Source organism: Lepisma saccharinum, chromosome 1 (genome assembly GCF_977018435.1).
Source record: "Lepisma saccharinum chromosome 1, izLepSacc3.1, whole genome shotgun sequence".
In the NCBI taxonomy this organism is placed as follows: domain Eukaryota; kingdom Metazoa; phylum Arthropoda; class Insecta; order Zygentoma; family Lepismatidae; genus Lepisma; species Lepisma saccharinum.
The window spans coordinates 50,437,896-50,507,129 of record NC_139229.1 but is presented as its reverse complement, the minus strand read 5'-3'; the positions used below and the strand labels follow the sequence as shown (position 1 = coordinate 50,507,129).

General features: G+C 38.5%; 3 protein-coding genes and 1 pseudogene across 5 annotated transcripts in view; 2 read left to right on the top strand and 2 right to left on the bottom strand.

Moving 5' to 3' along the window:
- The first annotated feature begins 12,300 nt into the window (after positions 1–12,300).
- HLH3B (Helix loop helix protein 3B) lies at positions 12,301–38,526 on the top strand. Of its 2 annotated transcripts, none has more exons than XM_083131604.1 (2): positions 12,301–12,495; positions 36,973–38,526. In XM_083131604.1, exons 1-2 carry the CDS (start codon positions 12,493–12,495, stop codon positions 38,218–38,220), a joined length of 1,251 nt encoding a protein of 416 aa, XP_082987730.1. In that variant the 5' UTR covers positions 12,301–12,492; the 3' UTR covers positions 38,221–38,526. The 2 variants fall into 2 exon arrangements, with proteins under 2 accessions (XP_082987730.1, XP_082987725.1); XM_083131599.1 differs by lacking the exon at positions 12,301–12,495 and adding an exon at positions 26,317–26,417.
- A 6,765-nt stretch (positions 38,527–45,291) lies between these two features.
- Positions 45,292–69,234, bottom strand: part of LOC145995041 (ADP-ribosylarginine hydrolase CG2909-like) — a 27,469-nt gene continuing 3,526 nt past the window's right edge. The window contains exons 1-2 of one of the 2 annotated variants that reach the window (XM_083131573.1): positions 52,047–52,248; positions 45,292–46,948 (exon numbers count right to left, since the gene is read on the bottom strand). In XM_083131573.1, the coding sequence (XP_082987699.1) occupies positions 45,485–46,900 (1,416 nt within the window). In that variant the 5' untranslated portion in view covers positions 46,901–46,948; positions 52,047–52,248 and the 3' untranslated portion in view covers positions 45,292–45,484. Of the gene's footprint in view, positions 46,949–52,046; positions 52,249–69,234 lie in introns of those variants that run through there. The other variant, XM_083131577.1, reaches the window with a different exon arrangement.
- Positions 56,359–57,369, top strand: LOC145980179 (uncharacterized). Its single transcript, XM_083113228.1, has 2 exons — positions 56,359–56,883; positions 57,268–57,369. The coding sequence occupies exons 1-2, from the start codon at positions 56,359–56,361 to the stop codon at positions 57,367–57,369; spliced, it is 627 nt and encodes a 208-aa protein (XP_082969354.1).
- Positions 61,915–65,823, bottom strand: LOC145980117 (ADP-ribosylarginine hydrolase CG2909 pseudogene; annotated as a pseudogene).

The window sequence follows — 69,234 nt, the reverse complement described above, 5'->3', positions numbered from 1 at the left end:
CATTATACCAGGACTAGAATTAATATGTACTAACAAGTGACTTTGTGTGTAGCTACATACATATGGACTAAAAAATTCGCAAAATATGAACTAACACATAAGTAAAATTACCAAAAATGCTGCAAAGAAGACTTCTTCATACGATTCCTTATTTGAGTGATTTCAAGCAAAATAAAAAAATATATATATTATTTTTCATTGCATTAATGAATGCACTGGTGGCGTTCTAACTTTTCACTTCCAAAACCCGTATACACTGGTATGAAACTGCAACGGCAGATAATAACATGCCAACGTATTAAACCGCTACAATTGCACCATAACACTCCTCCTGAAGCAGTATTATTATTTCCTCTCTGAGATCGGCGACAGTCGGTTGCCTTTGTTGTACATTTACAAAAAATGCCGGCTTCCACAACAATAACAAGTACATATACTGCCACTAGACGATAAGCTGCGCGGCTTTTTCTTTTGTTATGAACCAGGGCCGGCACTAGTCATTTTGCCTCCCTGGGAGGTGGCGGCAGATGCCGCTCTATTTCGACCCCCCGGTCATTACGTAGCAGCGGAAAATTGAAAATCAATATATTCCTAACTAAAACATCAAAATATAAAATAAATAATGAGACTTCTTATGCTATTTCAATACTATTCAGCGCAAAAGAATATCTCGCTCGATCACAGTTTTTCAATAGGCTTATCACCCATCAAAGCATGGCAATTTTAACACAGAAAACAATATGTATCGCATTAAGCAGCAAAAATAACAGTCTCCTCTATGCAATTTCTACAAGAACACGTGCCGGAGCCAGAGTTGAAATGATGTTGGAGCTACATAATTTATTTATTTTGAATAATTCCAAAATTATGAAATATGAACAATTTGTTGCTGCTGTTCGCTGCTCTCTTGCCAAAATGCTTTATTGGGATGCTAACACCATGACTGGCTTCCTCCTTCATGAACTCGTGCACGTTGCTTAGAATTTCCCGAGCTTGGCTATGCAAGGTTTTTGATTTCAACTTCGACAGAACTGGAGGCATTATGGAATTTAACGTTCATTAGCAAACACACACTTTTACATACACACACGCAATACACGCACACAACGTCAAACCGGTCAAATACTTAGTATAAAATAAAAATATGGTGCTTCCAATCCAACAAAACTCACCGCCACTTTACCTGCCTTTTCCCCTTCCATGACAGAAATAGTGCTTCATTATTACAGTTGGCAACACTAGTTACTAGCTAGCCAATAAACATGCACTGCATAAAAAAAGCAAGCACTACACCGTGCTATATTGCCACATTAGCGTCCCTACCGAACGGTGGGAACCGCGAGCTGGAGCGCTATTCAATTGTTTTCAATGATGTTTGCGCGAGTGTGTCCAGGAATGGAATGACAATGTGGCAACAATAGCGAATGTTATCGAGCAGGGTAGAACACATGATGCTAAGAGAGAGGGAGACGAAACGAAAATTCGTTTCTACGCAACAGCAAATTTACGTGTGTGGCACTCTACCACCATCGCCATGAACACAAAACAAAAATTGGGGTAGGGTATATAAATAACATAAAGTGAAAAATAATAATAATAACAACATGTCTCGTATAACTGATTTGCCGCCCGAGCTACTATGTAAAATATTTAAACACGCAGTAAACGGAGATTGTGAGGATGTAAAAAAACTTATAATCATAGCAAAAACAACACCGGAATTTCGCATCCCTTGTGAAATGGTTCTCAAGGACCATCTTCGGGAGATCAGTAGCCTGAGGTGCGCTGATCTCAACATTCTGCTTTCGGCTGCAGGGGAAAAATTGGACGAGAGGTCGGACGAACTAAACGAGGCAATGCAGGGAAGAAGACGGTACACAGTAGATTGGTACAAGTCTGAGCAGGAGAAGAAAAATATCACTACGTACATCACCGCGTTTTCCGAAGCACGGACTTTCTTCCTCTGTTAAAAAAATAATAATATATATACGCATAAAAAAAAACAACTTGAAGTTGGCAATAGAAATATTTTTTCCACACTTAGAGCACAGTTTGGTTGCACATATTCGCTTTCCCGGCACACAAGTACGACAGTGCTTTTAAAAATGTTTACTTGACATAGCAATTTGGCACGTAGGGGGGCAATTTTTTTCAGAACGCATAATGCAGAGATTTTTTGGGGGTATGTTATTTAATACCTAATGCTGTGCAATGCAAAATATAATTGTTTACTTTTTTTAACTATTCTCTATGACCTTACTTTGGGTTTTTTTTTTTGCCAAATTATATGCTTCTAGTCTCCTATACAATACAATATACGTACAATATTGTCAGCAGTATCATATTTAAACGGGTCGCTTGTCGCCTAAACACTACAGCTCACAGGTCGGGAAAATCTGACATGAAAGCAGATAATACGCTTATGCCTTATTTATATATAATTTTCACGGGGCGTACAATATTGTCAACGGTATTATATTTGAGCGAGCCGCTTGTCGCCTAAACACTACAGCTCACAGGTCGGGAAAATCTGACATGAAAGCAGATAATACGCTTATGCCTTATTTATATATAATTTTCACGGGGCGTACAATATTGTCAACGGTATTATATTTGAGCGAGCCGCTTGTCGCCTAAACACTACAGCTCACAGGTCGGGAAAATCTGACATGAAAGCAGATAATACGCTTATGCCTTATTTATATATAATTTTCACGGGGCGTACAATATTGTCAACGGTATTATATTTGAGCGTGTCGTTTGTCACCTAAACACTACAGCTCACAGGTCGGTAAAATCTGACATGAAAGCAGATAATACGCTTATGCCTTATTTATATATAATTTTCACGGGGCGTACAATATTGTTAAGAGCGTTAGTTTTTGTAGAGCTCTCTTTTTCCATCTTTCCTCTATACAGTGAAGCTGTAGAAGACGCAATTAGCTAACCTAGCATACAACATACTTTCCTAATTAATATGGATATTGTCACACATTCCTCTTATTTTATACTGTTGTAAATAGAAAAAATTATGTACGGTAAATGTTTTGTATATTATAGGAAAAAATGCAAAATATCCCCCAATTTTAATTCGAATCGAGTCGAATTTTTACATATTTCCACGCCGCCACATATTGTCCTATTTGCTTCTTTTACTTGCCTTGCTTAATTAACTCTCGCTAATTAGCATTTTTTTGGAAGAAGTCAACTAGAACAACATATGGCGGTATGAGAAATATGTAAATTAAAGAACATTTTAGCAATATATGGGCCCTAGCAATTAGCTTTCTCGACTAAGAGTACTCCTTCAAACATCTTCTGCTGATCGTATTACTAAACGAGGACGTTTAAAATTTTTGGGTGTTGAAAAAGTTTGACCCTACTTTTTTATTTCTATTGTTTGCTAATAGATGGCGCTAATAGTACCCCCTCCCCTCCCCTCTCCCCTCTTCTCCTCTGCTGTATGACAAATAGCACAAACATAAAAATCAAGATTTTGGAGAGCAAAACATAAAATTTGCATGCATCTGATGTCGAACCAGGAACTTTTATCTTTCGGGGAGTCAACATTATTTTTTTACTCAGTCGTCATATAACATGAACACACGCAAAGATTCACATGTGCTTTTTATTATTTTGTGTTCGGTAAGTACAAGTATATTCTTACATAAATTATTGTTTAATTTAATAAATTGTAAACTCAAAACCTGCTAAACTAACACTCCTTCTGTATTTCATTAAACTATTGAAAGCGAATGTTGCGTGCATGCGGAAATAACACAGAAAAAAAAACGGATGGAAGCAATTTAAAATCACTGGGGCAAGGTCAGTATTACGAGAGCGTAAAAACATGTGCTTCCATTCAACTTCGAAAAATAAGAATGAATGTGTGCATACAGAACACATATGCTTTCTTTTCACAGTTGTAAAATCATATAAATTGTGCATGAAGTAAGTTACGGGAAGGCTCTTTTTTTTATGTCTGTGTATATGTTGTACAATTAGGTACAAGTATTGTACAATTAGGTACAAATTGTTGTACAATTATTTTCCCCAGTTGTCCAGTTGGAGTTGGGGGGGCATAACACTGGTATTATTTGTAATCACAGTGCTTACTCATGTATTTTGTTTAATATTTTATTTCAAATTCACTGTCAGAAACTAGTGTTGTTAGTTTCTGCATGTAGGTTTATTTACTCTGTTGGTTGTCACTGTCAAGTTTTTAGTATTCGTACAGCATAAAAAGCTATAACCCCCCTCTCAAAATATATATACATTGTATACGCCAAGATGCCCAATAGCCTGGCAACACATCATGAAAAAACATGCCAAGAAGACCCGGTGGGTTTATAAGTCAGTGCTGCCAATTCCTATTTGTAGGTTAGCTTAGCCAGTGAAAGATCATATAGTAGAATTTTTGTAGAGTGGGTGTTTGCGAGTTCCACGATGCCTTGCCCGAGGATACCCTATGCAGTGTCATCCTAATTGCAGAGAAGTCCTTCGCCTACGACGTGAAGAACGAGAGGGTCACAGAGCAGTTTTAAAATTCATAAAAAATTGCCACATACTAAAAATCAACATCCAACACATTTTAGGTTATATAAAATTTGTGAAAACCTTATAATACTGAAATATTAAAACAAACAGAGTCCCTTGTAGCTTAGTTCGGTGCGTAAATAAAAAAAATGATAGGTTAAGTTATATCACTTAGGATCGTAAAAAAAATTAAAAAATCGTAAAAAAAAAAGATAGGTTAAGTTGTATCACGTAAGATCGTGATATACCTACCAAGTATAAATGGAAAAAATGAGTGCAGTGAAAATTTGTACTAAAACATCGCTAAATGCTATAACATCGACAAAAAATTGTCAAAATATGTCAAAAACTTATATTCGATTGATAAAAAAAAAAATACCTACAAAATATGATCCTCAAATGATGACGTTCAAACAGTGCATAAATAAAAAAAATGATAGGTTAAGTTATATCACTTAGGATCGTAAAAAAATTAAATAATCGTAAAAAAAGGATAGGTTAAGTTGTATCACGTAAGATCATAATATACCTACCAAGTACGAGTGGGGGAAAAATGAGTATAGTGAAAATTGTACTAAAAACATTGCTAAACGCTAAAACATCGACAAAAAATTGTCAAAATATGTCAAAAAGTGATATTCAATTGGTAAAAAAAGAGGATACCTACTAAGTACTACTTTGAAACAATCCAATTACACTACTGCGCTCATTAAATTTTAATGTCAATAGGCGAACGGAGCGTGGTGCTGATCACATCATTTTTGATGTGACCTATATCGAGAATGTGTGATCCTTTCGTCTTCATGGCACGGTGCAATGATTTTTATCAACCATAGGGGATACTTGAGTCGTATAGCTACAACGTTTCAATTGGTACTGTGATTCAGGTTGCCTAGTATCTGAGTGGTTAGCACAGCGTGCTACGACGCCAGAGGACCCGGGTTTGAATCCTGGCCGAAGCATGGGTGTTCTTTGTGAGTATCCCTTCATCACTTTCATCATATCACTAATCCTCATCTTCGCGATTAGCCACAAGTGGCAGAAAAGCGAAGTTAAATTGTTGTTTTTCCCTCTGGACGCTTTACAATGGAGCTGGAACTACGGACACAGTAACAATAATTGTTACTTAATTTTTTTTAATTTCATACAATTTTATATTTATATAATTTTTATATAATAATAATACAGATCCTCTAATGCAGTTGACATACTATATACAATAATGGTAACACGTTTGCACACACTGATGAATTACACAAATGCCTATATCTGAGTAGGCTAACTGAAATGTCTTCCTGCTGTTGCGAGCCGACATGCACCATGCACCATGCCGCTCAAAGTAACTTAATATAATAAGGTAGTGCCATCCGAAGATTGCCGATCATACACGAGCGTGTGACGTCATAGTGGAGGCTCGGGTCCCCGCGCAGCTTTCCCTTCTTCCCTTCACCTCGGGCCATAAGAAAGCATGTTCCACTCTCCCCCTCCCCTACTCGCGGGTGTACGGTGCACAGGAGTCGCGGGTCTGCGCAAGTTGTTTTGCTCGTGGTTCCACTATATCTAGTATTTCTAATCTCTGGCCGCTATCATTTCTATGCGAGGTATAGAGAGGGGAAGTGTTTCTTTACTTTGAAGGGGAAATATTAATTATCATAGCTACTTCGGGATGGTATTGAGGTATTCCTTTAATGATTAGTAACATAATTATACCATGCTACTTTTAAAAGGGGGGGGGACATTACTCGTGCAAACGTATTGTAAAAATTCATGTTTCTGAAACCTGATCGATATATTACAAAGAATGTTGTCCGTGTTCTCATTAGCATTTCAGATTTCATCATTTCATAAATCGTATTATGATTTTAATAAAAACGTTGCATGTTAAAGAAGAATTGCATAGTTATGACAATCAGTTTTTGTCACCTACTTTTTTTATCCTAGGTTTTCGTTATTTTATATTTTTCTGTAACTTCGTATCCGCTTGAAGCTTCGGTAGAAAAACACCACGTTTCTGAACCTTTTGTGTTTCTCTGCTTTTGTTGACTTTTCCCCCTTTCGGTCGTAGGAGCTCGGAACTAACAATGTGCTGTGATAAATCTTTCACTGTTTTTGAGCGACTTTTGTGCATTTGGCGACGGAAAGTCAACTTGGGAGGCCAATTACTGAAGGAACATGTTACGTACCGGATGAGGGTAGAACTATTCTTTTCACCCCCATTCTAACGCAACACGTGTGCCCCAAGAAGCTGGACCAGGCAAAAAATGGACGCTTGACCACCAACGTCGTAACTTCAGATTCCCGCGCCTAAAAGTCAGTCCGTTGTATTCGAAGTTTCAAGCTGTCTTTATATAGTGGCAGAACGAACAAACACATACAGTCTACCGCCAGTTTTCGAACCGACAACACCTCTGCGACAGTCGGAGTAAAGATTCGGGACTTTGTCTTTTTTCTACCGCGCCGTGTATTTTATCCTGCGTGAGTGAGTGACAGTGACTAGTTATACGAATACGCAGTGTTAATTAGTGACCTGTGCACTGGATTCGCGTTATTCGTTTTGTGACGAGGAACATTAATACCACTATGGCGGGCTAATCACGAGAGAAGGAGGGCTATGGGTCTTCCTAGCCTGCATGAAGCCGACAACGCAGCAGATCATCGCTCAGCGTCGCGACGTCACACCACTAAATCGCCGCCACAAGCGCTACAAAAGCCACAAATGACGCCCACAGCCCGATTAGAAGCCATGAAATGATACCGCCGAAAGCCGCCAGTCGAAACAGCATTCCTAGAGTACTTCGACGCCGACGCCGACGCCCGACGAGAATTCTACGGAGAGAGAGAGAGAGAAATTGGAAGATGAAGCGACGCCAGCCCACACTTAGATCTACCGTCTAGAAGAGAAGATTGAGATAATGAAGCGACACCTACTGCGTCTTGAGACGACGCCGACGTCCCGCGTGAGATTAGCAGCGAGAATCCACGAGTACCCCCGGTAAAGGAACTTCGCCCGTTTTTTCGCCGTCCCCCGAGTAGAGAGAGAGACGATGCGAATCAATTAATCGCTCCATTACGAGGCCGACAAGATGACAGAGAGGCTGTTTTCCCTCGTCTGTGATCGCCGTGATGTAAAAGCGTAGAAGGAAAGTGTGTCAAAGAAGATTGCGAAGTGCCGCTACAAAGAAGTAGCGTGGGGAAGTGTTAGTGTCGCAAAGAGGACCGCGGGTTAACGTCACGCCGCCGTTTAGAGGACTACGGTAAACGTCGCTGAAACGTCTAGAACGCCGAGATGGTATAGTATACTACTGTTAATTTTCTATATGTGTGAGTGATCATCTACCCAAGCCTCCAAAGATCGGCCGTCGGACGAAAAGATACCAGTATTTAAAATTAAAAGTCGCGAAGGTATTGATTATAATTATTTCTCGCCAGCATCATCTAAATTTCACGACAATTGCTAATTCGGAAGATATATTCACAGCATACTGTTGTTTTTCCACGCTCTGCGCCGAACTGTTGAGTAATAATTTTTATTTATGTCACCTTATATGCTTTACTCGGTAAAATATTTGATTAAAAACAGCATAAATCGTGTATCTCTTGCATAGATCACCTCTCAAGTTTGCTAAGTGAGGAAGTAAATTAACTTCGTGCTATTTTTAATGTATTCATACAACAGTGTCTTCATTTTTATTCTGTAAACATGTGTGCCTTGCAGTTGATATCTAAGCCTAATGTTATTGAAGTTCCAAGGCGCATTAGTGATAATTCTACCACAATTATTTAAATGTCTAAATAAATTGCAAGAATAAAAAGTTTACGTGTCATGCCCGTTGGCAGAATGTATTGAGCACGCGCAGATGAAAGTTTAGTATCTTTAATTCTAAGCAAATTAACGTCTTCGGGCGCAGTTTAATATTCATAAGAAAAACTAAATATTGCATGGTGTCTAAAAAAGGGCCAATGTATTTATGTTAATGTAATTATTCCCCTGCGGTATGAGAGAGTGTGTGAATGCTTGAATGATAGCGAGGGGTTGTGTAATCCGTCTATTTTTGTGTGTTATATAATATACATTTTAGTTATCTATGATTTGACTATGATTTGTGTTCCTACAAATAGTATACTAATCCTCATAACTATTGGTATTTATATTTTAGTTCAACGTTAAGTCAGCAAAGCATTTCTGCGGGCTAACATCAATTATTATTATTATCTACGTCATTATTATTATTATTGATTATTATTATTATTCAACGTCACTTTATGCACGAGTCGGCTATTCGTCGGGGGTAAAAACCGATCCGGTCACACGTACCCTGGAATCAAACCGTTTAGCTGGGCCCGGCACCTAGGAAGGGGACTTCGGTCTCCGGACTAAGTGTCAAACAGAGGTCATGTACCAAAGGTCCCGGTGAGATAGTGATAGAGTTAAAAAGAAATAGGATAAGGTAACCATATTTCGGATACTTAATTTCAAATTATATTTTCAGTACCTAAATGTAAACCAAATAAGCCATATATGTGTTCATAAACATTGAGCATATATTTATGAACGTTTCTGAAAGTTATATTAGCATTTAAAAGAAATACTTGGTATATTTCATAAAACAACTATGGATTCACGCTCCCAGAATTCCGTTTTCTCACAAGACGCTCCCGGCGGGAGTAAAAAAAAAGGAAAGAAAAGAGCGGAAAGCTAAATTACATACAATCTTAAACAAATATAAACAAAATCAATCAAATCAATCAAGATGCCTGGTTGCAAGAGGTTCGAGTTGATTCAGATTCCAAAATACAATCACAGGCAATAAAACTGGATCCTGTAATACAGGCCCGTAGCCTGGCAGGGGCAGGGGGGGCTGAGCCCCCCTGTAACTGCCGTTAGCCTTCCCCCTGGCACTGAGGTCAGCCCCCTCGTAAAACTATTTTATGTAATTTGTTTGCAGTGAAGAGTGAAAATGTAGACAGGAGATGATAATTTGCTCACAACTTTGGTGAAGGATAAATTAATAGAGCATGAACAGTAGCTATTACATTCGTCCATCTTATTTATCAGAAGAAGTGTAAGTAGCGGCAAGTATTTAGAAGATCATTTAGGCTTTAGAAAGTTCTTCCATAGGGGGACTTATTTATTTGTACCTTCGTTGCCCCTGTTGCAACCTCCCATTTATACAGAAATCTGTGACTTGGACGTCATTATGCAAATTCCCTCCGCATCTGCGTCAAAGGTCAACAGCTCCCACGTTTTGGGAACGAAGGGGAGTTTTATTGTTTCGGCCGGGAGCGGAATGTACGCTAGGCATTATGATTGATATTGTCCATTTTTCCTTGCGTGATAAAACATATCTGTATCATCAAACGTGGTATGGGGTGTGTTGTAAGGGATGACTTCAGTATAGCAGCCAATTAACACTTCAAGAGATATAGGAGAAATGTAGTATTTGTGTGTTATTTCTAAACTTTATGTAACTTAATGACCTCCCACCCACACACGCATAACCTTCATTTAACACTGTTAAACTTTTGAAAATGGACTTGGTTTACCAAGCCCCCTCTGATAACCCATGAGCCCCGTGGAGATCAATTGTAGCTACGGGCCTGCTGGAATTTTAATACCAAATTTTCAATGGCAAGTCCTGTAATCGCCGTAGAGATAGGCAACACACATGACGCCATGCACGAAATCTAGGTTTTAGGAATCATCGGAAATTGTATTAGAAGGGAACCAATTCCATCAACACACCAATTAGGATCTAATCATGCTTTCGTAGTCAGTCTCAGAGGATATAGTACACCTTCGAATCGAGGAAGGCAACGTTTTTCATCCTCAGCCGGGAAGGAATGTCTTCTGTTTTTACCACGTGCTCGTCGTTGATTTAACTTATTGTCGATGTTCATGAACGACTTTAGGCAGGGTTGTTTAAGATCCAGGAACCAACAAATTCTAATGGGTTCTATTGCGTTCCGCTGCAGAACCGGAATCCTTTTTCTAACACAATTTAAATTCGGTACAAGTTGCGTATTGTTTAATTGAAAAAATGTTCCTGGACCGTATTCCAATTGATCCGCAAAAAAGGTTCCTGGACCGTATTTCAATTCATCCGGGAAAAAGGTTCCTGGACCGAATTGAAATACTTTAAAGATGAAAAGGTTCTTTACGGTGTAGAACCCATTTACGCTTGCTGATTTTCTCTCCCGGACGGGAATGGAAGTTATTTACAATTCCTGGACCTTTAACAATCCTGACTTTAGGTGCACGTATCTGAATGGTTAGTTCTCGTTTTAGGCGCGAGTGTCCCAGGTTCGATCTCCTCTGAGAGCTCCAAAATTGTAGATGTTGATTCGGCATCGTGGGGACTATTGGAGAGGAACTTGAGAGCAGGAGACCGTCTAGAAAAGTAAAAAACAGCAACGATGGGACTCGCTACGCTGACCACTCTTTACCCCATTGAAGCCTTGGCCTTCGATGAATTGATTTTAATTTACACTGAAGAATTACAAAGCATAATTCTTTTTTTTTTAATATCCATGTGAAGAAAGTACCCTCCTCTCTCCGTTCCAAAGTAAGGTTTCCTGATCAATATTTTATTAAATTAACATGTAAAGATGCATGAAAATTTCAATAAAATTTAATTACTTTAATATGCAACTTTTAATACGTTAACACGGTGGTTTTCTGATTACTTAAGATAAATTGTACGAGCAAGACGTTATATTTTGTTGCTTTGTATCTATAATTTCGAGACAAGAACGTCCCGAGAGACCATTTTCTTTGACGTGGCAATGGGGTTTATAGTCCCTTCATCAAATTAATCATATCATCACTCACCACCCCTTATTCGAGTGACAGAGAAAGGAAGTAAAATTGCTCAACCAAATCAATCTATCGAATGTGGGTTTGTGTCGGTTAATTTGCGTCACTTTTCTACCTTTTAGGCTAATCTCAACGAGAAGGATGAATGGAAGAAGTGGTTTATCCACAATTTTCAAACCGAGCGAATAGGTATACGGATAAATTTAGAGCGAAAAATGACCATAAATTTGACCGTTGCGAAAAGTTTTAAGGGATATGTGGATAAATCGCTGAATGGAAGAAACACGTTGATACATCTATGACCAGTGGCGGCGATTGAGTTCCATAACCGGGGGGGGGGGAAGGTGCCAAAACCAGGGAGGGGGCAATGACAGTTTATTTTTCTTTGCAGGTAAGATTTAGCATACTGCGGGAGCAAAAGTGGCAAAAAAGTGGAGGCAACTCCCCCACCCACGCCACCCCCCCTAATCGTCGTCGCTGTCTATGCCTTAAAGGGGTCCCAGGCACGATACCCGGAGGAGGCACATTGCACAGTGGTTCTGATCGCACTTTAAACTGTTCGTCCAGTCCGGATTAGCCTGTTAGTGCATAAAGTGGACTTAAAACAATAATTCCAATTCCATCTATGCCTTGCCCAGAGTTCGAACCTGAGTGAGACCTCTGGCTTCGTAACGCGTCACGATGACCACTCCACCACTTGGAGTGGCATGTAGGCCGCAGGCCCCCAACAGAGACGGGGATATCGACTCCCTTGTGTACGTATGTGATTCACACGAGCAGAAGACTTCTCCATCCCTACACCCGTCGTTCACGCCTACCGCACCCAACGAAGCGTGTGATTGGCGGATCCGGTCCGAAAGCCGTCCTCGATTGAGTGGCGCATGAACACTTCACCTCGGGATCTGCCCGTTCCCTGTTTTCCTTCCAGCTGTGCCCCGGCGATTGTTTGTCATGTGATCTGGCGGACTGGAAATCAAGTGCCGCAGTGTGTGGGGAAAAGGACTGACGTGCAGAGGAGTTATGTTGTGTAGTGGACGGACAACTTTGTGATCTCAGGACCAGGCAATGGAAGATTGTTTCACAAGATTCATCTCGCCAGATAGCTAACAGCTGTTATGATCATCTAGGATATTAATAATCTCATGGTAAATCCATATTTTTTTATCGTATTTGATACATTTTGTAACGTTAATTCGGTCGAAAATTTCCGTTGTTAAAGAAGTATTACAACATTCCTTGAAATTACTATGATTCATATTTCTCTTGGGCAGGCAAGTCAGATAATGGTAAAAATAAACAGGCGCGATGCAAGGTAACTTTTCAGGATGTAGTGTAAGTTACTGGAATTTCAGCGTTTTTCTTCTGCTAGTTAATTTTCTTCCGCACCCCCTTCAGCACCCCCTATCCAAAACCTATATTCTACCGAAAACACTAACTCTTACAGTTTCATATTATGTCGTGTTGTTGTCATATGGAAGGCCAAATATTAGGTACTGAAGCGAGACTGCTGTTATTATTTACAACAGGCAAGCATTGATCCTGCTCTCAAAGAGACTCAGCATTTATTTTGCCTGTAGCCTACTGTCGGCAGTCTATAAAGATCAGCGGCCCTTGTATTTATTTCTTCAGAATTGTTGTTAAGAATTGTTTCTTCTTGTGTTTCAAGTAGTCTGTTTGTGTTCTTCGATAAATGTATATAGCTCAGTGTCAGTTGTATGTTTTCCTTTGCATTGTTGATACACGGTTCTGTTGTTCGCCTGCTTGTTCTTCCTCTTTTCTTTAAGTCGCATTGGAACAAGAATTTCCGTTGCTTTCAAGTATCATCAGGTCGTTGTCGGGAAATTATTTAAAACGAGTTGCATCGTGACGGTAGTTTCCTTGTTAATTCGTTCTATTTGTTCTAGTAAATGTACCATTTTAAACGCTGTTACGAAGAGGCCAAAAATTCGCGAGAAAATGTTCTAGTTCGTTCTTTGGGGACAGTGCAGCCCAAGCTATTTTAACTTAGAAGCTGCTGTGCACTTAACGTTTTGTCCTGACACCACAGCATCTGGGCAGACGGAAGTGGGCTATGTATTATATAAAACGAACGCATATGAAAAGAGGGGGTAACAAAGCAACGGAAATTTTTTAGCAAAGTAAAGCAGTCCAAAAAAAGGGAATTGATAATTACATGGAAGTGATACATGATTCCGTATTTATTGTGTTATTTTATTTAACAAATTGCAGAACGTTAGGTTGCATAGTAGCGATCTCTTTTTTTTACCCAACGCACACAAACTGAACACACCTATAAAATAATAAAAAAAAATTGACATTTGATTAATAACTCAATTCTGTATCTCAATTGGTTGTGCCTTGTAATCAAGGGACCCTGGGTTCAATACGCGGTGGAGGCACATAGTGGTTCGGATCCCATTTTGAACTGTAGGTCCAGTCCCGATTAGCCTACATGTGAATAAAGTGAACTTAAAACAATGGACGTCAATCTAAATTTGTACATTTCCGTCACGGTCAGTTATGTTAATTATTAGGAGCGTTGCAGGAACATGGTAACTTCACACTGAAGTGTTCTGAAGCTTATTTTAAGAGAGAGTGAGTAACACTATTAGGGGGGAATATATACCTCGACCCCTCTTCGTGGAAGTATGCCTTGCCTTGCTTGCCTCCCTATGAAAAGAATCCTCCAGTCGTCCATATACAGAATGTCATTGGTTTCCATTGAACAAGCTGTTCTTTTCAAATTTCCAAATGTCGTTGTTGTGCTAAAATGAGGTAAAAATGAAGCAAGTCTCTAGTATTCTTAAGGTTCATTAGCATATTATCATAGATGCCTACTAAAAGTAGTTGATTGATATTTAATTTATAGACTAAAACATACATGCATATTTCATGTTTTCTTTATTTTCAACGTCGCACCCCCTCGGCACCCCTAGATGATTAATCCTGGCACCGCCACTGCCTTTTAGTCAATAATACCGCCACTATATTTCCTAACAGTGAACTGTGAATTCAAAATCATAATAGTCAGAAGCATTGACTGTTAGCTTTGAAATATTCATGTTGTAGTATGCACAAATATCCCAAATGGCCTATTAGTAATATTTTTCTAGACTATCTCATGTCTCCGCGGTAGCTTCGCTCGCGTTGCTTCTATACAGACAGAAGTAAGTTATTAAATGGTGTTAACATCACAAACTAGTTTGTAATTTAAGTTCTTTATTGTGCTTGGAGAGGATGGAGGAGACCTAAGAAATACTGGCAGAAATAAAAACTTATCTGCGTTTCTGCAGCTTGGTCAGCGGGATTGGATTTACTCTAATTGCACCTCTCCCCTTACTAGTTAGTGCCAGGAAATTAGCGACTTAAAAAATCTCCAAAATAATGATCTATAAAATAACCTTGAATTTTAAAAAGAGCCCCATGAAGTTACTTTAGATATCAAAATATACACTTGAATTTTTGACAAGTAGCAAAAGAATCGTATTGTGAACATTGTGAAAGTTAGTGGAACGTTTCGACATAATGAGATGTTTGTCGTCTTAAAATGTTGAGACTGAGGCGGGGGGAGGGCGAAGCGAGTGTCATTAAGTGCGATTCTTGCAACGTCAAGTATTGGATTCAGGAACGTATCCAGGGCACTTGCCCTTCCCCCTGGAAAAGATGTGAAAATTTTCGTTAGGTTCAGTGTACTTTCTACGTTGCAAAGTAAATTGATTGAGTGATTTGGTTCATTTTTACTTCGCTTCTCTACCACTTTTGGCTAATCGCGAATATGAGGATCAGCGACAATATAATGAAATTGATGAAGAACACCCATGCTCAGACCGAAATTCGAACCCGGGACCCTTTGCGTAGTAGAGCGCTTTGCTAACCACTCCGCCACGGGGGTCGGCATTTTGTAAAGTAAAGTAAATGTTAGTCCCGTTTTCAAATAATCCATAATAAATTCTTGTCACAATTTCAAAGGACATATATCTTACCGAAAGTGTTGTTTGCCCCGCCGACCCGTAAAATAATTGTAATTGTTGTAATTGTGCTTCTTTTTCATCCAGTTGGTGTATCGGAGAGAATAGTCTCCTCGTGGCAGTAATAATAATAATAAATAAATAAATAACTCTCTAGCCTTCTTAAACCCGAAGGTTCATGGCTGCAGCAATACAGGCCTTATCTGTCCCTATCCTGAGCAAGATCTATATACTCTTTTCCATCCCTACCGATTTCCTTTAGGTCCATCTCAACGTTGTCCCTCCATTTTCGTCTTGGCCTTCCTACAGGTCTCTTACCATCAGGTTTTCCAATAAGAATCCTGTAAACTCCTCTTTCCTCTCCCATTCGTGCCACATGGCCTGTCCACCTAAGTCTTCTTGATTTAATTATTCTAATAATATCTGGACATGAATACAAATTATGTAGTTCTAAATTATGTAACCTTCTCCACTCACCTGTCTCCTCATCCCTTTTAGGCCCAAATATTTTCCTAAGGATCATATTTTCAAATACTCTCAATTTATGTTCCTCTTTCAATGTAAGGGACCAAGTTTCACATCCATATAATACTACAGGCAAAATTACTGTTTTGCATATTTTAACTTTCAGTTTCTTAGATATTAAACGAGAAGACAAAAGTTTATGAAGAGAGAAGTAACATGCATTTCCTGAATTAAGCCTACTTTTTATTTCCTCTTTAATATAATTTTCATTTGTTAATATTACTCCTAAGTATTTGAATTTGTAAACTGGTTCAAACGAGTTAAAATACTACTACTACTACTACTACTAATAAGGGCCTGCATTGTTATGCATTTTGCATATTCCATATGCGAATGCATATTTCAAGCGTTTTTTTGGGGGGGTTAAATGCATTGTATGAATCGTATATAAAACCTTCGTACATATTTTAGAGGTAACAGCCACTACTAAAATGTATTGTACGTCTGCGTTGGGTGTGTTGTCTTTTTCTTAATAAAATAACTCTTGTTTCCCTCCTGCCAACCTCCGCGGCGGAGTGGTTAGCACAACGCGAATTGATGCCAGGGGTCACGGTTTCCCGGCCTGTGGAAAAGATTCAGCGACTACGCAGCTAGCAATGGACAGCCTATAGATGATGGACTTGACGTGTCAGATATTGTTGCATGTTGCCCAATTGGATCTTCTGAAATAGAGCAAGTTTTTCTTCAGTTTTATTCTAGGTTGAAAAATTGAGATAACATGTTGAAATCAAGTTAAATCATGATCTGTAAGTAATGTAATTTTTCTTTCATTTATAAAACAGCAGTGTAAAATAAACAAAAGTGTGTGGAAGAATTCAGAACTGGAACTTTTACATTTATTACATGCTTAACCATATGATCTGAAAAATAACAAATATCTGCTTACATGTGTTAAGTGTGCATAATATCGAAGTCAACATTCAATTGTTTGTAAAGTTGTGAGTTATGAAATTGTAAGGCCAGCCATCTTAGAAATGGTTTTGTAAGTTTAGTATTAAATCGTTGCTTTCATAAATCCTTGTGATAATCATTGTATGATGAAGTACCTACGTATGTGCATAAATTAACCTCTGCGTTCATACACTACAACATGCATGAGTTTTTTTTTCAATAACTGAAAGAAAACATTAAACAAAGATAGTGTTTTACTAAAGTGCATATTTATTTGCATATTTTTAATCTTTTTAGCTCATATTTGCATGCATATTTTAGTTTTTTAATGCATAACTATCCGGGCCCTGATAATAATAATAGTAGTAATAAGGGACATGAACCCAATATGGCCTATTTTCTGTTTCCAAGTAGTTACATGGTTAATTCAACAGATGGCGTAATATGTGTGATTGAACCTGTTTTCTGTACCTACAGTGCAGTAGCTTTAAGACAAAGAAGCGAAATAGATGGACCTCGTGATTGCGTTCTTCTACGTGATCTAATATTGCATATGGAAGTTATTACTTACTACATATTCTAAGCGATAGGTGTTTATATCTCTAGTGCATGTTATGACAGCTCATAATTTGTACTTTACAACAATGTACATAGTTTAGACTTTAATATAAAGTACTTTTTATAACGAAGGAAAAAATAGCAGTATGTAAGGTAGACTCAATATGGCCTACATGGGAATATATAGTGAACGACATGCGCAAATGTGATATTTGTTACTCTTATGTTCACATAGAGTATGTGGGACTCACTTAGGATGATGATAATGAACCTTACATTTACCCAAACTGTGATATGTAATCCATATTCTTCTGGTAAGAAATTGTGACATGTCACTCCCTTGTTTATTGGTTTGTAAACAATGTTGTTTTTTTGTGCAAATCTCATATGTCATTATGCAAATAGAATTTAAGTGCATACTTATAGAAACAACATTCTGGCACTTTCTTTACAATTTCTGTTGCATTTTTTGATGTATAAGAATAAAGTATATAACTAGGGCGTACATATGTACCCAATATGGCCTAAACGTAACTTTTTAATAATAAATCTTCCCTGCATCCATGTTATTATTTGGAATTGGCTCCAATTTTCAGTAAACGTTCAGAAATGTTTCCTCTTTTGAATATTGCTATTAGTTTTATCTTTCTGGCTTCGGATACCATTAGAAACGATCGCAAACCTTAGGTAGGCCATATTGAGTTGAGGTATGTTATCTCAAATTTGAATGAACTGCTTCCCCTACAAAACTTTTTGCAGCTCCCATCGCGGACTCGATCCCAGGCCACCTGACATCGAAAATCATTATGCCACCCACGTAGCGACAGGAGGACAAGTCTCATTCCCTCTCCCACGTAACCTGTAACGTGTAACCTGTACCAACCAAGCTTATGACTGTGTTCTTTCTGAGTCCATCACGAACAATGAAAAGATAGCTGTATTTTCTTCTATGTAGACACATATATATGTATATATATTTATATATAATTTCTATCTCTATATTACAGAAATATATGTAATTGTAATGACTATGTATCCTTCATATGGGCTCTGTAATTAGGTATGTACCTGTTGAGTTCATAAATAAATAAATAAATAAATAAATAAAATTACTGGCCCAAATACTCTTGAAGAATAAACGTATATTTTTTGGGCCGTGACAATTGCTACTGTTATCCACCCACTCTCCAATTTCACTGCAGTTACACTACGATAGTCATACTATCTCTATTTCCATCCTATTCTTTAAAATTATGTTCTCTATTTTCTCTTCATTCATTATTAATAATCATTAATCATTATTATTAAACATTAAAAAATAATGTTCGCTACTGGCAATAAAAATTTGACACCTAGCTCCTGAAATGCCCGCTTCCGTGCAAGGTGTTTGTGTGATGCCTAACTTTACGGCGGTGGTAGAAGTTGCCAATGGAAATTTGCTATTAAAATCCACTTTTCGCCGTAGAAGTAGGCAGTTAATTTTAAAAAATTGTTACCTGCAACCAAACGTGTGCAGCAAAATATTTACCAGATTTCCAGAAAAATAAAAAAAATATTCAAATTACACACGGGAATTCCGTTTCCAAAGTTAGAAAGATTACGTATAATACGAACTTCCAGTCTTACAAGCTCTTTCCTCAACTTTCTGTTTGTAAACTTTTACGAAGTTATGTTGGGCCGTAAGTGTTTATTCCACAGAAATTCAATTAAAATTACATACTAACGATGATAATTCTTTACGAATTTAGAGTAAGTTTCAAATGTAGGATAAAATTTTACGCTTGGTAATTTGAAAAATAAAGGTACATTATGCAGAATGGTAAAGATTGGATTTTTCCTACTCTCTAAATGCCATATAACATTTGAAATGTTCTTGAGGTGAAAGCAACGTTCTGAACGAATAAGAAATGTATTCAGTCAGAATACTAAATATTACCGTTTTAATGCGATGTGTTAAATGTTGTAAATGGATTATACCGGACTAATTCTGTGACGTCACGGAAGCTGGCGTGAGGCCCGTACATAGTATCTCGAAGACCCCGCTCTGAGTGCAAAATCTCCACACTATAGTTAAAATCTGTGGGCGTAGAGGGGCGCTCAGCACACACGCTATGCACAAACACAGGACATTTCACATAAGATTATCCTAGCCGTGGAGGCATCAGAGCCTCGTTAGCCTGCAAGAAGTATAGGGGTGCAGTACGGGGAAGTAAGGTTGACCTTTCTGTGCCTTCTCAGAATGTCACCTCTTATACTCCTCTCGTGGAAAGAAAAATATAAAGTGTAGAATAATAAAAACTATTTCATGCTAATGCTAATGGTTACATGAATCTAAATAATACACGTATCAAAGGTTTAATCACAGTTCTATAAAAATGCACATCCTGGGAGTGTTCATCGCAACTCTTACAGCCTGATTGTTCACCGATACAGGAACAAGGAACAAGTATTAAATATCCAGAAATGTGACATGTATTTCATCCTTGTTAGTTCGTTAAGAAAACTTAGCTTGATAAACTGAGAATATACGCAATGTACCTATGGGACATATCGCCGTTGTACAGTAAACACAGACCCAATTATTTCTTGTCAACTCCCGATGGAGTCTGATATTTCAATTTTTAACTAGAGGAAGAGGAAACAATCGGTCAAAAGTCACATAGCAGCTGGTCCATATTATCGCTTTTTCTGTCAACATCCTCACTTGCTGCTCATTATGATGGGACCCTCTTATCCTAAGGGTTTTTGGCACAGATTGTGAGGTCATTCTCGACTACAGTTATAAATAGTGCGACTCATCCTCGTATATATTGATATATTGTGCGAATATATCAAGTCATCAACGTTGCAAGGAAATAGGTTCATATTCGTTCTGGCTCTAGAAAGTGGACTGCACGGTATCCTGATTAAAATCCATCATACTGTCATGCCCACTGCTCCTAATTTTCTTTGTTACTTCCCAAAGTGTTTTAGGACATGGTATAGGTTGGTTGAAACACACTTCAAAACTCGTATGTAGACACACACTGTTTGTATGTGTGTGTATGTGTGAACATTGGGCAAAATGACCTCGTTTCAAGGTAGACTGGGTATTTATTTATCCAAGGGTTTCCGTGGTTTCTCAGCGGTCACACCAGGCGAATGCTGGAACGGCACCTTCAACGAAGGCCACGGGCACTTACTTGTCAATTGCTTTACGTCATACTCTCCCTTTCTAGTCGGAATCGGAACTAATCCAAATGAGCGACTTTAAATCATCATCAACATCAGTAATTACAGTCATCAAACATACTTACCCTTTCTCTGTATTACGAAAAGCAAAAACTGAATCGGGAGGTTTTTGTGGTGTACAATGGCAATAGTTCGTATTCCACAATAACCTCAGCTGTGAGCTGATATGAAAAACATTTATGTAATATTTCGCTCAGACCAGACTGGAAAAGTAATAATAATTTGTGTTAACAGTTCAATCAGAATATACATGAGATACTTTTTTATTCTACCATGTTCTAAGACATATTACACTACTTGAAAAAGTTCCCTGTTTTAAAAGCAATTTGCGACAACTAAATTTACACGACTAACAGCTGCCATATGTGGAAAAGAAATGAAGGGCCAGGGGGAAAAACGATGAATGTTCATTCGAGACGATTTGCCAGGAAATGAAAAACAAAGTATTTCTTTTCATAAGTACGTTAATATATGCCAAAATAATAATGCGTTTTTCAGGCACTTCTCATCGTTTCCCAACCAAGGCCGTTCTCATTCTTATAGTACAGCTTCTGAACTATCAGATGGCGTTGCGATCTCAAAATGGGCGAAAAATCGACATTCATCGTTTTTCCCCCTGGCCCTTCAAATATAAGCTTCTAAATTAGTTCACTTCACGAGCATTCTGGCTGTTTTAGACAATGGATAGTCAAAACTCCCCAACTCCGAATTGCAACCATACGTGTCGAGCTAACAAAGTCAACTGACTATTTTATATAATTTCATAATTTTTTAAGGCTGTACTAAAGGTGAAACAAACTAATTATTTAAAAAAATCTTTAATTTATCAAATTCTAAATCTTCACATTTACTATTTTCTCAGATATCGATAGTTCACTTCGGGTCGTTTGTTATCTCTCACAACGAGACAGGTCGATCGAGTCAACTTTCGCTGTATTGAGCTACTATTTGGTCTATAGGTCTATCAGTCTACCAAAATTTAGCTTTATGGCTATGTTATTTACTGAAATATATTGTAGATAGTTAATACATACATGACAGATAAACGTATTATAAGCCGATATGGAACTCATGCAGCAAACCTTCTGCGCTTTAAATTACTCTCTGCATGAAGTTCTAGTATCCACAGCTGAGAGGCGCCACTCCCAGTTTTTCCTCAGGCTGGACATTTCACACAGGTCATTCCGTGCACCCTGAGGCCTCCGGTGTGAGGAGGGTGATTCATTCGTTAATTCATTCGCAGAGTGGATCCGGATATTATATGCCCCTGTTTCGTATCCATCAATGCAATATAACAGTGAGTTGGAATGAAGTTTTTCTCTCTCCGACTTTCTTTCATCAAGGCTTTTGCCAGAGGGACTGTGCACCCCTATGTCCCCTTTCCCATTGAAAGTTTTCAAAGAGACATAGAGGTCTCCTTCTAGGATACCACCATTTGTCTCTCCCTATGGATTTCCATGCGATGGCGTGTAAACGTTGTTCGATTTATTATGAGAATACTAGCCTGTTACGAAATGAATCAGTCACTGAAACTATAAAACCATTTTTGGACGCCCGTTCCGTTGACGAAACAAATATATGTTTCTTCCAAAAGTTGTTTGGAATTAAGAGTATCAAACGATGTGACACTAGACCTCTCTTTTCATTTGATTTTTTTTTGTAATCCCTCCCCCCACCTCCCCGGGTACCACCTAGTGGAGCACCGCACATGTTAAAAATAAAATCTCTACAATCGTGACATGTGGTTTGATGAACTAACACGGACAGTTTCTGAAATTCAGAAACTCTTAGCCTGAGATCCCACCAATCAGTGGAGGATAGGGATGTAGGGGATGCCTAGGGTGACAAACTCTCCCGTAGTAGAGCGAGCAATTTTTTTCGATCTTCCTGGCTCCCACACTCTATTCCTCCCGTATTTTTCAATAACAACCAAGATCTCGAAATGTGAACTCATTTTGAATTCGGCGAGCAATACAAAATATCAAGTCGACTGCAAGATCTTTCACGTTTAACCATTGGCGGGCGGAAGTGACGTCATATCTTGCAGCAGTTGATCGATGCTTAGTTCTGCAGCAGCAGTGGATAAATACTGTACAGGGTTACACTCTGTCCCAGCTACCTCTGGAGGAGGCGAACGAAAACAAGTCTCTGCGCAAATGGTGGCGCGAAACGGCTCCACCAATGAACACGTGGGAGGAACTAGAATGCGTGGAGAGGGAGAAAGCGATTTCAGTTGCCGGGCTTCCCAGCAACGTGTACTACGGCTTCGCTCTGCCCACTCGATTTCCTCCCCTCTGTGCCGCTATGTGCGGCCTTGCTCCAGAGATACTGGGACAGGGTATAGGACTAAGAAACATGCAAATTTGTAAAATTTTGTTCTCTATTTTGATCTGTATATTATATAAAGTGTAAAGTAATTCTTTTGTTAATATTATCCATTCCATAAACATTTGCTGGAGTGATGCCGCACCGCTAACAATGCCTAGAATTTGTCGCAACTAAATCTCCCGTAAATTCAATGCCGAAAGTTGATCACCCTAACCATCCCCCTAAAGATGATAGTTTCCGTAGACCTCCCACCTGCTTCATTGTCGCCATATTGAACCATGCGAACATCCCCCACCTATGCTCGAAACTGAATCAAACATACTCACACCTATAGGAATTTCCACTTGGAACACGATCCATAATAGTATAAATTTCCTAATGACAATACTCTATAATAATATCAATACAATGCACGCCATAACAGTGATATATTCACACATCTCGAACACTACACCCAACGCCCCCTAAAATTTTTCACAAGGGTCCAATTTATGGCCATTTTGGCTCTATACTTACCTGTACAATCCACGCCCCCCAGATGGGACAAATACTGGAACTAACTATGATCGTATAAACTTTCCAGCCTAACTATTGCCTATTTTGGGGGGAGCAGGAAAAGGTTTTATAGGCTCTTGCCTTGACTCATCCCATCCAACAGGTCGCTAGGTGCCGGGGCTTGCCAGAGTTTATTATCCCTATAGCAAATACTGACTCCAGGGTGCGAAATCACTGCAGATTGGTGAGGGAAGGAACAGACGGATAGACAGACACACACTTTTCATTATGTGTGTATTCATATATATATATGGCCATATACGTATATATATATCGATGTATGTATGTAATGCCATTGAATATATGTCAATTATTAAATAATATTGTATAAAATATAATATTGACTGTCCTTCATTCCAAATTCGATTGAAAATTGAAGATTTTAATATATTACTAATGCTATAAACAATGATTTGCGTGACTAGGCGTACTGGCAAAAATGAAGAGATATGGGAAAATTCACATCTAAAAGCTAAAATGTGTTTTATTAATATATTTATATACTTTGCGGTAGCTGACGAAAGGCGATGAGATATGGGAAAGAAATAAGAAGTCCGACCAATTTCTGTGTTGTGGAGATTGAAGGGTTGAGTGTCCTTAGAGATGAGGTTCTTTGTTGTTCATCTTTTGCGTGCGTTTTCGATATTATTCCTGTAAAGTATACTCAACTTCAAAACTAATTGTTTATCTTTTGTTGTTAGAACAAATACCCTCCCTCCTGGAAAAGTTTGATGGGAGGAGGGAGGAATTTTAGGACGATATCGTTGGTGTGGGGGAATTCCCCCATCCCCCCGGGATTTCGCACTTTGTCTGACTCCATATTCCTCATGTATAATTTTTTCCACATTGAGGAATTGTCAAAAAACCAGAAGAATCTTGATGCCTGAATAGATGCTTGAAAAATGGTTATTCGATATGAGAGACGCCATTTCAATGCCGACGCCAGGACGTTCAAACTTCTTATCCCTTTATCACAAGATTAAGCCAATTATCTGAGGCAAGCACGTGGTGCACTTGCATTTAGGGAACCTTCAGAAGCTATCAGGGATTGGGTGCCAGGCGCCTCCCTGGCTATCTCTCTCCCCTGCACCTCGATTACAAAGCGGAAGTGACGCGCCGCTAACAGCAATGTCTCTGGGCCCCCCGAAGACCTCCAGATAGTTGTCCTTGTCTCTGCATTCGAAGCGATAACGGCCCCAGCAGCTAGGCAGAGTTTGGAAGTAACGTAATGCGTTACCAAAATTACACGAGTAATTGTAACGGTACTCTGTACCTTGCGTTCTGTTACTATGATGAATTCAGAATTTGAAGGAAAAAATGCCAGGCGAGACATGCTTTGTTGTGTTGTTTTTAAACCTGTTTTTGTACAGTGACTGGAACTGTAAAAGTTACTAGTTACAGTTACAATTCCTCAAAAGAAGTAACCGTTACTTGTAACTGAAGGCCCAATCACACGGAACTGGATATCCAGTTAGTTGGCGCTGAACTGGCTACCTGCCCGGATGTGATGGCTGCCTGGCTGACTGCTTGACTGGTTTGGAAGAATAGGACATGTTCTAATTGCTACTAGCTTTCCTCGACTGAATTCTGTGGAAAAGCCAATCAGAGCAAAGTATGGGCATGTGAATATAATCTGTGAATTTGCAAAGGGAATTTTTTGTCTTTGTTTTCCGAGTGTTGGTTGTTTTTGTTAGTTTCTCGATAAAAAAAAAGAAAGAGATGACGTGCAGTGCATTCATGTTCAGTTCATTAATATTTAGGTATTTATACAAAGCTATGAGATATGTATGTGACAAATATGATTAACCGAAAATGAAAATCATTATTACAAGTGTATTACATTAAATGTTTGATTTTTTAAAAAAAATTGTGAATAAATCCTGCGAATCTCATGTATGAACAGTGCCGGATCTACAAGTCTCGGGTCCCCCCGCAAAATATTACCAAAGGCCCCATCTACGTACACCCACACACACCCACCCAACTCAATTTTTTTTGATGGGAAGGGGGTTATGTGATATATATAGTACACTGTTTTCTCACACCTGGAAAATGATACATTTGTTACAATCATGCAGTGATAACTTTCCCTGATTAAAGATAGGTTGAAGAAACCTTCACCACTGCATTTCTCTTGAAATTCTAGCCTGATTTGATTCTAGTCTGATTGCCACGCGAGAAATCTGGGGTGGGTGATCTAAGGTCGGAATTTTTCCGGCTTTGTCCCCGCATAAAGCGGCTCTAGGGCCCACCCAGCCTCAAATCAAATGGTATCGGGGGTAAAGGCGACCGCAGCGTGGTGCTGATCACATCACCTCCAAGACGGTAGACGTCGAAAATATGTGGGGCCATACCCTCATATTCCCTAATTGTGCCTTCATGGCACGGTGCTATACGTACAGAGATTTTAACTTTTCATGTACCTATATATATATATTGTATTCGTTCCTGTACCCTGAGTAACTAAGCGGGGTTTTGCGGCTAGTAGATCCGGCACTGTGTATGAATATGCATACCCGAGTTAATTAAAAAGCTTGTTCGGTACGCATTGATTACTAATCTCTAGTCCACAGTTTTCTATTTTAATTTTTAATAAAAGCATAAAGCAGTAAAACTTCCTACGACATTCTTCAAATTTCTCGTTCATCTTTACAGATTGTCTACTCTGCGTAATGTCTTATGGGAACAAAAGTTGCAAGTTGCAACGACCCAAGTTTTGTCGTAGCAAAATACTTATTAGTTCTGTTTATGTTCATTTAACCAAATGTTATTCGTTCATTGTATAACACGGCCTGTATGGTCAAAGAAGATTTCAAGTGTTATCACACGTACAGGAGGGCCTGTATGGTCATATGATAATTTTCTGTGCGAGGTTGGCAACTCCGCAAAAATAAGCGAGTTGCTAACGATGGGAAAAGTTAGAGATTTCCTTTCTTTCTTACAGTTTGGTTAATAAATAAATGAAAAAAGGAATGAAAGATGACTTCAATGTAAAAAAAGATGATTTTAATGTAAGTCTATGTTCGTGATTTTTCAAGGCATTATGTGAGTAATCTTGTGACTATTTCTTGTTTCTAATCTGCTGCAAATAGCAGAGTTGAAATTTAAGTGAAAGATTTGCCTCTGCAAGGCTATTCTAAGACATCTCAGTGGAAGTATCTTTTATACGTGTAGAGTCACGTGTGTTAACTAGTTAAATCAATTTACTGTTAATAATACGTTAATTATGTGATTTTAAGACTTACTTAAACCCAGCAAGACCTGAGTGTAAAAGAGTTTTCGCACTCCTAGCCGGGGACGTAGCAAAGCACGGTAACAAGTGTCGTGTGAGGCGAAAACTAGCAAATTGGTAGCCAGTCCAGCGCCAACTAGGCCATTCCTACTGGAAATCCAGTTCCGTGCGATTCAGGCTTGAGTACTTGTAACTACATGTAGTTATTTCCAAACACTGGTAAAGATTCACTTCAGAGGACAAATGTGGGTAAATTTCTCGTATCGGACAAACGGCTGAAATTTGCTAGTTCATTTAATTTAAGTATTCGTACTTACGTATTCTGCATTGAGAAACATTGCTGAAGGTGGCATTTCGCTTATTTCACGGAAATAAGCTCTATTTGAGACATATCGAGTAAGTTTTCTTCGTTTCTTTTTGCCTTCGGTAACACGCAAAATGGCGGTCACAGTTTCACTACCATACTCGGCATGCAGTGTTTCCACCCCACTGCACCCAAAAATACCTACGTAGCCCCACAAACCATTGACGCATAGCCCCACGAACCATTTCCGGTAAGGTTAGGTTAGGTAGGGTCACTATAGGTTACAATAGTTAAAAATTGGTTTCGAAAAAAATATGCGTAGCCCCACACACCATTCTCGCATAGCCCCACGAACCATTGACACATAGCCCCACGAACCATTGACACATAGCCCCACGAACCATTGACACATAGCCCCACAAACCATTTGCGGAAACGTACCTTCTTCAGTTTCAAAAACACGTGTTTGGAAACACTGACCGGGATTACGTCATCAGACACAGGCTACATCTACCTGGAAGTAAATGGATGCAAGAGCTTTCGTGCATCGGTCACACATTTATATCGAAAAATAGATGATTTACCGGCAAAATTCAATGATCGATGCAAGAAAACACTTCCCCGAACTTCCACAAGTCTAAATAAACTGCATTCGGTAAGTAATTTCTCCTGTAAATTTGAAGAAATCCGTTTGTCCGATACGAGAAATTTACCCAAATGTGATATCCTTATTGCAAGTCAATGTAACAGTAGCACGTTTACTTATTTAGGAACTTACCGGGGTGTAAGGCACCCAAAAGTCAACCCCACTTCCCGATAACTGCTTCTTGCAGGCCAACGAGGCTCTGGCGACTGGACACACGACCAGGATAATCCTCTGAAGGGCACGTGTTTGCTGTGCCCACACTATTTTGGTATCTACTCATCAATTTCATCACATCACTATCCATTCTCATCGTTGCGGTTGCAGAGAAGGTGATGTATAATACAGAGTGTCCGAAAAGTCACGCAACCCGGTGTTTACGACCGTATAACGGAATAGCGAAACGGAATGAGAAGAAACGCTTTCTGCCAAGAGAATGCCCTGTATATTGGGAAAATTTAGAGAGACAAACATATGTAAGAACATGCATATTTTAATAACAAATAAGCAAAGTGTTGCCAAAGGCGGAAAAAAAATATTTGCAAATCGTGTATATTGATGCACGGAACTCACTGAGGTAAATTATTGCAACATTTCACAATACCAACGAACAATTTGGATGGCCATCTAATGAATTTGACAGAAAAAGAACTTTGACGAAGTTTCAAAAACATTGCACAAGGGAATAAATGGGCTGTTCCAAAAATCGATGTTTTCACAATATTACGAGGGATACTGGCAACACTGTTGGTGTCACGTGTCACTAACAGACGTGTTTCACCTCAGGCTATCACACTAAGGCACTTTTAACGACAAAGGAGAAAGTTGGTTGTTCTCGAACATATGCAATAAATTACATACACCTTGCAACCCTGAAATGTGGGTATCACTACAAATTAAAGCAAATGTTCGAAGTGTCCACCATTTTCTTGGATACATAAGTTGGTTCGCTTGATCATGTTCTCAGATAACCTTCCTGAGGGTTGCAACACCGATATTATTAATTCCCTGTGTAATGTTTCGTTTCAGCTCCTCCAATGTTCTGGGTCCCGTTTGGTATACTTTCCCCTTTAATTAACCCAACAGAAAAAAATCTCCAGACGTTAAATCGGGCGAGCGACTGGGCCATAAATCCTTGGATATTAGACGATCACCAAAAAATTCTCTCAGCATACGAAGAGATTCATTAGATGTATGGCAAGTTGCTCCATCTTGTTGTAGCCAAACATCACGTTCGTCTTCTTCCAGGAGAGCAACGAATTGCATTACGAGATCCCCGTACACAGCGGTATCCACTGTTGTCTCTAAAAATAACGGTCCCACAATACGACGTCGCGATATTCCACACCATACACCGATTTTCGGAGAGCGCAAGGGTAGTTCATGCAACTGATGTGGGTTTTCTGTCTCCCAATGCCTGGAATTTTGGCTGTTGACATACCCATCCAATTGAAACCACATTTCAGGGTTGCAAGGTGTATGTAATTTATTGCATATGTTCGAGAACAACCAACTTTCTCCTTTGTCGTTAAAAGTGCCTTTGTGTGATAGCCTGAGGTGAAACACGTCTGTTAGTGACACGTGACACCAACAGTGTTGCCAGTATCCCTCGTAATATTGTGAAAACATCGATTTTTGGAACAGCCCATTTATTCCCTTGTGCAATGTTTTTGAAACTTCGTCAAAGTTCTTTTTCTGTCAAATTCATTAGATGGCCATCCAAATTGTTCGTTGGTATTGTGAAATGTTGCAATAATTTACCTCAGTGAGTTCCGTGCATCAATATACACGATTTGCAAATATTTTTTTTCCGCCTTTGGCAACACTTTGCTTATTTGTTATTAAAATATGCATGTTCTTACATATGTTTGTCTCTCTAAATTTTCCCAATATACAGGGCATTCTCTTGGCAGAAAGCGTTTCTTCTCATTCCGTTTCGCTATTCCGTTATACGGTCGTAAACACCGGGTTGCGTGACTTTTCGGACACTCTGTATAACCGATGAATGTAATCTGCTTCTCTGTACAGCACATTAACTTTTTTTTTAACTAATACAATTGTCAATAGAGTTTATGTTTTTTCGTATGATTTACCTTTCATTCTTTCTTCATGAAGGTAAAAATTATTTACAAAAGGAAATTAAAGTAAAACAAACACAGTACATTGTTCTGTATAAATTACACAACTAAACAATGTCATTGAAGATTGGTTTTGTACGACAACGAATACAGTCGCAAGTTGCAGAATAGAACACGGTCTAGTTGTCTAAGACAGCCAGCAACACTGCGAAGAAATGACGGTCTGAGACCGTCAATTTCCTCTGCCATCCAACTATTGTTAAAAAAAAATACCCTGACCGTTTTTAAGGTATTAACGGCCATTACATAACCTAATTAATGTAATTTTATCTATTAAGTTTTTAAAGTATGGTTATGGTGAACGAATCTGGAATTTATAATCGTCATCTCCGTTTAAGCATGATGAAATATTTAAATTTAAATTTAAGAAGAAAAAAACGGTTGCGTCCCGTTTTTCTGTAATTAACAGGTAGACTGTTAAATTTTAATGCTATAATACGCGTATAATATGGTAACTTCTAACAGTAAAGTCGTAAAGCAAGCTGTTCTACACTCTGTTCCTTCTATCTCTGGAGCAGTCAAACGTAAATAAGTCTCTGCGCAAGTCGTAACGCGAGACAGCAGCGTGTACTGCTTCGCTCCGCACACTCGACCCCCCCCCCCCCCGCATTCTCTGCCTTGCTTCAGAGATAAATGGGACAGGGTATAGCCTGGTGTTTCGTCGGCCACAATCGTCTTCTAGAAGAGAATCTAGCGGCGTGACGTGAGAAACAGTTTTCATTCGTCAGTGGACAATTCTTATTCATCTCTCCAACGTATAAAATGTTCGTAACTACAAGTTGCCCAAAATGTATATAAAGAGACAGCGACGTCAGAAAATTTGATAAGAAATTGGAGGAGACAGTAACGTTTGTAAGATGGTATCGAGAGAAGAGGATACGAGATTTGACAGTGTCTCGGTACCGTCTCGAGTTGTAAATGCCTGTCTCGTTCTCGTTCCTGCAGTCTCGTCTCGGTCCTGTATGGTGTCTGGAAATATATACAATACATACATCACGTCCCCATGTAAAGTTTCAGAGGGTATAGAGGTCATTAACGCAAAGAACTTTCGAATTTTGAATTTGAATTTGATTTTTTGTTTTAAATCCACTTTATGTTCAGATAGGCTAATCGGGACTAAACCTACAGTTTCAAGTAAGATCCGAACCACTTTGTGCCTCCACCGGGTATCGAACCCGATTACAATGACGTTACTACTACGCCATCGGGTAGCCCCAAACAACTTTCGAAATAACGTGGTTTTTTTTGTTTTTTTGTTTGGCGACTCGTTTCGACGCTACGAACACTCGAAAAACTTTTATCCTTAATGCATATAGGCCTATGTATAACCACGCACTACAAGTTCGCAATTGCCACTATTAGAGACTGCAATTTACAATCAAAATATAGGAATTTTCTATTAATAATCACGTATATATCTGTTTGGCATGTGTGAAGAAATCGAACAATTAAGAAAATTTGATTTAGATACATTTTTCAGTAATGAGACCAAGACTACCGGACGCTACGTCTCGGTCTTGTTTTGATTTAAAAGTCTATCACAATTTCGGTTTTGGACCTCCCCGATGGCGCAGTGGTAGCGTCGTCGCCTTGTAATCAACGGGTTCCGGGTTCGATTCCCGGTGGAGGCAAATAGTAGTTCGGATCCTACTTCAAAGTGTAGGTCCAGTTCCGATTATCCTTACTGACTTAAAACACCAAATCAACCAACCAATCATTTTCAGTTTCTTCTCAACAAGTCTCGAAGAGCCTGTTCTCGCTCTTGACTCGATTTCTTACAAGGCCATCTCACTCTCGTCTCGAATTTAGATCCGATACCGAGACTCGTCTCGTATCGTTCGCATCCCTAGAGTTTCTTTCGTTTGGCGGGTGAATCTAAGCATTATATATACTGTAGCCAGGGACAACCAGGCTGCACCACATCCACCCCTATATCTTTCTCCCGTTTTGTAAAACGTCTAACTTTATTTTGAGGCATTATTTTTAGTATAAATATTTGTAATGTAATTTAATATGGCCTGTGACAGATTGCTCAGGTTTACTGGCTCTGTACAGAGAAAAAAATTATATGTACACGCATGTTCTTTAAGAAGTGTGGATTCCACTTTAAACTGTAGGTCCAGTCCCGATTATCCTTACTGTGCACAAAGTGGACTTAAAACACCAATTGAATCAATCAATCTTTAAGAAGTGTAGATAACAGTTTAGAGTACAAGTGGATTTTCATGCAACTTCTGTGCTCTAGTAAACCCAAAGTTATTTTTTTCTTAATTGACGCATTTCCAGAACATCACCTGCAAATGCATGGCCTCATTGGGGGTGGGGGGCTAAAATCGAACTTGGAAGTTAACTGTGAGGGGATACAATGAATCTTAAACCTTAACTTCGGGGGGCAGAATGAACAAGTTTTCAATCCCATAAAAATAGCATCCAGAACAATTTTGCTAAATAATAACATTTGTACAATCATAAAAAGTAATCTTCAATACTGTAGTCGTCAGGTCCCAGGAGATTAGCAAAATTATCCTTCACTCTTAAATATAGTAACCTGAAAATTTGGGGGGGGACAAGTGCCCCCCCCGCCAAGTTGCGCATATGAGCAGATGATAATAAAATACCCTTTGATGTATTTCTCTGGGTATTTTGATGCACCAAAAGTGCTTCATTAGCAGATTATGTTCTTTAATCAAGACTTCCAGCCTCAATTTCTGGTAAGCAACGGACCCAGGTTCAAGTCCGCGCGTGGGCGTCGGTGTTTCTTTGTGAGTGCCGCTTCATCAGTTTAATCTTTCATAATTCATCCTCCCCTACAATAAGGAAAATACAATACAGAACCTTTAAAATAGGGTGTTAATCAAATAGCATGGTACAAATTAAAATTATACCTATAACAGTGGTGTTCAAACTGTGCGCCGCGGCTCCCTGAGGAGGCGACGGTGTTTCGCAGGGGAGGCGCGAGAAATTCCAAAAAATGTTTCTCTTTTCTGAAAGTTTGAAATGTATTAATAAAAATATATCTATATGTTAAAGAAAAAACAACAACTTAGCACCGTTCACTTAGTATAGTCCACGCGCTTACTTCGTTAACGTCGAAGAACTGAAGAAAGCCGCCGCCACGAACGTGGCGAGTTGTTTTCGTCCAATCACACTCAACCTTCAGCCAATGGGCGCAGCTGTCATCCTGCTCGTCTACTCCACGTGGAGTCTCAGTCACATGACTGCAGATACGCTGTTGCCGTACTTTGCAACATCAAAGTGGAGACCATGGAAAGGTGCCTGTGCGCGGAGGGACAAGGTGGCGTAGAGTAGATGTGTGGCAACACTGTGCGTTGAATGTGATTGTTGCAGCTGGTTTGCGCGCTCCGTGGACTTCAAAGCCATAGCTAGCGCGTCGACTATAATATGCATGTTTTTTTTTTTCGTACGTCGTGAAAGAACCGAAGTCATAGAGAGAATTATAGTTGGTGAATCTGCAGCTAAAGAACTGAGAAGTGTGCCTGTGTGTGATTGCAGGACTAGTCACGCATGTCAAAAGTCGGCCCCAAAATTTTGAAAAATTTGTGTTAATATGGCAATTTTTTTCTGCATTATTGCAACACATGTTGGTTAGTAAAATCCACAGAATTAAATGTGCCTTGCATTTTCGAAATAAGAAAAAAACAATGGCGCAACGACCCTCTAAAGGCCATGGCTTGCCAGGTTCACTTCTTCTGTTTATCACTTCTTTCTGAAGCATATCGTATAGCCGAGTGAATTCACAAAATAGTACATCACTTGTATTAATCACACATCATATTTTCATTACTTGTTATGTACTTCCAGTACATAAACACATCAACAGATTTTGTGTTGGTCTTTCATCTATTATTATTATTGAGGGGAGGCGCGTACACATTTTGGCAGTTGAGGGAAACCACGACAGAAAAAAGTTTGAAAACTCAGGGCTAGGATTTTCATCACTTAGCATATTTTTTTTGGTAACTAATTGAATTAAGGTGCCTTTTAAGGGCATATTTAGCCATTTCTACGTGATAAAGCATATTTTGATGGATTTTCGGTCATATTAAGCATATTTTCGCTTTCTCAAGAAATATAGCCTACAGTCATTTTCCAAGTGGATTCGTTCTTACTCCCATGTTCACTCCAGTTTTTTTTTGTTTTTTTTTTTGGACTGCAGCAAAATCTTTTTCATTTTTAATTGAAAATTTACAGAAAGTATTTATTCATTGTGCATTTCAACTCATCAGGGCCCATAAAGTGAACTATAAATAGTATGCATATGAAAATATTTCAGCATAAGTTAGATATTGATGTTTGAAACAGTCTAGTTATAAGGGCATATTTTTTTAAATTATAGTGCATATTTTGTTTTGCGTATTTTGGTGATTTTAAGGTCATAAAAATCCTAGCCCTACTCATGACCTATAACCTAAAAGCGAAACCAAAATATGTAACCAGAAGAGACCGGCCAGGAAGGGAGGGGGGGGAAGGAGACTCTAGCATCTTTCGATGCGGTCCCTTCCGTTTGTTAGGTATTCAGCCTGTCTTTCGACTTGGCAGTAAATTTTAGGTGACCGTAAGCACTATGCATCTCATTGATTAGAAAATATGACATCACATGAGTTAGAAATTTTCATCATCATGTTCCAGAGATCGAAAATGTAGGAAAAAGAATCAAGATAGTAATAAATTACCGAAATATGTTGTTTTATGTAAAGTAAATGAGCAAATATGTAAAACATGTAATATCCTGGCAAATATGTAACATAAAACTTATGGAAAATGATGTCAGTTATATAATTCGTTATTAATTTCTTGTTCAAGGTATGTATCTAGAAAGGGATGGCATATGTAATTACATACAAATTCTGGCTCTACTGATAACCATACTAGCAATTTGTGTGCAGTAATCAGGCCGTTTATACGTAGTTCTGGTCGCGACTGTATTTTTCGTTTAAATTTCTACGGAGTACATCCCTGCCATATCATGAATTAATTTTGGAGTAGATTAAAATAAAATTGGAGTTTTACATAATTGCCAGGATATTATTCGAACTCAATGAAAATGTCGATCAAGAAGTGGCATAGAATAGCAAGGAAACTCTGTTAATGAAATTAAATTCTAACAGGTACTTTCAGAAGTTAATGTCTAATTGATACCGGAATGGGTTTCGGATCAGCCATAACATTTGTTACATTCATAGGCGTAACTTGCCCCCTCCCCAAATTTTGAGGATTGTTAAAATTTACAAGTTAAGTAACTTTTGTTAACATCCTAAGACCCGAGGAGCTATGCAATGAATAATAATATTTATGATTTCGCAAATGTAACAGTTATTTAGCAAAATAATGCTGGACACTATTTTTATGGGATGAAAAACGTTTCGACTCTGCCTCCCCAAAAGTTAAGTCCCAAGTTACGCCCATGGTTACATTAATTAATTCCCTGACTCATGGAAATTTTTGGGGGACAAATTTTTATACCAATTCTATATTACTTCACACAAAAATGGGGGGGGGGTCGTATCGTTTGATTGACTTATTATTGATTTTTAGTTTTGGTTATTATGTATAGTTTTTCTACCAACCTATGTGTGATCGCGGCGATGTAGTTCAAATGAAACACAACCTCTTATGCCTTTAGAATCAGTTTGGATGGAGGGGGGGTGGACGTGCTGTTCGCATTAATACAAGGTTAGTCGAACAGACAAACTGTGCCGAATAAGGTTGACTAAGAATGGCAGTGAGCCTAAAGTATCTAAAGTAAACATATATTGCTTAAATATGTCTGTATTATACAGTGAGGCAACGACAGGGGGGCAGGGGATCATTGCCCCCCCCCCCCCAACCTTCGACGGAAGTTCATTCGACAAATATTGACGGCCAAGGGCACCTGTAAGGGGGTCACAGAGGAGCAATTACCCCTTCGATTTCAAATTTTATGCAAATAAAAATTCATTTTGTAAAATTTTCTTGCTTGCTTCGCTTGCATTATCTGCTTTTCTCGTTTTCGTCAAGTTCAGAGCTGTAGCTAGGGCGGCGGTGTAGTAGTAGTAGTAAAGCCATTATTAATGTTATTATTATTATTATTATTATTGTTGTTGTTGGTACGTTTATTCTGGTACTTGTTCCCCCCAGACAAGAATTCGTGGTTGCACCTGTGGTATTATATTTTTCCGCAAATTTTGTCTGACAAAAATAATTTGAGTAATTAATTCGGCATAAACCGGGTGGAGGGGGGCAAATGTTCTACCATTTTGGGGGGAGTGCGTCATGGACCTTGGGGGGGGGGAGATGGGCACCCCTGCATTAATTTAGGATTTGTATGTAAACGAGACGAAAGGAAACTTGGTTGATTGTTTGATTAGCTTTATTTTACTTCGCCTTTCTGCCAATCGTCTAATCGCGAAGACGAGTATGAGGGGTAAAATGATGAAATTGATGAAGGGACACTCACAAAGAACACCGGTGCTCAGGCCGGGATTCGAAACGAAACTTGGCAGTGACGTCTTGTCTCAGTGTGAAAATGCCTGCGCCTTTCTCGATCTCGTCTCGATTTATAAACGTACGTCTCGTCTCGAGCCCTCGAAAAACGGAATTTTATTCTGCATGTATACAACAACGCAGCACAGGCTCACAATTAGCACTAATGGATATATACTCTGCACCTTGAACAAAATATGTGAATTAATTATCTTTTTTAAAATTAGGTGAAAATACGCTAACCTATGCCTGAAGACTATATAGGGATGCCACAAAATTCGGATAGCAGATATTCGGATTTCAAATTATCCGATATTCGTTTCGGATGCAATGGATATCCACATAATATCCAGATAATTCGGATGTTCACATAGAACAGATTTAATTAAGGATTTGTAGAAAATCCGTACAGTGAAATACGAAAATGACGAATAAAGAGAATATGTGGATAGTCCGTAAAACGGATAAAACTCTCCGAATAAATGCATATATTCGGATATCCGTACATTTCTGATAATCTGGATACCCGGAGAATTTGAATAATCCGAATATCGGATATCCGTATAAAATTTTATCCTGGTTTGCATTTCTATCTAAGTAAAAAAGTATAGTATCTAATGTAAATTTGGTTTTGGTAAAGTTTTTGAATTCTGTACAAAGTCTTGATTTTTCGTGGCTATCTCTTTTTTGAAATTTCTTTGCACTGTATTTGCTCTGTGATTCCTGCAATTAATAAAGGGTTGCTTTTTTATTTGTTTCATTTCAGCCAATGATTACGTTTTCCCCGTCCATGTTTGACATGGAGTTTTCACAAGATGGCACTGACTGCAGCACCACCTCGTCCCCCCACTGTACCGACTTCGACTCCTCAGAGCTGGAAGACATGTCCGACTTCTCCCCGGACACGGACATGGAGGACGGGAGCCCGGACACGTTCAAACTGGGCGAACTCACCCCTACGGGAGAGGACGATAGATACCAAAGGAAGGACCGGTCGTCCCCTAAAAGAGGGTCGCCTGAGAACGGTACTTCTCTGCGCTGTTCGGTTGGGCTGGGGAGCAGCGGGAACCTGTCTCCCGTGAGCAGTCTGGGAGGGGTCGGGGGGCGGAGTCTGTCACCTTTCGGACCTCCCATGACGCCGAACGCATGCCACGTTCCCCGCCTTGTCCGCAAGATATTTACCAACAGCAGGGAACGGTGGCGCCAGCAGAACGTCAGCGGCGCTTTCGCGGAACTACGGAAGCTTGTCCCCACGCATCCTCCGGACAAGAAGCTGTCAAAAAATGAGATTCTGCGGATGGCTATCAAGTACATAAAGCTTCTGGGAAGCGTTTTGGAATGGCAAAGGCAACACGATAACTACAACCAGGCAGAAGACGCGGAGAAGAAGCGTAAGTCGAAAGGGGTAACAGTAAAGGAGGAGAATCGTGGTGAATGCATGAAAAAGACTTCAAGCGACACGTCACAGTCGCTACCTAGACACTTCCCCGTCAGCTATGATCGCAACGGCAACCTGGACTCATCTTTCAGGATCAAGCTAGGTCAGCGCCACCGCGCGTCCACCGCCGACATCATCTCCAAGCACCATTACCATCACCACCTGTACCATATACGTCATCACCAACCTACAATGCCGCTATCCCTCTCTCTGCAACCTTACAGAATAAAGCTAGAGACTCCCGACCCTCAGCAGAATCTAACCGAGGGCCTCCTAACTCTTGCAAGACGAGACAGCGCTATTCCCGAATCGATCGCTGACAAGAAGTTGCGCAAATCTCCAGAAGAGGGCAACAGCAGCAGTCCCAATGTTGCGAGGCAAGCTCCGGTGGCGCCATCTACCGTCAAGCCCGATAACTGCGTGAAAGACGAGCCGGTATCGACCAGCGCGGGTGCATTGAATTGCAATGCAAATCTACTCTCACGTATGCCCTTTCGAAAGAGGTCATTAAACGAGTGGCCCAGTGACACCTCAAGTAAAAAGCAAAAGTTGAAGGATAAGAGTGCAAACGATTAACTTTGTTCCTTGAAATAACCCTTGTAACGTATCTGTAGTTCTGTGTTTACGAATGTAATTATGTGGGTCAAATCTCCATTCATATGTCAAAGAAACGAAACAGTACATGTACTTACAATAAAAACACTAATTTTATAATTTTGGTTATTCATATAAAGTAAGTAAACTACTATGTGCTTACTTACAAGTTTATTCTGGACAGAAGTAACTGTACTATAACTCAGTCACTTTTAAAAAAAACACTGTAATTTACATGATTCGATGCTACTTACAGGTATTCACAGTTCAGTACATGGTTTATTTCATTCCTGATAACCTTTCCAAATGTGCCACACTTTACGAGAAACACTGAAGGTAATAATAATAACTAGGGAACGAAACTTTATGTGCTAAAAATCTCAGAAATATTTTTTTTATGTGTCATAAATCTTGAAAATATGTGATAAAAACAGGAAAATATGTGACAAAAATAAAAAACATTTGGTAACAAAAACAAAATATTACGTGCATTTTAAACACCTGAAATCAGTTTCTAAATGCTTACCTCTTAGGGAGCTATTTTTTGGAAGAGTTACAGTGAATCACCATAGTTTTTTTCCAAATTCTCCATTGTAAATCTGTGACGATTATCTCTAAAAAGCATCTTATATTGTGAGAAAGATCGCTCCACGTCACAAGAAACAATTCTTGCATATTTGAAGCACGAAATGTCACTAACACTGAAGTTTTCCAAAGCTTCCTCTTCCTCTACTTCACCTTCCAAAACACATGCAATTTGACACAAAGTTTGAAAAGCTTGGGTTTTCCCAAAAAATGTCTGTACATTTAGACATTAGCACTTGTGCGTTAGATCCGGTGGGGGTAATATTTTCACCCAATAGGATCGTAGGCGAGGTGCCAGAAGTCTTCCAGCGAGCGTGTTCAAAGACAAAACAAACCTAGCACTCTCGATATGAAAGAGGTGCGGAGAATAAACTTTTTTCCTTCCTGGATTTCGAGGTAGCTGAAGTCAATGAGCGATTTTATGTATTTAAAATGAAAATTTGCAAAGTATGTATTTACATACGGAAAACTGGAAAATATGTGTTTTTATGTAAAAATTTGCTGTGTTGACATATAAGGCTATGATCAGAATTTTGGCAAAAACGAGGGTCTCTATCTTATTGCAAAAAAAAAAAACATTTATTTACCTAAAGTTCCATTCCCTAATAATAACAGAAGCCTAATTTGTAACTTTGAGGGGGAGCAGAACATGAAACTCAGGCTCCAGGAGGTTAACAAAAATTCCCTCAATTTTAATAAACCTGAAAGGTGTGTATGTTGGGATGGGGGAGGAAGTAGTTGTGTACTCTTGAAGACAAATATGCATGTGACGTTGTTATTAATTCTATATTTGAATTTGATCTATTTAGGATTGCCGTTATATACGTAAACAGGTTCATGTATTTTATGAAACATCCAACCTGGTTTTCGATTAGTGCTGGCAAATGAAAAACTCGTCATAAGGGCAAGTGCGAACTCTTAAAAACAAGTACAATAATTGTTTAGTGCAGCACAAATTTTTGTAATGTTGGAACTTGTAACTCTCAGATGTAAAGATGAACAATAACTTCCATATTGTGATACTTAGGTTGACATAACCGATACTACAAGAGAAAACCACACTAATACTGACTGATACTTCTCTTGCCTTATTGCTAAAAGTTATTTCGAGCTTTATTGGTCAGGAACTGCCAGTTTCGTGTATGTAACGGACATCAGTAACAAACAACAAACTATGCAAGTTGCTTCACATGATCAGGCAAGGAATTATATGCGTGGAGTGGACGTCTGGAACTGATATAACGTGAGCCTTCCATTATTACGGGAAGTTTAGTGATTTCCAGTTCAGTCTCAACTAGGGATGGACGATATCCGAAATTTGATATCGTGATATATCGTCACAGACGATACCATACGATATTTTATCCGCATCGTGATATCGGCGATATATATATCTTCTCCACGATATACAGGGTGTTTCTAAAGGTCGTTTACAACGCTTGGGAGGTGATTCCTCACACGAAAACAAGCAAAAAGTCTAAGTTCCATTTTTACGACTGAGGCTTCGTTTCCGAGATAGGAGCCTCGCAAAAGGTGACAAAGTGAACGTCACACCTGACTGGGACGAATACTATAACAGATAGAGAGGCGGTTCCAAGGGAATCATAAAGGAATCGTATGTGCTCAGTCCGGAAGTCACTATGAAAAGTTCACTGCACGCATGCGCAATGGAGTCCTCAAAGGAATGGGGGATTTCCAGCAAGAACAATACATGGAAAGGGTATGTAACGCAGCAAGAAGGACCGTGACAATGAGAAATGCGTTCAAGACAACACATCCCGACCTCAAACATCAAAACATGAGCACCGAACACAAAATCCGAAAAGTTGAGCACGGTTGCATACCCCAGTTACACGCGAGGAATGAACGAATCATGTCATGTGGCATACGAGAGACACATTACTCCACCAGGAGGAGGGAAAGAAAAACACAATATCAGATGATTGCGACAACGTGTATTTTTACACGCGACAACTACGTAATATCCCCCCCCCCACACACACACAACAAACAACAAATGCTACAATATCTTACGCACAGACAGTCCCTGTCACTGTACACCAACTGAAGATGTCACTTTCACCACACAATGGGGGTGGGGAGCAATACCAAGAGTGTTCTCACTGAGATTTGCCGAGGGCAATAATCACAGACGGTTTTCAAAATGTCTGCCGTTTACTTCTACGCAGAGATGACAGCGACGAATCAAGGATTGTCGAGTACGAGCAAACAAGCCAGGTGTATCTGCTATAGTGGAACCACAAGCAAAACAACCTGCGCAGACCCGCGACTCCTGTGCACCGTACTCCCGCGAGTAGAGGAGGGGGAGAGTGGACCATGCTTCCTTATGGCCCGAGGTGGAGGGAAGAAGGGAAAGCTCCGCGGGGACTTTTCGTCCCAAGGTTTTTTCCTTGTGGTCGATCTGTACAGTCGCGGCGGCGACGTTGATGCGAGCAACGAGGTCCTCAGCTGATGTGACAGGTGTGTCGTATACGAGGGTTTTCATTTCTCCCCATAAGAAAAAATCGAGATGGTTGAGATCTGGCAACCTCGGTGGCCAAGGCACAGGCTCATCCCTACCAATGAACCTATTGCGATACACGTCATGCAGGAAATGTCGTACATTACGATCGAAATGAGCTGGTGCCCCATCTTGTTGGTACCACCTTTCTTGCCGCAGTGCCAAAGGTACGGTCTCCAACAGTTCAGGCAGAACCTGACTAAGAAATGCATGATACGTGCGACCATTCAGGCGAACAGGGAGAATGTATGGTCCAATTAAATGATCATGTACTATCCCGCACCACACATTCACTGAAAACCTGTGCTGGTGATGGGCCACAAAAAGTGCATGTGGGTTGTCAAAGTCCCATACATGACTGTTTCTACTATTGAAGACATCCATCCTGGTGAAAATGGCTTCATCTGTCCACAATACGTTTGCCCCGAAGTGAGGGTTTGTGTCCAGCTGATGCAACAACCATTGGCAAAACTCCATACGAGGGCGAAAGTCACGACGTAACAGTTCTTGTACTTTCTGCAGTTTAAAAGGGTGCATTCCTTCCTCTGACAACACTCGCCAAACATTCACATGAGACGTGTTTCGTGCCCGAGAAAGCACTCGCGTACTGGTGCCAGGATGTTCTGCGACCGCTGTTAACACATCTTCTGTAAACTGATGTGTGCGTACACTTCGGGGTCTTCCAACTTCTTGCCGCGGTGGTAACACTGACCCTGTTTTACGCAGTCGACTGTCCACTACCTGAAAGAAGGTGTGAGACGGTAAACGTCTATGTGGAAAGCGTTCTCCATAAAGACGCCTTGCCTTACGGTTATTACCACGTGCCTCCCCATACATGAGATGCATGTCTGCTAGCTGCTGGGTCGTATACGCAGCCATCTGTGTAATAGGGAGCTGGAACTGCAAAGTATCGTTTTTGTTTAACACTGGCACACTGCACAAATTGGTCGTATCACCGTACGAACACCACAGACCAATTGTAGCGATACTTGACTTGCCCACTCCACCACGTCAACTTCTTTCAATACAACATACTAGTACTCTTCAATGCGTATGACAACCTAGAGCGAACTGCTGATCATATCCCAGCACATGTAACACGACTGGAACGACTGCCGGAGAGAACCAACCCTTCGAGCTCCACTCGCGGGAACAGCAGTCATGAAAGTCAAACGTAGACTACGAGAGCCAGACTTGCCTGTGCAGCGCTTCCAAAACTGGTCTCTTTTACGTCACAATGATCGCGTGCGAACACTTTTGGTATTGCTCCCCACCCCCTTTGTGTGGTGAAAGTGACATCTTCAGTTGGTGTACAGTGACACGCACTGTCTGTGCATAAGACATTGTAGCATTTGCTGTTTGTTGTGTGTGTGTGTGGGGGGGGATATTACGTAGTTGTCGCGTGTAAAAATACACGTTGTCGCAATCATCTGATATTGTGTTTTTCTTTCCCTCCTCCTGGTGGAGTAATGTGTCTCTCGTATGCCACATGACATGATTCGTTCATTCCTCGCGTGTAACTGGGGTATGCAACCGTGCTCAACTTTTCGGATTTTGTGTTCGGTGCTCATGTTTTGATGTTTGAGGTCGGGATGTGTTGTCTTGAACGCATTTCTCATTGTCACGGTCCTTCTTGCTGCGTTACATACCCTTTCCATGTATTGTTCTTGCTGGAAATCCCCCATTCCTTTGAGGACTCCATTGCGCATGCGTGCAGTGAACTTTTCATAGTGACTTCCGGACTGAGCACATACGACTCCTTTATGATTCCCTTGGAACCGCCTCTCTATCTGTTATAATATTCGTCCCAGTCAGGTGTGACGTTCACTTTGTCACCTTTTGCGAGGCTCCTATCTCGGAAACGAAGCCTCAGTCGTAAAAATGGAACTTAGACTTTTTGCTTGTTTTCGTGTGAGGAATCACCTCCCAAGCGTTGTAAACGACCTTTAGAAACACCCTGTATATCGCTAAAATATCGTAACGATATATCAACACGATATATATCGCCAAAATATTGTGACGATATATCGTCTAGTTGATATCGCCTGGACGATATTTTTCCAGACGATATATCGCTCAACACTAGTCTCGATATTTCACATTTTCTGCAATTATTGCACTCCATTTGTTCCGATTTCGAGACTTTAAATTCATTTTTCAGTAAGGATCTGAGCATTTTTACAATTTTAACATACACACACACACAGGCAGACACCAAGGACGTATTTAAGGGGGGTCCAGGGTGTGCGGACCCTCCCAAAAGACTTACCAAGTACTAAAATAAAATTATAAAAATGTACTTTTTAGCATTTCTTGTGCTACAAGCGATGGTTATTTATTTCATATGAACTTGAAAGACAAGGATTATTATTATGTTGGGATAATACTGCTTTGAAAGACAGTACCAAAGAAGATTTAAGCACATTACTACTCATGATAATATGCGTAAAATACTACTCGGGAATATCCTTTTTATTATTATTCAATATCGATTCTTTATCTATTTGACATTAATATCCTTGTTTTTATACAAATTTGGCGATCTTCAATACACGCAAACTTGATAATAAATATATGCTGTTATATTTATAGCTTATACCATCTTTTTAAGAACTCGTGTACTAATGGATTGGATTGATTTGATGTTTTAAGTCCACTTTATGCACAGTAAGGCTAATCGGGACTGGAAGTACAGTTTAAAGTGGGATCCGAACCGAACCACTATGTGCCTCCACCGGGTATCGAACCAGGGACCACTTCATGTATTAATAAAAATGCAATATTAATAAATTTAATATTTTAATTAATATTTAATTGTTTTAATTTAAACACTATTATTATTATTATTTCTGGGACACCTCATTCGGACCCTCGCCGAAATACACCGTGTATCAAAAAGAATCATCCAATTTAAAAAGGCTATATTTAGGAAACCAATGAACATAGAACCTTGCAGTAAGTTGTAAAATACATGATGGAATATAAAGTTTTACTTACAATAGGTTTTACTTTGTTGCATGTGGGTGCCTTCCTGGTGCAGCTCACTCTTTAGTCCACATCAAGATGGCAACCCAGCAACAGAAAGCATTCTGCATTCTCTGCTTCAACAAATGTGAGTCAACTGCACCTAGAAGGCACCTATCTGCAACAAAATAAAACCTATTGTAAGTAAAACTTTATATTCCAACATGTATTTTACAACTTACTGCAAGGTTTTATGTTCATTGGTTTCCTAAATATAGCCTTTTGAAATCGGATGATTCTTTTTGATACACCCTGTATATTTCTAGATACGTGCCTGGCAGACACAGACACATACATATAATATTTGAAAGATTTCCAGTGCGGGAATTCTATAGTAACTACTCTTTAAACAACGAGATTGTATAGTTTCCACCCAAGAGCCAAAAATTGGCAAGCAGAAAGGGGGGGGGGGGACCAGAGGAGGGAATTCAACCCCTTCACCCTTCAAGAACCACTTTGTGTATGTGTGTCTGTGTGTAGCTAAAACAGGCTAACACAGGGATTCCCAAACTTTTTCGTTTCACGGTGCCCTTACTGTTTCAAGATTTTTCCGCGGCGCCAAAGTCAGAATGTAGGCCTATCTAATACTTGCAACGCTCAGTTAGTGTGGTTAAGTTGCTTGCTTTAAGTTAAGAAATGAACACATATTTCAATTTCAGAAACATTTTACATTTTAAAAAAAAGTACTAAATAAACATATATTTGGAACAATCATATTCAGTGAAAATATTGGAATATTTAACGGCGCCCATGCAAACCAGCCACGGCGTTCACTTTGGCGGCCACTGGGCTAACGCACTATCCCAAATATTTAGTTGTTTGTAATAATTTTACCACATTACCAAAATATATTCCTTTTTCCACTTCATGTCCCTTTCAATACACTCTTTTCTTCTCATTGTACTTATGTCCCACCACATAAAGCACACTTCTGAATCCGAGCCTTATAAGAAAGTATTTCTCACATACTGTTATTGTCATTTGTCAAACAAATGAGATATGACTACACAATGTAATAAATATTAACCTATTGGATATTGCCTTAAGAAAATAGCACAAGAGTTATTTAAAACAACTTTTATTGGTGAGGACATGAGAGTTTTGATCTACGACATTCTACACGGTATCTTTCAATTCTATCACCATTTTTTGGGCATAGTCTGCAATATGTATCACCCCCCACTTGGAAGTTGCAACGCGCAGGTTGATTCCTGAAACTTTTACGTTGATGTGAGGATTCTGAAGTTCTGGGACCTGGGTGGAACAGGCTGCTGCAGAGTCACCAGTACTCTGCAACATTCCAGACCAGTATTCGTTGCCTGGCATGGAATTGGAATCCCACGCGTACGTCACCACGAGCAACTTGCCGGAATCACCTTCCACCAGCTTCTCGTGCGGATTGCGTTTGGAGAAGTGAAGTCGAATTTTGGTTCCCTCCACGCACCCCCCGTCGGTGACGCCACCGCAAGAACTCTCCTGGAACCAGCTGAAGTCAACGTCCGATATGTTGTCGAGAGCCATGGAACGGAAGCAGGAGTCGAACGCCTCCATGAACAGCTTCTCTTGGTGATCGCTTATTTTCCACACCCCTAGTCCGAACCCCACGACGTGAACGTACGCTTGCTTGGTTTCTTTCGATGCTCTGGCGTTGGCGTCCAAGAGCAAGGTTGCTGCCGTCACCTCAACCCGCTTTCTGTAGATGTTGTCGTTGAAGTAGAGGTCCTTATTTATGTTGGTGTAGTCGGTGCTTGCGGTAGCTTCCTGGTATAGTGGTAAGTGAAGTACATCGTAGAACGTGGCCCAAATTTTCTTATGAGAAGCCTCAGCCGACGACGACGTAGACTGAGGTCCATAACCATTCTCTTTAACGTTCTGGGTCTTGCTAAGGACAGTCTCTTGCCAATCCATGAAGTTCTTCTTCTTCATCCTTGCCCCAACCACCCCTATGATGATTCCTGATGATTCCAAGGAACTTGGAGAGGCTGTGACGCCCCGATTTTTTCTGTTGCCGTCGTTAATGAACACGCTTGGCGAAGACACTGCCAGCAAAGCAGAAAGTTTCATTTCATCATAACTAAGACAGTCCTTCAGTAACAACGGGGCTTTCTCGCTAGTCTTTCCAATTTCCTCCCAACCTCCAGCGCCCGATGTGCCATCAAGGAGAACAAACTTGTCACGTGGACCATAAAACACTACACTGCGTTTGATAAATAACCTTTGCACAAAGTCCACCAGGCTCATATCTCGATACAGGTCCTCCTCGATTCTGGTTCCATGTTTGGTCTTGTGTTCCAGAAAGTCGCAGAACAGTGGGAGCGCCTTTTCATGTACCAATGGATACGTGGTGTTTATGTTGGTTTCCAGAAGAGATTGAAGTTCCGGATCTTTGTTCAGAAGGAACTCGCAGCGAGTTGTCTGCACAGGAAACGGTTGGGAGAAGCTTCTGCTGCGTTTCACCAGTTCTTCCACCTTCACGTCTTCTGGAGGGATCACATCCACGCAACCCCGTAGGTATTTCAATAAGGTGGCCATCGTTCTGCAGCCTGGGCGTTTACAATCCAATATCCAGTTCACATTATCCTGGAAAGATTAATTAAATCATTAATTATGTATTCAGATAGAACCGATCACAGTATTAGTTCTTTTCACCTAATTCTCCCCCCCACATCTGTGATCGTTTTTTTCTTCTTTTTTTGGAGGTAAGGGTTGGCAACGGTGGGATAAATTAACAGGCAAGAATGGCGTTTTATGGTTAAACCTTGAAGAATGAAACAGGCATGCTGGTGAAAAGGGGAGGGGGTAGGAAATATGGTTTCACAATTTTCAAAATTCCAAAATTAGAGTGCTGGATCACACAATATAATAACGAAAGTATCCCATAGCTTTTAAACTTGTTTTTTTTTCTTGGACGAGGTGTGTAAAAGTGAATAACCATGCATTTCAGTCCACCTACCGTATGAAATGTCAAAAAATAATAAAAAATGGTTGGGCTGGATATTCACTCATCTGGTGGATCGTGTAAAAAATCTCCCAAAGGCTCGTATTATTATTATTAATAATAATAATAATAATAAAGTGAGGTCTTCCCCAATGGCGTACCAGTAGTCGCTTTATAATCAAGGGGTCCCGGGTTTGGGTATGATATATATATATTAGCACGAAATTTCTAAACAAAATTTGAATAACATTTACTGTCAATGAAAAAAGCTATATTCCCAAAGTAATTTTGATTTGTTTTTGTAGTTTCAAAGTAGCGTACTTTAAACAGGATATTAAAACATGGACAATTCAGGAACAGATAAGTTCTAGACGTTATTCCATTGTTTTGCACTCAAACACAATCAACGTAGAAATAGTATGATATGATATAATATGATGATTTTGACTTTTTTTAATAGGGAGGTAATGTAGGTCTTATGTTTATCTATAAAGAGGGGAAACATACACACACACACACACACACACACACACACACACACACACACACACACACACACACACACACACACACACACACACACAAAACAAGATTTCAGGCAGCTCCTTCAATCTGTCAATTTATTTGAGCGGGAGTAAAATTCGGATGGAATTGCTTAGAGGGGTACTGTATCCCGCTTCTGCGTAAATGTTTGAAACCAGGTTGTACTGCAAAGGAAATTCGACTTCCATTTACACCAAATAAATGAATTCATAGCAACAGGAAAAGATATTCGTAGTCGTAGTTTGAAGTTCGGAAACGTTTAGAGAAAACAGGGAAAAGATTGAGACTTTTCAAACAAACTTGACATTTCACTATAAACTAACGCAGAAGAAGTCAACAATCATGCTGGACATGAGCGTGACTTGAGGCCTAACTTCGGGTGGAGTAAGGGGGGGGGGGGGCAGAGTGAAACTCGTGACTTATATTTGGGGGCGGGCTGAATCAAACTTGGGGTTTAATTTTGGGGCGGCCAGAATCAAACTGGAAGGGGGGGCAGAATCAAACTTGGGGTTTAACTTAGGGGTAAAATCAAACTTATGGTTTAATTTTGGGGACGGGCAGAATCAAACTTGGGACTTAACTTGGGGGTAGAATCAAACTTGGGACTTAATTTTCGGGGGCAGAATCAAACTTGCGACTTAACGTTCGGTAGGAGAATCAAACTTGAGACTCAACTTTAGGGTAGAATCAAACTTGGGAGTTAACTTGGGGTAGAATCAAACTTGGAACTAAACTGACTTAACTTGGGGGTAGTATCAAACTTGGGGTTTAACTTGGGTGCAGAATCAAACTTGTGACATAACTTTCAGGGCAGAATCAAACTTGTAACTCAACTTGGGTGCAGAATCAAACTTGGGACTTAACTTGGGGCAGCATCAAACTTGTAACTCAACTTGGGGGCAGAATCAAACTTGGGACTCAACTTGGGGGTAGAACCAAACTTGCAACTTAACCTGGTGGTAGAATCAAACTTGGGACTTAAGTGACTTAACTTGGGGTAGAATCAAACTTTCGACTTAACAGAATGAAACTTGGGACTTACCTTGGGTGTAGAATCAAACTTGGGACTTAACTTAGGGGCAGAATCAAACTTGGGACTTAACTGACTAAACTTGGGGGTAGAATCAAACTTGGAACTTAACTTTCGGGTGCAGAATCAAACTTCGGGACACATAATCAAACTTGGGACTTAACTTTGGGGTAGAATCAAACTTGGGACTTAACTTTCGGGGGCAGAATCAAATTTGCGACTTAACTTTCGGGGGCAGAATCAAACTTGGAGTTTAATGTGGGGGCAGAATCAAACTTGGGACTTCATCTTTGGGGTAGAATCAAACTTGGAACTTAACTTGAGAGTAGAATCAAACTTGCGACTTAACTGACTTAACTTGGAGGCAGAATCAAACTTGGGACTCAACTTTGGGGTAGAATCAAACTTGGAACTTAACTTTGGGGGTAGAATCACACTTGTGACCTAACTGACTTAACTTGGGGGTAGAATCAAAATTGGAACTTAACTTTGGGGGTAGAATCACACTTGCGAATTAACTGACTTAACTTTGGGGTAGAATCAAACTTGGGACTTAACTTAAGGATATAATCAAATTTGGGACTTAACTGACTTAACTTGGGGGTAGAATCAAACTTACGACTTAATTTTCGGAGGCAGAATCAAACTTGGGGTTTAACTTGGGGGTAGAATCAAACTTGGGACTTAACTTTGGGGTAGAATCAAACTTGGGACTTAACTTTGGGGTAGAATCAAACTTGGGACTTAACTTTCGGGGGCAGAATCAAATTTGCAACTTAACTTTCGGGGGCAGAATCAAACTTGGAGTTTAACGTGGGGCAGAATCAAACTTGGGACTTCATCTTTGGGGTAGAATCAAACTTGGAACTTAACTTGAGAGTAGAATTAAACTTGCGACTTAACTGACTTAACTTGGGGCAGAATCAAACTTGGGATTCAACTTTGGGGTAGAATCAAACTTGGAACTTAACTTTGGGGGTAGAATCACACTTGTGACCTAACTGACTTAACTTGAGGGTAGAATCAAAATTGGAACTTAACTTTGGTGGTAGAATCACACTTGCGACTTAACTGTCTTAACTTTGGGGTAGAATCAAACTTGGGACTTAACTTAAGGGTAGAATCAAATTCGGGACTTAACTGACTTAACTTGGGGGTAGAATCAAACTTACGACTTAATTTTCGGAGGCAGAATCAAACTTGGGGTTTAACTTGGGGGTAGAATCAAACTTGGGACTTAACTTGGGGGTAGAATCAAACTTGGACATGTTGACCCCGGCATTGGAGAGCGCTGGAATCTGCAGAACAGCTGGCTGTTGTCCGCCTCACACCTCTCTCATCAAAAATTGCAACGCCACACAAGTGTTGACAACTACGAAATAATTTACACGATATTTATCGTGAGTTTCCATACAAACGAATTCAATAAACTGAGTTTTTTTCGATAACACATACGTCAAGAAAGCAATGAAACTCTCTTCTGAGAAGTGCAAATAGCAAAAACGTTAAGTACTAAATGCTAACAAACTCAAAATACTATTTATATTAATATGATACATTGTCATACATACATTATTACCTGTTCTAATGACTTATTATTCCAACGCTTAATATCATTTTAAACTTCAAGTCGGTTATTTTACTCTCCCGTGAACAATAATTTTTACAACGAAGTTGGTATCACTTTTCTGTTAGTTTCGGAGTTTTTCGGAACATTTTCCATTTGTGTGGGAAGAACGAGTGGTTCAAGTGAGTGTTCTCTTTTATTTGGTGTGTTGTGAATTTTCCAAAACAATCATGGATACTATTTCAAATTGCGTACGGAAAATTGTAAGTAATATAGCAAGTATTTTATTATATCAATAACGTGACCAAGAATTTGAACTAAGAAGCATGGCCGTTGAGAGAGGAGTTGGGGATTATTATTTAAAATGCCCTTTTTTCCCTAGAAAGTGGGGCAAAGAGCTGTATAATTTATTTACCCCATTTCGGAGTACTGCATTGCTTGCATTCTCCTTGAGACCACGCTTCGCCAATGTCAGCAATAACATTATGGATATACACCATGCACGTAGCGAGTATTTTATTTCAGGGTGGGCGCTCATCTCTTATCAGCACGAGCATCGCAAGAAATATTTGTAGGGGACTTACTACTAAAACGCTGAATTACTGACTGCCATAAGAAAATGCTGACCGCGTGGAGAAAATGCTGAACAGAGTCCCTATCTGTAGAGAAAAGCAGGCCATTGATAAAACTTCATTGGTAGAAATAATAATGAAAATGATAATTATTATCACGGTTATAATTGACATTTTACAATAATGACTGATATAAATTAAAATCATTAAAATAAACCAATTTTAATCCCAATTAATTATTATTATTATATAAATAGAGAGACTTTGCTATTCGATTCTCCGTAGAGTGAATTTCCAACAGAGGTGCTATTCGATTCTCCGTAGAGTGAATTTCCAACACAGGTGTTGTCCATTATTTTTCTTACATTTTGTAGTTATTGTATTTTGTTATTAACATTTACACATCCAGTTAAAAAAAAGGCTTTAAAAGTTAAGGGAAAATTTTACTCATATAGTTTATTACCTCTCACAAAGAAAACTTTAAATTTTGGAAGCTGGGGGTCCATTTTTAATTTGGATTAAATGGTAAAATATTAAAAAAATATATTTGATTCCTGTATTACACTAAACATTTTTCGATCTAATGTTTAATCCTGCTATGGAAGTAAAATTAATTACCACTATATAGCTACTATTTAAATTAGATTTGTAGGATTTCGGGAGAGGCTACATGCCTACACACACGTTGTATCCATTACAATGGAATTTTAATTGCATTACAGCTTCCTAGTTGATAGAGTAAGTGCAAGAGGAATCAAATAATTTTGAATGTGACAATGATTTATGTTCTAAAAATCACTTTGTATGTGATATACAAATTTTACTACAGTTGGCAACATTCGATCGTGGAGGTTAGGAAGGGGGAGGAAAAAGTGGGCGGGGGAGTACAGCGGTTATATTCACAGATAAACTTATTATCTGTGTTATTACTCGTTATTCTCAGACAAACACTACTGAAACCAAAGTTCTTGCTTTAACCGTTCTGTGTTCCTACAATTATACTTATTAAAGGTAATATGTCTACTTACGTGAAGTTCTTGACTTGACTCGTATGCTGCTTGAATCACATGGATGTTGTTGTTGTAAGTTCACTTCACTTTGACACACTGGAAACAAGCCACAAACTTTTCCACAGTTTATATTCTCTCTTCTCGTCAAACGCTATACGGGTTTACCATTGCATCACTATTTCGCAATATTGCTCTTCTGTGAGTAAACGTCAATGTTGTATTTTCCTCCACCTAGAACGTTGAGAGTTCGAAATACTGTTAGGCTGACTCACATAGTTGCAGCGTTGCCAACCACGAACAGAGAAAAGTACTGATGATGTGTACTTTTTTGATTGGAACTGTAGTCAGCAGTGGCGCAACCACAGGGGTCAGAGGAGGTGTTGCCGCCAACCTTTGACGGAAATGAGTTCTAGTCGAGGCAAGGGGAGCAAACATTGACGACCAAAGGTACCTGTAGTGTGGGCAATTACCGCCCACAACTTCAAATTTTATGCAAATAGAAATACTTTTCGTAAAATTTTCTTGCTTGCTTCGCTCGCAATGCCTGCTCTTCTTAGTGTTATAAAGTTCAGAATTGTAGCTACGGGGCGGAGAGACTCGGTCCTGGCCACCGAACGATCTAAATGAAAATAAGTTGTAAAATTGATTGATTTACGCACAGACAGACTAATCGGGACTGGACCTACAGTTTAAAGTAGGATCTGAACCACTGCGCCATGTGCCTCCACCGGGTATTGAACCCGGGAGCCCTTCATCACAAGGCGACGATGTTATACCACTACAGCATCGGGGAGGCACAAAAGTTGTAAAAGAGAGAATGCATTGGCGTCCCGTGAAATTATTTGCGCCCTAGTAAATCAATATAAATTTCAGCCTGCAAAAAAAATTATCCAAAAATTTTCTTGCTCGCTTCGCTCGTATTCTCTGTAATGGGTTGTAAATTACCAGACAGAGAAATAAGACTTCACTTAATTGATGCTGTTTTAAATGCATGAATAATTGTTTTGAGGAAAGGGAGCGTGCACACTTGAGAGACAATTTATGTAATTTTTGCTGTTGGTTTATTGTGAAATGGATAAATTTGTTGTGTAATGCATTTAAATAATATATGTTGTATATAATATGTATTAAAGAAACTTTGAATACGTACACAATTTAGTGTCCACGTCGCTCCATGTTGCATATGTGTGAACATATATCGTGCATGAAAGTTATACATGTTTAGGGTTACCGGATCGCTGTAAGGGAAATGTAGGACATGCTGTCCCAAAATGTAGGACATTAAGTCAAAATGTAGGACACAAAACATTCTCAATAAATAATACATATTTCTATAGAACACGTGAAAAAGTAGTTGAGAAATTACTTTTCAGTTTGAAAAGAATGAATTCTTAATGTATTCGTAAATGCAAAATTTCAAAACTTGTAATCATACTAATCAATGCACCTCTTACTACACCATTTAAGTGGTTCTTCTTAGAGATGACAATTTTTATCAAAATTTCAGGTTTTGTCAAACTATATTTATGTTAGAACGGACAGTCAAACCCTGAAATTATAGGAACCAGTACCAAACATTTTACAGACTTTATGAAAAAAAAAAAATCCCTCGTGAGTCTGTTGTTCTGATAGTAATGCAAATACTCTCTCAACATTTGAATTATAACCTTTAATGGCAAACAAATATTCAGCAATTATCATAATTTAAAATGGTTCCAGAAGTTTCATCTTGTACATCCTGTACATTTTGATAGCTTGTCAACGGCTTATCAGATACCACTGATAAAACCGGAAAAGTGTGCGCAATCCGGCTGTAGCCGAATGTAATTCTGCATAGAAAAAAATATAAGTAAGCAAAAAGCATACGTTTTACCCACGGTTAATGCCAGAAAGAATTTGAAAAAGAACATCTATGTATGTATTCACTTAACCCATATAATTGCTAGACGCAAACCCATCAAATGCTGCTCATGGCTCATATTGGTCGCAAATTACAAAGGAACATGTCATCTAAATATGAGTCTTCGAAAATTTCTTATGCAATTTTCTCATTGAAAAGTGCATTTCTGGTAAAATAAATAAATAAATAAAAAAATAACGCTGACTTCCGCCAGTTATTGGTTTGGTTTGATTTGCTTTTTAAGTCCACTTTATGCACTGTAAATAAAGAAAAAGTGGGCGAAATTTGGTACTTTCTCCTATTAATAGATTAGTAGCAATTGATAGAACATAGCGTGATTACGCTCCGACAAAACCCAGCCCTTTTAAAGTATTCTTAACATTTTATTAAAATGACACTATGATACTCAATATTTTTAAACATCAATATAAATTGTTACTCTTCTGTAGAGTTCGTTACACACAAAAACAATTGAAAAGTAATTAGTTTATTTTCACATTGTTATACAAAGTAGGAAGCAGATTATTATTATATTATTTTAAAAAGCACTTTTTTACACTCTTAAATTGCCCATTACGATAAAAACTCCTGTCAATGCCAAAATATATCCACTATTTTGCACTTTATACACAATTGACGTTCATGAATGGTATTCAAATTGCATGAACTATCGAATAATTTTTCACTGGTTACCACTGGTTTAGAGTTCCAGTTTACAGTTACCAAAGTTCCCACTGGTTTTTATTCATTCCTAGATTTTTCTAGAATTAACATGCACTGCAATATAACATTTGTTAAAACAGCATAAATATATATATTTGGAAGAGAAAACAGTCATGAGTTAACGATTGCAGCAATGCCATTTTGGGGACAATATGAACATTCAAGCAAAGAATGAACATTTACTTTGCCACAAATAAAATTGAACCAGCATATGTTTTTCAAACTGCATGCATGTATTCGCCACCACACATAATTCTAAAACATGACATTATTAGAGTTGAATACATACCAGGTAATTATTGTTCAATAGTTTTATTAGCAACTTTAAGTTCCGAAGAAACTGCATCATGGTATAATGAACCAAGAACGTGGCGATATTAAATGTCTGAAATTATAGTTTGAGAAATTTTGTGCTTTGTTCCTGGCAGGTTAAGTCAAAGTGACTGTGGTGAAGATTGGTCTTTGTCTCGTTCTAAAAAAAGTCAAACTCATAATTAGGGCTAGGATTTTTATGACTTAAATAATTGTTTTTGATAAGGCTGATGTGTTCCCTAAATATACAGAAATTCATATTATGAAGAAACTAATTAAATTAAGGTGCTTTTTAAGGACATATGTATATATATTTGGCCATTTCTATGTGATACAGCATATTTTGATAGATTTTCGGTCATATTCAGCATTTTTCGCTTTTCAAGGAATATTCAGCCATTTTCGAAGTGGATTCGTTCACTCAAGTTGTTGATTTTGTTACAATTATACGTCCCAGTTTATTTCCTGAAAAATGTGGAAAACCAGTCTCCTTTTTTATTGGAATGAAATGAGAAAATGGACTTTGGCCCAAAATAACTCTGAGCAAATGTTTGTTTATTGTTGAATTTGTTTGAAGCGCAGATCACTGTTTATTTTCTGCAAAATTATGAGAATGAGAACTACCTTCCTTTTACTCAGTGCAAGGCTTGGCTGGCTGACAATAGGCAATCAATTTTATTTGAAAATTTACAGAAAGTATTAATTGTACATTGTAACTCAGGGCTCATAAAGTGAACTAAATATAGTATGTGAAAATGCCTCAGCATGTTAAATATTGATGTTTGAAAAAGTTCAGTTGTAAGGGGATATTTTTCAAATTATAGTGCATATTTTATTTAAAGAGCATTTTTTATTTGGCATATTTTGATGATTTTTAGGTCATAAAAATCCTAGCCCTACTCTATTTTAATACTACAACAGGCAACTGAAGACTATATATTGCTGAGACTTGTTATGTAAGTATACTAAGTTTATTGACATTTACTTAAAAGTCAATATAAGTGCATATTCAATGAGCTATGAACGTAAAACTTGATTTTTTCGTCGAACTGTTTTGATAAACAAACATTCACTTGTTATCAGTGTTGCCAATTCATTTGCATCGGAGTTCACAGACTATCACCTCCTTGCGCTTTAGTGGGTGCTCAGTTACTGTCCATATAGACATTTACTGTGCTGTGTGTTTGTTCTAATAATACGTAAAGAATGAGCAATTGTGGTGAGTGTAATAAACCAGTTCCTCGGAATGATGTTAACGCCAAAATAGCATGTACTGACTGTTCCAAGCTATGGCATATTAAATGTGTGAACATTAATGAAACCGATCTGGAGTTTTATAAATCTGAAAATCGACCATGGAGGTGTAAATCATGCAACTCTAAAAAAAGACGATCTATGCATTCTGAAGAACCTTTAGTAGAAGGTGTTCCCTCTTTGCAAAACATTTTCGATTCCGTGAAAGAGTTAAAGGAAGAACTTATTAATGTTAAAAAAACAACTAAGGAGACGGAAATTGAACTTGGTAAATCATTAGAAATGTTACATGTAAAAATGGATGATAATTCTAGTCTAATAAAATCCCAGTCGGACAAAATCAATGCCTGCCTCGCCCACATCGAAGAACTGAAAAAGGAGAACACCGAGTTGAAACAAGAATTAAAAAACACTAAAGTTCAACTTGATGAATTGGAACAATATAGCAGAAGGAATGCATTGGAAATTATTGGTATTCCAGGAAAATCTAACGAAAATGTTTATCAAACTGTTATGGATGTTGGTAGGGCTCTTGATTTGGAAATTAAAGAGGAAATGATAGACGTATGTCATAGGCTTAAGAATTCTAGCAATCATAATTCTCCGGGTATAATTGTAAAGTTTGTAAGAAGAGTGGATAAGGATAAAATGATTGAAAAACGCAAGGTAAAAAGAAATTTAAATACAAATCATCTGGGGTTTACGAATAATCAGCCAATATATATTAATCATAGCCTTACTCCATATAGAAAGACTATTTTCGGCCAAGCTAGGAAATTACAAAGAGAAAAAAACTATGCCTATCTTTGGATTGATAATTCTGGTTCTATTCGTTTAAGAAAGACCCCAAATGACAGGCAAGTTTTTGTAATAAAAACTGAAACAGATATACAAAATATTATGTAATCATGGTGAGTTGAGTCATGGATTATAATGAATCACATAATGAATTGAATTTATACTATCAAAATGTAAGAGGTATTAATACTAAGCTTAATGATGTATATCTAAGTATTCTAAATGAAAACTATGATGTAATTGTTTTTACAGAAACTTGGCTTTCCAATGTTATTAACAACTGTGAATTTATTGATACTCGCTATGCTGTATTTAGGCAAGATCGGTTACATAGAAGAGGTGGTGGCGCATTAATTGCAGTAAAGAGTACTCTGAGGACCAAGAACATTGAAATAACTATAGAAAATATTCAGATTGTTTGTGTTAAGATAATAACTAGTGTTTCTTCCATTATAGTGGTTACAGTTTATTTCCCACCTAATACTAAATTACAAATTTACAATATGTTTTTTACCAGAATGGAAGAGCTATGTAATATACATTCTTGTGGTTTGATTATTGTAGGAGATTTTAATATTCCAGAAATTGTAGATTCTAATTATGACTTAGAAAATGGTTGTCCTCTTTCCTTAACATTATTTAGATTTTTAAGTTTACTGGAATTACAAAGTATAAATAATGTAAAAAATAACAACGGAAAAACGTTGGATTTGGTACTGACCAACTTGTCTAACAATGTCGTGGTTAATCATAACTCCTTCCCTCTTCTAAGTTCTGATGCTCATCATCCTCCCTTATTACTTCAAGTCCACCGCTTTTATGACAAAACTATTCATAATGTTAAGTCAAGTTCTATTTATACATATGATTACCGTAATGCCGATTTTTTCAATATATATAGAAATCTTAATCAAACTGATTGGCATCCTTTAACATTATTTAAGAATCCCAACGTAGCATTGGACTACTTTTATGAAATTTTAGATAAAATTATTGGTAATAATGTACCCATAAGGAAGCGTAATAAGAGAAAATCGTACCCGCCTTGGTTTACACTGGATATTATAAGATTACTTAAATATAAAGAGTATTATAGACATAGACGTAAATTGTCAGAATATAACCAGAAGAAATTTGTTGAATTACGCAGAAAATCAAAATCTATGATAACCAAAGCTTACAAGATTTACATAAAGAATTCTGAAGAATCCATAAAAAATAATCCTAGGTCTTTTTGGAGTTATATTAAAGGTAAAAAGAAATCAACTAATAATCAGTGTAGTTTAACCTATAATGGAGTATTACTTGACAATAACAAAGATATAGCTAATGGTTTTGCGCAATTCTTTAAGAGCGTTTTTAATGATTCTATTCCAACTTACTCAATTCCCAGTGAAGTACCTATGATAGTAAATCAACCATTAGTATTAGATAGTATAACTGAATCTGAATGTAAAACTTCTATTAGAAAACTGAAATCGAAGAAAGCTAGTGGTCCAGATAGTATACCCGTTTACATATTTAAAGGATGTACTGATTGCTTATTGTTTCCTCTATGCACCATATTTAATCTGATTATAACCACCCAAATTTTCCCCGAGAGGTGGAAAATAAGTAAAGTAACTCCTATACCAAAATCTGGTAACGCCAAGGAAATCATCAATTATAGGCCTATATCTTTAATTTCAACACCAGCAAAAATTTTTGAACACATTTTATATAATAGAATTTGTTATCATGTTAAACCGTATATAACTCACCATCAGCATGGTTTTATATCCAAAAGATCAACCTTAACTAATCTTATCTCATTTACTCAATTTTTGGCAGATTCATTTAACAATGGTTACTCTGTTGATACTATTTATACAGATTTTGCTAAAGCTTTTGATAAGTTAGATCATGATATATTAATATATAAGTTAGCAAATTTCGGTTTTTCGTTTCCATTATTAAAATTAATAGCATCGTATTTAAAAAATAGGAAATTCTATGTCACCTACAATTTTGAATCATCCCCTTTATATAATGTTACATCTGGTGTTCCGCAAGGCTCAAATTTGGGTCCCTTACTTTTTATAATATTTATTAATGATTTATCCTCTGTTATAAAAAATTCTAATTATCTGCTTTATGCTGATGACCTAAAAATATTTAAATCCATTACAAATATAAGTGATTTAGCGCAATTACAGAAAGATATAAACAATTGCTTTCAGTGGAGTGTCACCAATAGGTTAGATTTTAATATAAGTAAATGCAGAACTATTACGTTTAGCAGACATAACTTATCTTATACTCATAACTATACTATGAATGGAATAGTTTTAAATAGAGTTAAACTTATAAAGGATTTGGGACTTTTACTCGACTCAAGGCTTACTTACAGAGAGCACGTACAAACATTAGTATCGGATGCATTTAGAATTTTAGGCTTTATATTTAGAACTACCAGAGAAATTAATAATATTCAAGCTATTGCTTCAATATACAATTCGATATTAAGAAGTAAGTTAGAGTATGTTAGTGTCATCTGGGATCCTTATTTTCAATGCTACCGTGATTTAATTGAAAATGTTCAGAATAAGTTCGTAAGATATTTATATTACAAAAAATTTAAAAGATCTTCATATTTAGAAAGAATATCCTATAATACTATTTTATCTGAATTTGGGTTCTCTTCATTACAATCAAGAAGAGAACTAGCCAAACATATTTTACTTTATAAATTTATAAATAACTTAATTGATGCTCAAGATTGTCTTCAGTTGATAGGATTCACAATTAAACCTAGAACGTTGCGTTCTTATTTGCCATTTTCTTTGGTTAATTCTAAAAATATTGTACATCAGAATTCAGTAATGGTTCAAATATGTAAAGCTCATAATGTACTAATACAAAATAATGTTAATATTGATTTTGCTATGTCCTACGAGAGATATTTATCTGTCATTAAACAATTTATTCATAATTAGTATTTTGTCTAAAAAATTGTAATTTTATATTTTTAGTTATTTTATTAATGCTAAATATAATTTTATAATACAATATAATATAACACAAACTGAAAATAGGCATTAATATCATTTAATTATTTGTGTATATGCAATTGGTTTATGTGTTTGTATATGTTAATATTATGTTTATGTATATGGATATTATGTACCATAGTTTATTTACTTGTAAGCCCCCGTTGTAAGTGGAGCAATAGCTCTGTTATGGGGAGTATGTATAAATAAATAAATAAATAAATAAATAATAATGCACTGTTTGACATCCAGTCGCTTCAATATAGTAAGAGCGGGAGAATTTCCAGTTGTGATGTGTCTATGCGTATAGTCATCAATTAATTTCACTTCGTTGCAGTCGAGCAGAAAGTTTGCAAAAAACTGAGTTTATTTAATGTTGTTGCCAGTGTCGCCTCCAGACTGTGTGTTGTGGGTGGACCTTTGGATTTATTATCTAGTAATAGGAACTTTACGCATTGTAGTAAAACCAAATTGTACAAGTGTACAAAATTGCATTGAAAATGTGTTAAATTTTACATTCGAATACATTTCATAACATGTACAGTGGTATCCATGAGTATTACCGTGCAAGTTGCCCATCACCATGTTCGTGCACTTTATTTGACCCAATAAGAGCTTCAAGAATTAAAAGAAAACTCAAAACAAGCTGTTGACTACTTCTGCACCAACATACATAAAACTCTATCGCTAAAAAACACATAGAATGTAAGAGAAAAATGAATGAAAATAGTCACGGACAATTTGCACGGTAATAGTCATGGATCCCACTGTACATAGTAATAAATATAAATTATAAAAAAACTAATTGGCAGTATAATGTGTTAAGGGGACATGGAAAAATACCAAAACTATACTTCCCAGATAAAACCAAAATATTGAATTTTAAATTTATTGAAATATTAGTGCAAGCGACTTTTTCTCTTTTGATGCTCAGAGTCGAACTGCAGGACATCCAAATCAACTTCTTTCGCAGCTTCTCTCTCTACGGTTAAGGCAAGATCAGGCGATCCTTTATCATTGTGCTTCGGAGGTAGTAGTTGAGACGACGAAGGCAAAAATAGATCTTCACAAGATGTTGGGATTATGACAGCAATGGACCATATTAGTGTGACGTCATGAGTCCAAACAAATCTACCACGTGTTTTTTTCCTATCCCGAGCAATTGAAATTTCAATCGGAAGGGTTAGCTTTAAGAATTGTGACAGCAATGATGCAAAATTGTGATGCTTATCCTACATCAATGTAAAGATGAGTTTTTGGAGAATGCGTCTATATATAACACATACCTTACAGATGAGAATGTAAAGAATAAATGGATTAGGAAATCGAGTAAAGCAAAAGCTCCTATCGACGTCCGATCCGGAATCGCAGCCAATGAGCGTTGCTGCTTCAGTCACGTGCGGCTGCTGGTTTCCTATCATCCACAGCGGCAGCGTAACCGACTTGAGATCGGGTGAGCTTCGGGCCTGCTTCGGCTGTGCTCGGAACTGGAATCTTAGATTTTGCATGATTTTCTTACTCCGGTTATTCTCTAAGAAATACCTTATTCTCTGTAAGGTATGTGTTATGTATAGCCTTATTCTCCGAAATCTCATCTTCACATTGCGACAAACATCACATTTTTGTTTCACAACTTTTCCGATGGAAAATTCAAGGAATTTAATAGTGAAAAACACGTTTCCACTTTGTTTAGACTCAACACGTGCTCCGTCGTCTTCTGTAACGTCACCACTAATACGGTCCATTTCTGCTAATTTATAAATTTTGTGGAAATCCATACTATAAAGTAGAGTTAACAGCTGTGGCAAAGCTTCAATTTCACATGGTTCATTTTTTCATATTGCTTACTAAGTTCACAAACGTCTACACGCTAGCTAGATTTTGGATGGCCAATGTCTTTCAGCTTCTTCAACATTCGCTTAGCGTAATCTGCAATATGTATCACTCCCCATTTCGACGAGGCAACATGTAGGTTGGCTCCAGATACTTTCTTGTTGATGTGAGGATTCTGAAGCTCTGGTATCTGGCTGGCACATGCCGCCGCGGGATCACCAGAAGATGACAAACCGCCGGTCCAGTATTCATTACCTGGCATGGCATTTCCGTCCCAAGCGTACGAAACAACGAGCAACTTACCACAGTCATCCCCCGTCAGTTTCTCGTGCGGGTCGCGCCTAGAGAAGTGAAGTCGAATTTTGGTTCCCTCGACGAACCCCCCATCGGTGACGCCACCGCAAGAGCTCTCCTCGAACCAGCTGAAGTCGACATCGGCTATGTTGGTGAGAGTCAGAGAGTGGAAGCAGCAGTTAAACGCATCCATGAAGAGTTTCTCTTGATGTGGACTTAGACCCCAGACCCCAAGACCAAACCCAACGACGTGGACATACGCTTGCTTGTTCGCTTTGGAAGCCCTGTCATTGGCCTCCAAGAGCAGAGTTAGCGCGGACACCTCCACTCTCTTCTTGAAAACATCATTGTTGAAGTACAATCCGTCGTAGGTTAACAGTTTGTACTTGCTACTCTTGCCGGCAGTGACCTCATGGTACAACGGGAAGTGCGGTATGCCGTAGAATTTGGCCCAAATTCTCTTGAAGGACGCTTCGGCTGTCGATGATTTGGGTTGAGGTCCATAACCGTTTTCCTTAATGTTCTGTGTCTTGCTAACAACCACTTCTTGCCACTCCATAACATTTTCCTTCTCTAATCTTGCTCCAACTATCCCTACGATGATCCCTGAAGTCTCCAAATCACAGGGTGACGTGGGCATACCGCGGTTGTGCCTGTTACCATCGTTAATGAACACGCTCGGAGAAGACACTGCCACTAAAGCAGAAAGTTTAATTTCATCGTAACTGAGACAATCCTTCAACAACAATGGTGGTTTCTCAACAACCTTTCCGATTTGCTCCCAACCTCCACCACCAGATCTACCAGTCAGAAGAACATAGCCATCGTTGGCACCACAGAACACAACAGCACGTTTCACCAACAACCTTTCCACCAACTCTACCAAACCCACATTCTCGTACACGTTCTTCTCGATCTTGGTCCCATGTTTTTTCTTGTGTTCTAGAAACTTGCAGAAGAGAGATAACGTTCTTTCGTGAATCACTGGGTATGTGTTGTTGATATTTTGCTTGAGAAGAGGAGCACAGTCTGGGTCCTTCCCTAGGAGCGTCTCGCAGCGGGATGTCTTCACAGGAAACGGACGCGGGAAGGTTGTGCTGAGCTTCACCACTTCTTCCACGTCCATATCATCTGGAGGAGCTACATCCAGGCATCCTCGAAGGTATTTTTCCAAAGTGACCATCGTTGGGCAGGTGGAGATTCGCCAGTGAAGAATCAGATCTAGACTTTCCTGCAACGAAAAAAAGACGTTAAAATTGTGGCATTGACACTTGTAAATTATGCTATACGAAACCTTAATCAGTGCGTTTCGGTTATCTAAATGTACGTAGGTTGCTTAATAATTCTTGCCTTTTAGGCTATAACTTTCTTATTAAGTGAGGGAAGTTTATGATTTTACATTCAAATGAAAGTTTGGAATGTCCTCTTCTAAAGGGTAACATCACTTTTTGATGTAGTTTTTACCAGCGTCGACACCCTTCTGCCATCGCTTCACTAGTTTCTGCATGCCGTCAGAGAAAATGAGGTTGGCCAACGTTTGTCAGCTGACGAGCGACCCACCTGGAACACAGTTTTTTTTAACCCAAGTTCGTCGTTGATGTAGTTCACTGTTTCAAGCATATACCCAGAATCTATACGATCTTCCTCTTCTTAATGCGGCGATACCACAATCAATTCATCAACACACGCCACCATCTCTCGAGTGGATGCATCCACTGCGGTGCTTGTCTTTAAAGTGGCCGTGACTGGGTTGCCAGTGTGTTCAGTCCGCAACCATTTCCTAACCGTGCTAACGTCAACGCATGCTTCCCCATATACGTCACGCATTAAACGGTGGATTTCGACAGGTGGAACATCTTCCCCAGTCGGAAATTCAATCACAGCACGCTAACCGTGTCCACATAGTCCGACATCTTCCAAGGTACTGCTCTGACGTCAGTGGCACTACCTTAAACAGAAAATATCCTCTTAGAGCAGATATTTTTTTTTTAAAATTTAAATGTAAAATCATAAACTTCCCTCACTCAATAAAGAAGTAAAAGGCCAGGACGCAAAACTTATTGAACAACCCTCATAGACACATTCGCACGACAGCGAATATCCACAGACACACAAACGCAGAATACAATTAAAACAGATTCCAATAATTGATAGACGCATGATAAGACGAAGAAGAAGAATTTGTATTTATAGCATGTTATTGATTGGTTGTCATAGTAACCGTGTGTAAGATGTACGTGAATGGCTTCCATGCATTAAAGTTATGTTGTTTAATTTGAACCTACGTATTTTGTATGTCTTGTGCATGTATAGATAAGAGGCCTCCCCGATGGCGCAGTGGTAGCGTCGTCGCCTTGTAATCAAGGGGTCCCGGGTTCGATACCTGGTGGAGGCACAAGTGGTTCGGATCCAACTTTAAACTGTAGGTCCAGTCCCGATTAGCCTTACTGTGCATAAAGTGGACTTAAAACACCAAATCAATCCAATCCAATGTATAGATAAGAAATCATACACACACAACAAGACTTACAATAATAGCCATATTTTCTGTCAACCAAATATCTCAAAATTTACCACGATGTAAACCAGAATAACATTTCAGCTGACTATGCGAGTCTGGCCAGCGTGCCTACCAACTGTGTTCATTGATTGATTGATTTGATTTATTTTACTTCGCTTCTTGTGCCAGTTTTATTTGCTAAGATGGGGATGAGTGATGATATGATGAAATTGATGAATGGACACTCACAAATATCCATGCCCAGGTCGGGATTTGAACCCGGGACCCCTGGCGTCGTAGCGCGATGTGCTAACCACTCCGCCACGGGGGCCGGCTCTACCAACTGTGTGGAGCGTGAGCAAGAGAGTTAGTGACAAGGTTGAGATGATGTTACTGAATTAATTTACCTTTGTAACTATACTCCCCTCTATACAGGGCGATTCAGTGAAAGCGTGCAAAAATGGAACACGTATTCCTGTTTAATTTTTGCACGCTCTCACTGAATCACCCTCTATATGGAACACATGTGAGGTGAGGATAAACAAGTCATGACAAGTGTCGCTCCTCTGAGTTTAGAGTGACGAATACAATTTCAAAGGGTCTCCCCCGTGGCTTTGTAACCAATGGGTCCCCTTCTGAAAATTTTAAACCTTGCCAGATCCTTCATGAATCCAATCAGATGGCAATCTGATGGTGTCAGATCAGGGGTGTTGGAGAGGTGTGAAAGAACTTCCCACCCAGTTTTGTCAATTTCTTCAGATGTGAAGCAATCTGAGTGGGGCTGATCATTGTCGTACTTTAGGATGATCTTTCTTACAGGGTGTTTATCGCGCAATGCACGACGGAGCTTGTACAGCGTGTAGACAAAACGAGCAGCATTGATGGTTTGCCAAGATTCAAGAAAATCTCCCCAACCCTCTCCTTATTGCATTCAGTTGATATTTTTCGAGGGCAACCGCTACGAGGCTTATCTTGGATGCTCGTATTCCCATCTTTAAAATGTTTCACCCATTTTCCAACACTGCAAGTACCCATGCAGACCTTTCCATAGCCACCCTGAAGCCTCTGTTCAATTTCTGCAGCGGGGATTTTCTCCTTAACGAGAAATTCAGTAACAGCACACTGACGAATCAAAATATAGTCGTCCGCCATTTTGTTAAGAGTAATAATGGTCACATGACCAAAGCTACTGTTATTTTTTGTTAGTATCCGTTTATGTGGGTGTTTATGTTGTTTGAATTAATCTCCAAGAAGTGCAGGAAGTGTTTGCTGTTTCTTGAATTAATCTCCAAGAGAACTAGGATTTATTCCATTTACATAATATGCTCTAATGAAACGTGTTCGTTTTGTTTCTGCAATTTGAAACCGTCAGCTAATTATGCTCATCCCTGTACACTCACCTCAATTAGAACTCCGGCAGTTCATTTCTTTATACAGCACATTTGCAGAAGATACAATTCAATGTACAGGTGTATCAATATACGCTGTATAAAACACAACGAATTACTAACTTCGTTGACCCTGTACATCGTCGTTATGGGACAAATGTAAGACTCGCTGTAATTATTACAATTTAGGCTATCCATTGACCTTCCATGATATATTAGTAGCTATTGATAATTTTCTATTACTGGACTTGACTGTTCCATCAATTAATGATAAATTCAAGTAACTCAGTTCATCTGCTGAAAAATTACATGAAAAATTTACGAAACTGATGAGAAGTGGATTGAATGTTTCTTATTTCAAGCATCATAATTTCTCTTATTCCGTGTTTTCATGAGAAATAGTGACCAAAGAGTTAAAACCAATGTGGTGATAAAATGTGTCAAGTGGTCTGGCTTAATTTATATTCACGTAGATTAAGATAGCACTTTGCCACTAGAAGGTTCTGAGGTGTATTTTAATTGTCATGTTTTGAAGGATAAATGAGATTACGTGAAGAATTTATTGCGTACGTGTATTAACTTTGTATTTTCGCAATATGATTACTTTCCAGAAAAGAGTGTAATAAATAACAATAAATGACATTAGTTATCTTCTTCACAAGTATTGAAACTGCAAAAATAATAATGCGTTGCGAATACGACGGGCGAACTCAACAAACGTACATTGTGAGGAAAATGCGTTTCAAGTTGTCAGGCACAGTGCGAACTCCACAAAAACTTGGTAACAGTAGATTGGAATGTTTCATACGTGATTTCCAAACATTTTGTGGAGTTCGCACGGTGCTTGACAAACTTGAAACGCATTTCCCTCACAATGCAAGTTTGTTGAGTTCGCCCTTCGTATCCGCAACGCCTCATATGATATCTCTAACGCTTCTATCTCTCTCTGCTTCCCAATCAAGCACCACATTTCGTAAGATTAATTACAAAATGCTAATTTAGGCGATGCCTTAAAATTGCTTCGAGTTTTATTTCTAAGCTCTGAAAATGTAGTGCAGACAGAGATTTGAAAATAGTGCCAGAACTAGAGTGACTGCAATATAGAAAAAAAAAATCTTCCGCCATTTTGAAACATGTTGACCGATTTTGCTCTAGTAACTATAAGAATTCCAGCTCTAAATCTATAAATTTACCGCATATATCATGGTCACGATAATGATAATTTGCTCCTACTTCACACCCCAACTTCTTAAACAATGGGCTACATGACAGTTTTTATGATCAAAATATATAGCAAGCGATGCCCTGAAATTGTAGCGATTTTCATTCCTTAATTTAAAAGAAATATAGTGTACACAGAAATTTGAAAAAATTTAGAAGGCTCTCACTCAAAAGTTTTTCGACCGCCATCGTGAAACGCGCTGACCGATCTTGGCCAAATGTAACACGAGATAAATTTTCTAACGTGTCTACCACCTGTAAGAAGCTCTAAATTACAACAGTTATCTGTAGTCAAATATATACATATATGTATGCTTAACATGCCCTTGCCATTTTAGAACAATTCTCAATTTGCATAATCTTATACAGTCACTGACAGATCTGGATTGTAACAATCCCATTAACTTTAAATGGAATCATTACAACTCAGAACTGTCCGTGACTTTACCGCCAATAATAAAAAAGCAATATTCCCAAAATAATTTAAATTTTATTAACGTGTACAAGACAATAACATAAGCTGCAGGCTTCATTCTATTGCTTTAAACTAATTTCACACATTTTTACTTCCTTGGAAAATTTTCACAAGCACAGATCAAGTGAGATAACTAGTACCAAAATAAAGTGTGATAAATTCCCGGTGGATTTAATTTCTTTTCGTATAGGGAGATTACGTAGACAAAATAAACTCGTTTCAGTTTACCTGCTAAAAAAGAGATTCTTCTAACGGTTGCTTTTGTCAAATTATTTCAGGAGGGTACAACATGTACAATTCGGATCGAAGGATTTGGGGGGGAGTAACGTACCCCCTGTCAAAAATTTAGGGGGTATAATTAGGCACGTATCTAGAAATACATTTCTGGGCGAGGATCCGAACCGCCTCAGAAATAATAATAATAATGTCGAATCAATACGTTAATATATAGTTTATAGGTATGTTCATAACATGTAAAATAATTAATACTATATTGTTGTTATTACAGGAATAGATAAAAAAGACGGTATAAGAATAGAGATACAACAGCAGGTATTCATTATCTAACTTACATGTAGCCAAGTTTGTCAAAATTGTATAAAAATAACTGTCCTGGCAAGGGAATTAATGTAAAAATGATGAAGAATTTAATATTTATTAAATACCAAAAAGATGTTAGATCAAATTAGAGTAAAACTAAAGTTCCTGATTAATGTTTTATGCGTATGACAATAAGTATTAGTGTGCATAAATTTTCTTTGGTACTATCATTCAAGGCATGGCCCCGTTATTTATTTCCACCAAACTTACTCCTGCCAAACTAAGTCGAAAGTAAGGATTATATTGGTGATTATTATTATTATTATTTTTATGACTTAGCATGTTCTTTTTTTTTGGTAAGGGTGATGTGTTCCCTAAATATATAGAAATTCATATTGTGAAGAAAGTAATTGAATGAAGGTGGGCATATTTTGGCATATTTGGCCGTTTCTACGTGACAAAGCATATTTTGATGTATTTTCGGTCATATTCAGCATATTTTCGGTTTATCAAGAAATATACAGTCATTTTCCAAGTGGATTCGTTCTTACTCCCATGTTCACTCCAGGTTTTTTTTTTTTGGACTGCAGCAAAATCTTTATCATTTGTAATTGAAAATTTACAGAAAGTATTCATTGTGCATTTCAACTCATCAGGGTCCATAAAGTGAACTAGAAATAGTATTCATATGAAAATATTTCAGCATAAGTTAGATATTGATGTTTGAAACAGTCTAGTTATAAGGGCACGTTTTTCAAATTATAGTGCATATTTTGTAAAATTTTAGGTAGTGCATATTTTGTAAAATTTTAGGTAATTTAGGTTATTTTGCATATTTTGGTGATTTTTAGGTCATAAAAATCCTAGCCTTGGTGATTATACAACAAATGATCAACAAGCAAGTATATTTTCATTATTTAATTTTAGTACATGGTAGCT

Bases quoted from the DNA above. Each gene is read 5' to 3' on its own strand.
- HLH3B (XM_083131599.1), top strand. From the start codon at position 26,367: ATGAAAAAAGGAATGAAAGATGACTTCAATGTAAAAAAAGATGATTTT. The intron at 26,418-36,972 runs GTAAGTCTATGT...GTTTCATTTCAG, and splicing joins TAAAAAAAGATGATTTTAAT to CCAATGATTACGTTTTCCCC.
- LOC145980179 (XM_083113228.1), top strand. From the start codon at position 56,359: ATGCATTCTGAAGAACCTTTAGTAGAAGGTGTTCCCTCTTTGCAAAAC. The intron at 56,884-57,267 runs GTAAAAAGAAAT...TTGTTTTTACAG, and splicing joins AAATGATTGAAAAACGCAAG to AAACTTGGCTTTCCAATGTT.